Source organism: Delphinus delphis, chromosome 1 (genome assembly GCF_949987515.2).
Source record: "Delphinus delphis chromosome 1, mDelDel1.2, whole genome shotgun sequence".
Taxonomy (NCBI): Eukaryota; Metazoa; Chordata; class Mammalia; order Artiodactyla; family Delphinidae; genus Delphinus; species Delphinus delphis.
In genome coordinates this window covers 9,962,732-10,034,373 of record NC_082683.1, presented here as the reverse complement: position 1 = coordinate 10,034,373, position 71,642 = coordinate 9,962,732, and the positions used below count along the sequence as shown (strand labels likewise).

General features: G+C 49.0%; 1 protein-coding gene across 1 annotated transcript; it reads left to right on the top strand.

Moving 5' to 3' along the window:
• Nucleotides 1–23,997: 23,997 nt before the first annotated feature.
• Nucleotides 23,998–61,136, top strand: LRRC38 (leucine rich repeat containing 38). The gene is made up of 3 exons (XM_060012318.1): nucleotides 23,998–24,016; nucleotides 25,503–26,834; nucleotides 59,722–61,136. Exons 1-3 carry the CDS (start codon nucleotides 23,998–24,000, stop codon nucleotides 59,973–59,975), a joined length of 1,605 nt encoding a protein of 534 aa, XP_059868301.1. The 3' UTR covers nucleotides 59,976–61,136.
• The last annotated feature ends 10,506 nt before the right edge of the window (nucleotides 61,137–71,642 follow it).

Sequence of the window (71,642 nt, the reverse complement as noted above, 5' to 3'; positions counted from 1 at the left end):
GGCTGCGGTTTGTGAGACAAAGGGTTCAAATTGTACCGTACGCTTTGTATTATTCAGTTAAAAGTGTGACTTGATCATAATCATTATCATTATTGTTGGTTGTTGATTTACCCAGAACTAGAGGGCTGTCCCCTTCTCGGAGAAATGAAGACTTTCATTCAATTAATTCAAGAAATCCTTATTGAGTGTCTGCTATGTAACAAGCAGGATGCGGGGCTCACCTGGGGGAACCAGAAGATAATAATAATTGCTGTTGTTTAGGCATCAGACACTGAACTGGGTACGCTATGTATGTGAACTCACTGTAACCTCCAGCCACTCCCTGAGGGGGTGTGTCATTTTTATTCCCATTAGACAGCTGAGGAATCTGAGTCCTAGAGGGAGGTGAAGCCACGTGCTGAGTTGCCCAGCTAATATCACGGACAGTTGGAAGTGGACCTGTCTGTGCCACTCCAGCATCCAAGCTCGTGATCACCACCCCATCATGGTGGTGGGAAGAAAGATGGTGACCTAAATCCTTGGGCTTTGCCCACAGCCTCAAGATGGGTCCGCCAGCCCCAGTGGAAAGGAATCACTTTATCACCACCCCTCTCATCTGTAATCTTTGGAGGAATTGCCCCATTTGCTCCATCCAACAGAACGGGCACTTTTTCTGGTGGAGTGTGGGTAGGGATACCACACCAAGCTGTACACCCCACACTTCCAGGGACCACCATTCACATAAGCTACTGTCCCTTGAAGTAGTGCACTGGTTAATTGCAGTGGCCCTGAGTTGAGAGTCACTGCCTTAATGAAGTTATTCAAAATAAAGGGCCAAGAGGGTAAAAGGAGCCTGAGGAAGGAGGAGAGAAATTGTCAAGTGTGGGTACCACCTGGCCAGGTAAGGTTCAATGTCCACAGTGAGGAAGCTTTGAAAAGGAAACAACTTATACCAGTTTTCTATTTCTGCATAACAAATTACCCCCAAACCTGGCAGCTTAAAACAACAAACTCTTATTATCTCACAGGTTCTGTGGGTCAGGAATCTGGGAGTGGCTCTGCTGGGTGGTTCTGACTCAAGATCTTTCTGGGGGTTGCAGTCGCCGTGTGGGACGGGGCTGAGGTCATCTGGGGCTGGAGAACCCACGTGCAAGCTCACTTCCGTGCTTGTTGGTGGGAGCCCTCAATTTCTTGCTGACGGTTGGTAGGAGACCTCAGCTTGAAACCAAGCAGGACCCTGTGGGGCTGCTGGGCATGGAAGCCTTTCTGTGTCCCCTGTTTCTTGATTGTAGGGAATAGACTCCAGCCTCCATGACCTTCCCTGAGTTCCAAAGGGCAGATTCGCACAGTTGCTAATCAGGGAAGGGAGGGGATTTTTTCCTCCTCAAAGGGATACACATGACAATATCTTTGAGCTCTTCCACAGAACTAAAACCCCCAACAACTGGAAGATGAACTCCTTAATGAAGCATTCTTCATTCGAGAGAGAAGGTCATAGTTTGCTAACCTTGAGAAACACAGCTCATCAGACCACCTGAGACCAGATTCAAGGAATGCAGACCCTGCGCACACCCCGATCCTTATTAGCAACCCCACCCTTGAACCATTCCTATAATACTCCTCATCAATCCCCCCAAGTTGCGACATGCAGTTTTTGAGGGCATGAGCCCACTGTGTCCCCCTTTGCCTGACAAAGCAATAAGGCTATTCTATTTCACTCCAAGCTCTGTCTCCTGGATTCAGTTCAGCACCGGTGCACAGAGGCTGAGTTTCCGGCATCGAGCTCTTTGCCGTGTTGCAAAGCTCTCTCCAGGCAGCCTGAGTGTCCTCACCAATGACACTTGTCTCCCTCCCAGAGAGCGTTTTGAGAGAGAGAGAGAGAGATCTGAGATGGGCACTGTAGTCTCATAACTAATACCAGAACTGACATGCCATGAGCTAGTGGCCACAGGGACCACTTCAGTACAGTGTGGGAGGGGCCCCAAGGGTGAGAACTCCATGAAGGGGACCACTAGGGGCTGTCTTGGAGGCCAGCTTCCACACAGCTGTGAAACAGGAGCACAGGCATCCTTAGAAAATCAACGTGCAAAGCCAGTAATTGCTCCCCTAGCTTGGGCTCCCCAGACTCTGCAGGCCTTGGGGGTTTTCGGTGGTTGAACCCTTTCATGCCTGATACGTGCTCCATGGATGGGCTTCACTCTTGTTCGTTTCCAGCCGAGCTCTGAGTGGTGGGGTCTTCGTCACCCATTTAGCCTCGCCCATGCTGTTTTGAAAGCCAACACATTCCATCAATGGTTTGGAAACGACATCTGAATGGCAAAAGGCGTGACTGGTGTCTCACCTCCCTGAAGGACTCTGGAGAGAAGAACGTGTTAGAATCTGGGACCGTGTTCTGTTTCATGTAGCAGCTGAGGTTGTTTACATTGGGGGTATTGCTTGTTTGGTTACTTAAGACCTTTAAACCAGGTATCTGAGGTGGAGGGGAAATATACCAAACCAAGGACATCCAGACCTGGTTTGAATCCCAGCTTTGCCACTTGCATTTCACGAGCATGGGTAAGTTACTTAATCTCCCTAAACTTTATTATTACATTAAAAAAATGGAAATAATGATCGAGCTCACAGAACCATTGTGGGAATTAAATTAGATATCATGTGCAAATGCCTCACTTGGTGCCCCAAACTTAGAACCTACCTAGGAAATGGTGGTTGACATGGAAACGATCGTACCATAGAGAGAAATAACCCTAGCTATTTTATTGCATGTCTTTCAGCTGTTTTGAAATGTAACTTTTTTAATATAGAAAATGGTCAGTTTTAGCTATAAAAGTGATCATGTTAAAAGGTTTTAGCTGTGGTCTTATTACATCCTAGCGCTTAAAATATTCTGTGGACCCCTTTTTTTCAAGGGTGATATTGGAAAAAGCATGATTTAGGTTATAAAAATTCCAATTTGCAGTTAACTTTTCAGGAACACGTCTATTCCCTAAGGTGAGCAGCGTGTGTATCCAGATGAGATGAAAAGTTCCCTGTTCCCTTTTCGTCCCTTCATTCCTTCATAATCAGACACTACTGTGGTGTCTTTTGGCAAAATAGTTGCCTGTCTACAGGTACAATTTCTCAGAAACACTTGCCTCAAAAATTGTTTTTCTGAGAGTCTCATCTGCAAGGTGCTTTCTCATCAAAGATGCATCCCTGTTTTCCAGGCAGCAGCTCTGCTCTTTTTCCTTTTTTTAATACGCATTGTCATTCCTTGCAGAGGGCTCCCTCCCTGAGTTCTACACTTCAGGATATTGAAAGTCGCCGTAATGCCAAGGCAAGTGTCACCCATCAGCAGCTCCGGAATAACTAATCAGGAGTGGGAGATGGAGCATCACAACGCAGAGCTCATTTTCTGCTCTTTCAGGGCTTGTGAGGAAGCTGAGAAAAAGGCCTTGAGTCAACCTCTGTGTTGGTGTGTGTGTGTGTGCCTTGCATTTGAAGGTGGAGGGTAGACTAGATGTCCAGAAGGACTTGGCCTGTAGGGCCTGGAACTGGAATGGGAAATTGGTAATTAGGTGTCATTTCTTATGAAGCATTTCCCTTTACCTCTTCTCATATTTTCAGGTGGTAAAACCAACCTCCGGTGAGGTCTTTTGTTCCCTAAAGAATCAGACAGCTAGCCTCCTAATAGACTCTGGAGAATTTCCAAATGCAGCATCTCCAGTCTGATTTGAGGGACTCTGCCTAAGTGCTTCTCACTTAAACCCAGTGATGCTTAAGAGCGTTTCCATGATGAACTAGCCACTGAAGACTAGAGTTTAATGACTGTTGAGAACCAAGGACTCACACCTATGGCTCAGAACTGTGTCTTCCACCGCCTTCCTCTCCTTCTGAGTTCCTGTTCTAGGGCTGGTTTAGGGCTTTGCGTGCACAGAGGAGGTGCTCAGTAATGCTTGCTGACTGACATGGTTCTTCACACACACACATCCATAGCTCGTTTAGTGTAGTCTATTCCTTTCCTTGAGTGATCGTAGGTTTAACTGTGTCCACTCACCTTTCCATTCCACCACCTGGTCACTTTTTAAAAATTAACTAATTAATTAGCTAGTTAATTTGTGTCTGCATTGGGTCTTCGTTGCTGCGTGCGGGCTTTCTCTGGTTGCAGTGAGCAGGGGCTACTCTTCGTTGTGGTGTGCAGAATTATTGTGGTGGCTTCTCTTGTTGTGGAGCACGGGCTCTAGGCACACGGGCTTCAGTAGTTGCAGCACGTGGTCTCAGTGGTTGTGGCTCGCGGGCTCTGGAGCGCAGGCTCAGTAGTTATGGTGCATGGGCTTAGTTGTTCTGCGGCACGTGGGATCTTCCCGGACCAGGGATCAAACCCGTGTCCCCTGCATTGGCAGGTGGATTCTTAACCACTGCACCACCAGGTAAGTCCCCATCTGGTCACTTTTGAGGTCTGTTCCACTTCATTCATCAACAGACCCAAATGTAAACTGCTAGGGAGAAGACTTGTATCGATGAAAAAACTCATCAAAAAGCTCTGAGAACTCTTCCGTCCTTTGGAGGCAAAGCACAGTTATATAGGTTTTTTTTTTGGTTGCTGTTTGTTTGTTTGTTTTGCGGTACGCGGGCCTCTCACTGTTGTGGCCTCTCCCGTTGCGGAGCACAGGCTCCGGACGCGCAGGCTCAGCGGCCATGGCTCACGGGCCCGGCCTCTCCACGGCATGTGGGATCTTCCCGGACCGGGGCACGAACCCGCGTCCCCTGCATCGGCAGACGGACTCTCAACCACTGCGCCACCAGGGAAGCCCTATAGAGGTTTTTGAGACCGAGAGTTGTACAGTAAATGGCGTAGGTAGTTTGCACAATGCAGATCTGTAAGTACGCAGCTGTGAGTCCTGATGACCCCTTTACGAGATCAGGAAGGAATGCTATTTTTTAAGGAGTTGTCTTCTCGGTGCTTAGGAGAATATTGCTCTCTATAGTTTTGAGCAGGTATTTCTGCCAATGGGGAGGTTTGGTGGATGCATAACTCAGATACACAACAGCCGAGGGGAGAGAGGAGGCCAAAGGGCAGAGAGAATTTTCCTATGTTTAAATTTTCCTTGTCTTGCCATAAAATATTGTTACTGAATTCGGGTTTTGTTGCTCACAAAAGCCAGTGCTCAAGAATCATGTATTGGTTGGAAAGGAAAGGCTGCTTTATTCAGGAGGCTGGCACCTTGCCCACCTTGGTTTCTCTGGGGAAGAGAAACCAGAGTGAGTGTGCTTCCTGGGACATCCCTGAATTCGATTTCTGATCTCACGAGCAGATTGCAAACTGCTAGTTATTCATTTCATGTTTTCTTTACTGGGTTAATTTACTAAGAATTAGAAATCAGTGAAGGGAAAGATTATAATGAACTCTCTCTTATGTCTCTGGTGTGTTTTCTCTGACATCACACAATTCTCCAATTCTTTGGACACCAACAGTGTGCCCGGATATTCAGTTCAATTCTGACACTATCCACCTGGAGTTCTTAAGTCTCACCTGAACTTCTGACTGACTGGCTATAAATCCGGTGTTCCCATGACTCCCTCAGTTTTGACAGGTTGTGGAACAGCTCACAGAACTTAAAAAAACGCTTAAGTTTACCGGTTTATTATGAAGGACAGTTCAGAAGTAGCCAAATGGAAGAGATGCATAGGGCGAGGCATGGGGAAGGGTGTGCAGAGCTTCCATGCTCTCTCTGGGAGCACCACCCTCCCAGCACTTGATGTGCTCACCAACCCAGAATCTCTCTGAATCAAAGTGTTCAAGAGTTTTTATAGGGGTCAATCTCTAGCCTCTCTCCCCTCCCAGGAGGTCAGTGGTGGGGCTGAAAGTTCCCACCCTCTAATTACTTGGTCCTTCCGGTGACCGTCCCTACCCTGAGGCTGTCTAAGGGTGCCACCCTAAGTCATGCATTAGCACGAACTCAGGTGTGATCTAAAGGGGCTTGTGTCAGAACTGAATTGAATGGTTGGGCACGAAAAGAACTGAAGAACTGTGTGGTGTCAGAGAAAACACACCAGAGATATAAAGGAGCGTTTTGTTAGGAATAGCAAAAGATACTCCTATCACTCAGGAAATTCCAAGGGTTTTAGGAACTCTGTGCCAGGAACTGGAGACAAAGGCCAGTATCCAAAGGTGACTCTATACGTTCATCCCCACCCTGGGGATGGTCTTTCTAATTGTTCCCACTGTTTCCCCGGGACCTCTTTAGATCAAGAGCACTGACTACAACTGGCCTGAGATTGAAACAATAGTGAAGTTGCTGGTTCCTGTCGACTTTAAAAATATGCACAACCTAAAAGGTGAGGGTTATGTTTTATTCGGTGGGAATTTTTAGGACTTCACACCTCACACCGGGAGACAGCATCTCAAGGAACCCTGAGAACTGCTCCCAGGAAGTGAGGGGGAAGCCAAGATATACAGGAGTTTTGCAACAAAGGGCAGGTAGTCAGAACATCAAAAGATTATTGTTAAATTGAAGAAAACCAGATATCCCAAGTTAAGGGATTTAACACTTTTCTGTATATGGGAAGATGCAAGAGTCTGGGCTCACTGAAATCGTTCCTTTGATATGCACCTCAGCTATCTGGGGCCAGTATCGTGTGTTTTCATATCGTGAGTTTCTTCAAGGCTCACCTTAGGGAGTGGCTGCAGTCTGATGGCTGCTAGGTGGCAGGTATTCTTTCCTTCCTGAGTTTCCTCAGGGCTCACCGGCTCACATTGGAGGGCTGCAGGTCTGCAGCTGTTGATGACTGTGACATTCTTTGTTTACTGATATGGCAGGAAATATTCCATTTCTCATTCCAATGGAGGTGGTATCCATTGTTTGCTGTTATTGTTGTTTTTCCAGTTGTGTGAGGCAGAAAACCCAACTCAAACTTCAAATTGCCTCAAGAAAAGTAGAACTTTATTGGCTCATGTAACTGAGAGGCCCAGAGAGACCGCACATCTTCTCACTGGCCCCCCACTCTGCTTCCCAACAATTCATCTGCAAGCTCCACACTGGTTCAGGGCCCTGCCTGCACACAGAAGGTGCTTAATAAATACTCACAAGACCACAAAATGGCCCCAGAAACTGCAAGCACCACATCCTCACACCACAGCATCTCAACAGAGGGAGAGAGAGGATGCTCCTCTTTCCCACAAGCCCCAGCAAAACAGCCTCTGGCATCTTCTTAGAGCCAATTGAGTCATGTATTCAGAACCAAAGGAGTCACACGGAGATGGGGTGTGGTCTGTTAAACTGTTCACGACACTTGTTAAAAAAGAAAGACAGGGGCTTCCCTGGGGGCGCAGTGGTTAAGAATCCACCTGCCAATGCAGGGGACACGAGTTTGATCCCTGGTCCAGGAAGACCCCACATGCCGCGAAGCAGCTAGGCCCGTGTACCACAACTACTGAGCCTATGCTGTAGAGCCTGCGAGCCACAACTGCTGAAGCCTGTCTGCCTAGAGCCCGTGCTCCACAACAAGAGAAGCCACTGCAATGAGAAACCCGTGCGCTGCAATGAAGAGTAACTACCGCTCGCCACAACTAGAGAAAGCCCGCACGCAGCAACAAAGACCCAAAGCAACCAAAAATAAAATAAATAAATAAAAGAAAGGCAGACTTTATTCAGGACTGTGGCAATAGATACAGGGACTGCTCCCATGGGGTTTTGCAGCAGAGGAGAGAAATTGTGCTCAGCTCCCAACACAGCAAGAAGTGGGAATTTATAGCCAAGAAGCAGGGGCCAGGGATGGTCAGTATATGGAAAATTACTGAGAGGAAACATCAGAGTTAAGGGGGATTCTGGGTAAACTGACCTCACAGAATCTTGCTGAAATCAGGCCAGGGTGATCAGATATCACCTGGGGGATGTTGGGGGGGGCGGTGAGGAATTTGGTCAGATATTGAGAGTGAGGGTTCTGGCTAAACTGACTTAGCAAGATTCTTGCTAAAATTAAGCTCTTGAGGACATGCCCAAGGACAAGGCCTGGTGGGAAAAGAGGTCAGAGGAACCTGACTAGAATTTGGTCAAGAAGAGAATCTTTTCAGGTCAGTGCCCCAAACGCAAGTCTGAGAATGGGGGAGGGGCTGATTTCACCAACAGGAAAAATCTTGGGAAGAGAAGAGAAGAAGGGATGGTGGGGTGACAATCAGAGCATGTCTACCACGGGGATGGAGCCAATGCTCCAAACCTGCAGAAGAGTGATGTTCAGTCTCCTGAACTGCTGGGGTGGGGGGCGGCTAATGTGAGTTTGTTTCATCTATTTACCCAGCACGGCCAACCCATTAGAAGGTACTGTTACCCAAAAACTGGGTTCGCCTCTTGGTGGGAGTCGAGCCAAAAGAGACAACCAAGCCACGATCAGGAGAGGGAAGGATTTATTACTTGCAGCGAGTAAGGAGAACCCCGGGGATCTTACCCAAAGCAGGGTCACCCGGAACAGCAAAACTGGGGGAGCTTTAAGCTAAGGGTACAAGCATACTCATGAAGGGGCTTGGGCAGCAGGCAGAGTCCAAGCTTCAGTTGATTGAAGTCATGAGGGTCAGAAAAGGTCACCATCCTCATCCCTTAGGTTCCAGTTGACCTGGTGGTTGAGCACCTGAGGGGGGTTTAAATTCTGCAAAATAGCTCAAAGAAAGTGCCTTAGGCTCACCTCCCCCACTGAAAGGGAACTGGGGGCCTTTACAGCTGATTTGTTATCTTTGCTATCCTTACTTCTTTTGCCTGATAACAGTTTGTTCTTTTATGCCCTTAAGATCGTTTTTTACTGAGACCTGTTCTAGGTTAAGGATTGCGGCCAGGCTTAGATCACAAGATGGCTTAGGCAAAAATGGCTTCTCTTCTGTCCACAAAGCCGTGTCTGGTTCTCTTTCTCCAGGGACCACGCCCTCCACCCTATCTGTTTATAGAACCCCAGGAAGGGATATTAGGCATCATCTAGCCTAAGAGCATCATTTCAGAGATGAGACCGAGAAGGACGAGAGAGCTTCATGACTTGCTTAAGATAACAGTGCGGAAGAGGCTGCACTGACCCCGGAACACAGATCTGCTGGCTCAAAGTTCAGAACTCTGTCTCCTGTCTGGAGCTAGGTGGAGAATGATAACCGGTGCCCGCCCTGGAACCAGCTCCTGCCTGCTCCCAAAAGCCAATCACCAAATGATCAGGAATTTTGCAAGCTGGTGGTAAACACAGCCATTATTAAAAATTAAATGCCATAAACTTACAATTAAATAAATTATATCAAAAATGAAGGCAATTGCAACTGTTCACAGCAGCACTATTCACAATAGCCGAAAGGCAGAAACAACCCATCCACAGATGTCCATCCCCAGATGAATGGGTATGTGAAATGTGGTCTATCCACATATGGGATGGAATATTATTCAGCCATGAAAAGGAATGAAGTACTGACACACGATACCATATGGAAGAACTTTGAAAACATTATCCTGAGTGAAAGAAGCCAGACACAGAAGGCCACATATTGTATGATTCCCTTTATATTGAAGTATCCAGGGCAAGAAAATCCAGAGAGACAGAAAGTAGATTAGTGGTTGCTGCAGTCTGGGGGTGGAGGTGGGGGAGTGGTGATGGGAAGTCCTGCCTGATGGGTGTGGGTTTTCAGTTGGGGTCCTGAAAAATTCTGGAACTAAATAGTGGTGATGTTGGCATAACACTGTGAATGTACTTCATGCTACTGAATTGAACACATTAAAATGATTTTTTTTAAAGGCAATAAATACTCAACACATCATTTTCTAATTATTTAACTACATTTTACTATTATCTATGCTTGGGAGGTTATTTATATCTCAGATGTCTGCATGGCAGAAAGTCTATTAAACGGTGTTCTGCTTACTGTACATTTCTCCGCAGCTCCATACTCAGTAATGTCATGCTGGTTGCTAGATGTTACCATGATTGGAGTATTTGTACCACAGAAATTGGAAAACACTTACATATCAGGGCTTACTTGGCTGGGCTTTTGAAAAATGCATAGACTTAAGAAAGTGATGGGAAAGCACTAATAACGCAGATTCAACTGAAAAGGGTTTTGTGTCTGTGGTTATGATATTGAGACCAGCCAGAAAAATTAAGGAAATATTCCAGTGTAGGAAAACAGTTACCTGATTCAGCAAAGAAGTTGCTCACATGATCAATGAAGTCTCAACCTATACCTTCATGGTTTAACTTTTATTTTGGTTATTAATGCAAATGAAGAGATCAATGAATATCCATGCTAGAACTATAGCCAACAACCAACTACAGGAGTGACTGCTTTGCTGAGTCAGATAGTGATCAGGAAGTTATTTGTAGTCTGATTTTGCCAAATTATGGTTGAATTGCGACCAGAGATTTGCTACAGCTCAAGAGTTCTATAAAAATCAGTGAAAACATGGGCTTCCCTGGTGGCACAGTGGTTGGGAGTCCGCCTGCCGATGCAGGGGACACGGGTTCGTGCCCCGGTCCGGGAGGATCCCACATGCTGCGGAGCGGCTGGGCCCGTGAGCCATGGCTGCTGAGCTTGCGCGTCCGGAGCCTGTGCTCCGCAACGGGAGAGGCCGCAGCAGTGGGAGGCCCGCGTACCGCAAAAAAAATTCTGTGAGAATTAGTTGGGTGTATGGAATTTACAAGAAAATGTATTGCATAATTTATTATTGGTTGTAAATTGTGTGCTCTACATCCTTTATGTCAGCAAAATTTTAACTTGTTTATGCATAAGTATATTTGGAATATATTTTTTCTGGAGAGGCAGATGGTTAAACACTTACCAACACATCACTGGCTACAGCACCTTTCTAACACGATAAGGCTCAATTTAAATGGGTTAAGCGCTTCAAAGAGTCCTTCAAATGTGATAATCCCATTAGAGCTATCATTAATTATCATCAAGACCCAGAAACAGAATGTTGGCAGCGCTGAGAATAAGGGGGACTGGTATTTCTTGGAAAAAGTAGGATAAATTGAGTAAGAGACTTCTTGTTCAGAATTGGTTCCATTTATTTCCACCTGCCAGTTGAAATATCATTTTCTCCACTCAGAGAACCAATCTGCTGTATATTCTTTCAACCTTGCCTCCCAGAATTCAACTGGGAAACCAAGTTGTTTGATGTTTAAATGAATAAGCAAAATGACATTTGTTTAGAGTATGTTGCAGAAAATTTAGAACAAAATATTTTGGGATCCCCCAAACCTATGGGTTCCTTGTATGCTTGTCAAGAGAAATACACAGTCTTCTAGGTACGTAAGCTGGTAGGATTCCCACCAAAGGACCAGTACAAAGTGCTCCAAAGGACTCAGAACTCATCTGGTTTATCATGCCATCCAAGGAAGGGAACATTTTCGGTGAAAAACAGGTTTGTCCGACTTTTCTGCTCTTTCATACTTGAATGAACGATGGATGGATCACAGTTTCCAGGGGCTCAGGAAAGAAAGGACTCAATATTTGTGAAGCTTTTTAGAATCAATCAGGAGCTTCACAAATGTTACCCCATCTAATCCTTGTGGCAAACTTGAAAGGGGGGTGTTATTGAGATACTGCATGTGAGGTGAGAAAACTGGGGCTCAGAGAGAGGAAACTAATGGTCTAGCCTCAAGCAACTTTAGGAAAAATCAGATTTGAGCTCAGCCAGGAGACAAGCAAGGACCATCGGATAAAAAGGAGAGAGAAATAGCACTATGGATTTTCTATTGATTACTGATGCCTAGAGATGAAGAGGGTTGCTCTGGGCAGGAGTGGTTAAAACTAACTCCTATATAGCTTAGAAAAGAAAGTAAGAAAACGTAGTCTGCACTGATTGGGCTGCTGGGAACAGATGGAAGGCTGAGCAGGGAGGTGGTGAGGTTCAGAGGGTCTTGATAAATACCATCCCTTGTCCCTACCTGAGTTCTATATCAACTGAGAAACGAGAGAGCTGTCAGTGGACAGAGGTCTGGAACATTCTCTGTATTACTAACTTTGGAGAAGGTGGCTTAAATCTGAGAGCAAGTGGACATCCCACAGTGGAAACAGGCAGACGAAGGTGCCACGTATACGCAGAGCTGGGCCAGTTTCGTGCTGCCTCTGTAAAGCCCCAGCTTGGAGGCGCACAGATCCCAGGGGAGAGCAAGGGGAGGGGCTGGGTTAGCCAGACTCCGTTTCTCCAAGCTGCTCTTCTTCCTCTGTGAGGGATGGGTGAACCCACTGAGGACAGCTCCCTCCAGGTCGCAGGAGACATTGCCCACCATCAGCCAGGGAGGGCTGTGGCCACTATGGCCTTGGCTGGTCTGCGTGTTGCATGGCCCCTTTCTTAGCCAGCCGTGAATCTGCGGCTCACCTGTCACGTGACAATGTGCATTCCAGTAGCTGGAACTAGAAAGGAGAAAGTCCCTTCCCACCTGCACAGCCCAGGAGCCGAGGAATGATTGTGTATTCACCTTCTCAGCACTTCCTCTCCATCTGCTTGGGAGGGTTCTGTCCTTTCTGTCTTTTCTGGGCTTTTGAGATATCAAATTGGGACCATGAGTAGAGAAAAGCAAGAGACAGGACGGGAAAGGACAGGAAAAGCGAGCGGGCCGAGGCTTCAGAGTGCGTGGAGAGTGAGGGATTTGGAGGGTGGAGCGTTCTGCAACAGCTGTGCGGATTTTTGCTTATATGTGGAATCTAAAAAAAAAAATGGTACAAATGAACCTATTTACAAAACAGAAATAGAGTCACAGATGTAGAAAAGAAACTTATGGTTACCAAGGGGGAAAGGGGGGGAGGGGATAAATTGGGAGATTGGGGTTGACCTATACACACTACTATATATAAAATAGTTAACTAATAAGAACCTACTGTATAGCACAGGGAAGTCTACTCAATACTATGTATTGACCTACATGGGAAAAGAATATAAAAAAGAGTGGATATATGTATATGTATAACTGATTCAACTTGCTGTACAGCAGAAATTAATACAACATTGTAAATCAACTATACTCCAATAAAAATTAATTTAAAAAAAAAGAGAGAGAGAGTTGGGGAGAAGAGAACCAGGGAGAGATTTCTAAAGAGTTGCCCTGGCTTGTTACTTAGATCCCTTTAGTGTCACTGGAGAAGCAGCAGCAAGGACTGAACCTGTACTGTAATTACTTTCAGGGACAGGATGGTGCTTCTTTGAATTTGACACCATAGAGACTATTTACACGTATTCCTGGCTTATACTAGGGTGCCCTAGATAATAAAACGACAGGCCTCTACGTGCCAGGAGCTGATGGTTAGGGTGAGTCTTGGAATCTCTCCTTACAAAGCTCATGGTTTCATGCGAGAGACAGACAGGTGAGCAAATAATAATTGTAACTCAGTGAGGCTAGAGTTGCATCTGAGGGTTTACCAAGGACCAGGAGGACACAGGTGAGGGAAGGAGCCATTCTATCCTGGGGAGCAGTGCAGGTCGAAGGGGGCCCTAGGAAGGAGGTGGTACAGAGCAGGGAAGAGCATTCCGCATGGAGACAATAGCGGGATAGAGGCACAGAGGGCCAGTGACCAGTGTGTTTAGAAGCAGGAGGGAGGGTGGCTGGAGATTAGGGTGGAAAGACCCCCCAGGATGAGGTCACATCTGAACACTGAAAGCCTCGACATGTGCTCAGACTTTCTCTAAAGACAAAGGTAAGCCATCAAAATTTTTATTTTGATTTCAATACCCTTTTCCTCATTATAAAATGCCAGTTAGAGATAAATGGTTTTATTTTATTCTTTTTTCTCTGTGTGCATGTCTGTAAAACAAAATTGGGACATAATGTTTTGGAAACTGCTATGTTCACTTAATATTTTCCATGTCACTGAACAGTCTTCTAAAATAAGATTTCTAAGAGCTGCATAGCATTTCGTTAGGTGGACATTTATGTAACGAATCTTCTATTGTTGGATATTTGCCATGGTCTGAATGGTCCCCCATCAAATCATATGTTGAAATTCTAATCTCCAAGGAGATGGCCTTAGGGAGTGGGACCACTGGGAGGTGATTGGGTCATAAGGGTGGAGCCCTCGTGAATAGGATTAGTGCCCTTATAAATGGTCCCACAGAGCTCCCAGCCCCTTCCACCATGTGAGGACATAGCGAGAAGAATGCCATTTATGAACCGGGAAGCTGGTCCTCCCCAGCTATGGAACTTGACCCTGTGGGCACCCTGATCTCAGACTTCCATCCTCCAGAAATGTGAGAAATAACTTTTGTTGTTTATAACACCGCCCTCCCACTGCCCACTGCCCCGGTCTCTTGTATTTTGTTATAGCATCCCAAATGGACTAAGACAATATTTCAGGTTGTTTCTAAAAAATTTATGTCATTATAAATAACAATATAATGAACATCTTTGTGCATATCTCTTGACCAGAAGGCTATAGGCAAAAGTCAGCTCTCTTTTGAAAGATCACAGCGATAGGAATGTCAAGTGTGATTTAGGTTGTGGCAAAGCCTGGAGACAAGAAACCAGTTAGAAGAAGAAATGTTTTCCAACCACCGAGAATGTGAGGGCAACATTCCCAGACCAGGACTGTGGTCAGCTGGGAAGCAAAAGGATACAAGGAAAATATGAAGCAAATCTCCAGGACTTGGTGTTAATGGACATGGGATTGAGGGAGAAGCAGCAGCAACCAGGTATATAATAGTGAAAATGGTGGAGACAATAATAATAATAATAGAACTCATACTTATCAAGGGTTGCTCTAAGCTTATATTATTTCTTTCCATCCTCACACAACCCTCTGAGGGAGGTACTACGATTCCCATTTTACAAATGAGGAGAACGAGGCACAGACTGTTTAAATAATGAGGCAAGATCACATAGTTAGTTATCGACAGCCTGGGACTCAAATGCAGGCAGGGTGACCGCACAATCTGTCAACCTAGCCTTGTGCTCACTGTCCCCACCCGGCTGTCCCAGCCTGGACCACACATGATGGAAGTGGTCCAGCCTGGACCACACATGATGGAAGTGGTCCGGCTAGCACGAGAGAGGAGGCATGGGGAAGAGCAGGCCTGCAGGCATTTTACCCCAAAATGGAGCACAAAGTCTCCGTGGCCCTGAACCAGCTTGTAAGATACCTGTTCACCCCACCGAGGGCAGAGCCTAGTACCTGGTTTGCAGAGTAGGTATTAGGTAAAGATTTGTCTGACGAGTGCATGACCAAGTGACCAATGACGGGCTCTGCCCAGAAACCAGGTGTTGCTGGAAGAAGACAACTCCTGACTGGGACCAGCTGGGCTGCAGGCTGGGTCTGCAGGGGTCCAAGTGTATCTGCAGAACCACATTCACAGAGCGCCACGGGACCAGAAGACTCAGGATGCGGCGGTGGGCAGCTGCCCCAGGGCTGTGGCTCTCACCGTGACGGCGGCTGGGATGAGATGCCGCAGAGGGAAAATGCCATCAGCCAAGCAGCTGACAGGTAACTTCCAGCATCTCCCTGCATCTCTGTCTTCCTTTCCTGCCCCTACCTCCTGCCGGGGAGCGGGGGTCAGCCATAGGTACAGGTGAAGTAGGCAGTCACTGGAAATGCAGTGACCTCCAGGGACACCCAGGAGCTTCCAGCCCCCAATCGCCCCACCCCCTCATCACTGCTCCATCTTCATCTTCCACTGGCTCAGATTCTGCTCTTTCCAACTCCACTGGGCAGCTAGAGGGCTGCTTCCCATAGTTCCTGCTGTCCTTAACAGTGTCAATATTGGCCATTTCCTTCTATGTGCTTAACCGTTTTCCTTACGTAAACTCACACTTTTAAACCCGATTACCAACTTCTGCTTTGTGGTAAACAGTAAGATCTGTGAAATGCCTAACGTGCCTAACTAAGTTGTGGCGTGTGGGTTTTCTCTCTCTAGTTGTGGCGCGTGGGCTTAGTTGTCCCGCAGCATGTGGGATCTTAGTTCCCTGACCAGGGATCGAACCCGCGTGCCCTGCATTGGAAAGTGGATTCTTTACCATTGGACCACCAGGGAAGTCCCCCCGGTTGCCTTTTTATCCCAGTTCCTTGGCACAAAGGAGTTCAATGTAGTATATTTTCTAACTGAACTCACCATTCTCAAGTCTCAAGCTCCCCCATTGTCAAAGGGGGATGACAGTACCTGCCCTAAGTACCTTAAAGGCCTTTTAAAAAGAGAGTAAGATGACTGATAAATAAAAATACCTCAGTAAAAGGCATGAGGGACTCTATGAAGGTCAAATCCAGTCACCTCTTGCTTAGCCAGAGCCCCTGGTTTCTCAGCTGGACGTGAATTGACTTTGTTTGGTTCAGGGAGTGCTTGGAACTCTCCTAAGCCTAACCCTCACTGCGAGCACGGGTGTTTGTTAAGGAGAGTGATTAAGAGCTCATGACGGTCTAAAAACACGACCCTCCAGCCCCTTCCCCTGCTTTGTTTTTCTTCACTGTGTTCATCACTCTCTGACATTATCCAGTAGAGTCCTTTGCTTGGTGGGTGTGGTTCCGCGGCAAAGGCGGACGGTTGCCCACCCAGATCCATCCTCTCCTCCTCATTGGTCCCCGGCCAGACCCTGATCCCTAGCCCCTCTTGAAGTTGGATGTGGCCAGGGGCTAGGCTTTCACTCCCAGAGAGGAAACGGGAGCGATGGTTACCTTCCCCTCCCCCACCCCCAGCCTGGGCTTTAGCTGGGGTGGCCCCTGCATGTTCCCTTCCACCCTCCTTGACAGCTACACAGACGTGGCAGCAGCCCAGCTCCACTCAAGCAGGAGAGGACAGCATCGTAGGTGCTTGGCAGAGCAAGGACTTGGAAGGAACCTGGGCTCTCCCCAGCGACCAGGTGGAGCAGGGCTGCCCACCAGCCTGGGACACACATCTTAAATTACTACTGCTTGAGAGAGATTCACTTCCTTGTTCTTTAACTTTTTTTTCTTTTTTTAACTTTTTGGCTGCAACCCACGGCTAGCAGGATCTTAGTTTCCCGGCCAGGAATTGCACCCAGGCCCCAGCAGTGAAAGCACCGAGTCCCAACCACTGGACCGTCAGGGAATTCCTTCTTTGTTCTTTAATTTAACGAACGTTGGGGTCTCTTTGTTCAGCAATCCAACCTCACCCTAACTAACATATCCTGATGCTTTCTAACAGCTGGGCTTTGTCTTCTTTGTTCACTCCAGTGTTCCCAGTGCCTAGAATAATACCTGGCTCGTAGGAGGGGCTCAAACTAATATTTGCTACAGAAACGAACCGAGCCAGACTGCCCGTGCTTGAGTCACTAACAAGACATTTGACCTTAACCCCATGGAACTCAGTCTCCTCACCTGTAAAATGGGGATAGTTATTGGACCTTTTTGATTACTGAGATTAATATATTTAGAGCTCATAGAGCCGTGCTTCAGACACAGGAAGCACTCAGTATGTGTTAGATATTGTTAGCATGATTATTACATAAATGTTGTGTTTTCCTTTGAGGTCTTCAGCAATTCTGAAAACAATTTCATGTTAAATTAGAAGAAACTTCAGGGATAAAGAAGCCATGGCAGCTTGGATAGTAGATGTGTCCATATCTGCCATTGGCTGGCACAGATGAAGTGGATTTACCCATTAATTGTTCATTTCATGAACTCCGTGTGATGGCTTTGGGAAATGCATGCAGGTATGTATGCAAATTACATGCAAATCCACATAAAAGTAGCCTGCTTTGTGCCTCTGCATTTACTAGCAAGAATGCTGGTGGCTTTATACTCTGTTCGGGTTATGTCACGTTCCGTTCCTCATGTGCACTCTCAGGAAGACACACCTGGCTGGAAGGAGGGAGGCGTGTGCAGGTGGATGTATGCCTGTGGGGCTGTGTGCACGTCTGTGGGATGGAGGGCAGAGGTGGCTAGTGAGGGCAGCTGAAATACTGCTCTGCAATCAGATATATGTGGCTGGTCCAAACTAAACGTTAAAATTCCAGGCTCTGAGGCCCTGTATCCAATCAGTCAGCAGCCATCCTACCACCACCCGTTATTATTAAACAGCTCCCTTTAGACCACAAGAGCTGCAAAAGGAGCACAGGAAACTTGTTCCTGGAGCGGGAATGTCAAATATCCTTAGAGTTCCCCAGCCGTGCAAGCTGAGTAATCAGTGAGCCATCTGAGGCTCAGTTTCTGTAAAATGGACACAATGACGCACGGCCTGCGTACCTGACAATTGCTTTGAGGATCAGCTGGGATTATGGGTGTAAAGGGGCTTTGCAGTCCTGTGAATGGTTAATGAGAGGGCTTGGGGTCACCATCATTGTTACTGGGGAAGGGGGAGGGTTTGCAAGGAGCAGCTGCCATGGGGCCACAGAACAGCGTTTAGTATTTGTGGGGCTGAATGAACGGTTCTGTAGTATAATTCCAGAGACTCATACCTCTTGAGCTTTCCAAAGCAATTCAGACTTCAAACAGTCTTCGCCCGCTTATCATTCCACACGGCAGAGTCATTCATTCATACAGGCATGTACTCATTTGTTCATCTAGCAAAGACATTGAGCATCTGCCCTGGGCAGAGTCCTGTGCTGGGTTCCAAGATTAAAAGATGGAAAAGACACGATCTTTGCTCACAAGGACATTTTCCTGCTGTCGTTCCTAAGGACCTTTTTTCTTACACCAGAGCTCACTAACCATCCAGCAGGGGAGACAAACATGTCATCGATAAATGCCACACCACATGCAAGGGACAGTGACAGAAGCCTGGGGAGCAAGAGAGGTGAAGGGGGCTGCACTTCAGAAGGTCAAGGCCACCTGGAGAAATGCATGGTGTCTTGAAGGGCAATTAGGTGCCTGCCAGGTGGACCAGCGGAGGGAACGCTGCATATGCCAGGATACAGAGCATGAAGCCACATGGCCACATGCTCCGAAATCAGATTTGGAAAATATGGTTCATGGTGTCAAGAGGTACCTTTTCCAGTCACACCAGTCCAGGCATCCCTGACTCCTCCAAATGCCTGTGACATTTATAAACTCCTAAGTCTTGTTGGCAGTCATCGTACACAGTGAGTCCTTGAATTGTCTGCCCTCTGCTGCTGCTGTGTGTCCCATCTCTTCAGAGAGATTGTGAGTCAGCTGACAATGAGACTTTCTATTCTATCTTTAGCTCCCAAGAACCCAGGTCAATGCCTTTCTTGTGAATATTAAGCAGGCAAAAGATGTTTGTTGCAGGAGGCAGCCGAACAGATGACAGCCAGGATGCTGCTACTTTTGAGCACCCACTGGATGTTGTGCTACATGCTAATTGTACACTATCTCATTTAATCCTCACAGTAACCCTAAGAGGTGGATACTATGAGTGTCTATTTTACAGATGAAGCAACTGAGGCTGTGAGAGATTACTTGCAGAAGAGATGCAGTCTAGAAGTGATGGAAGTAGGATTTGAATGCAGGCTGACTGGCCCGAGGGCTGATGCTTTGAGCTCTGACTCTAGCCAAATTCGCTGCCCCTATTTCAGTGTGCTTAACAAAGCAGCGTGAATTGGAGTTTCCAGGCTGACGGGTAAGTCCTGAGCTCTAACCAAATTGGGATTACCTCTTCCTATGGCTGCCTCCTAAGCCAGGCACTCCTTGAGCATGGGGCTGTGCTTGCTTCATCCTTGTACCCCCCTACCTAGCATAGCATCTATTCTCCTGGGATGGATAATAAGGGGACCAGGAATTTGTTCAGAGCAACTCTGGAAGGCTCCCTGGAGGAGGCCAAGTTTCCTTGAGCCAAACTTGGAACATAGTGAGAGGCAAGCTGGAAAGAGAGTGCATGTGAAGGCTTGAAGGTGGATGTGTTAAAGCGATTTATGGGGTGCTGTGGGCTTTGATGGAGTAGAGATAAGCTAGAAATGTGTTGGGGGGAGCCCCAAACACCCAAGCTACTTCAAGGGTACAGCTGGCACACCTTGTCCTCCACACATGAATCCCTCCCCCTCCATGGGCCCAGAGCCAAGACCACCTTTGGAGGGATGAAGGTCCTTGCTCCCCCTAGGAGGTAGATAGGCATCTCCAGGTGAGATACCACTGGAAGCTGTTGAGAAACTGGTGGCCTAGTTGAGAAGCATCATTTGTAGGCGGCAATTAATTAATTAAACATTTTTCAAATGCCTATTATATTTTTGGGGTGATTCTAGAAACTGGGACAATGTAATGGTTCTCATAGAAGTTCTATTTTAGTGCCAGGAAGTAAAGCAAGTAAGTAAACTAACAAGCAAGCTAGATAATATCAGGTGGAACAAATGTTCTGGAGAAAATAAAACAAGGCGGTAGCACAGAAGTGATGGCGGGGAGAGGGAGGTCAGTGGAGGCCAGTCAGAGGAGGTGACATGTGGGCTGAGAAGACCCGAATGACCAAATGGCACCAAACATGCCAAAAACTGGGGGAGGTGGGGGCGGGAAGTATTCTAGCCAGAGGGCACAGCACAGGCAAAGGTCCTGGGGTTGGCACAAACGTGATGAATTAGATGTATGAAAAGACCAGAGTGGCTGGAGGGTGGTGAGCCAAGGGGAGAGGGGTCCAAAATGGGGTGAGAGAAGCATGTGGGGCCAGAGGGTGCAGGGTCTGGTGGGATGATTTTATTCCAAGTGCCGAGGTGTATTAGCTAGCTGTTGCTACGTAACAAATTCCCTAGAAATATAGCAGCTTAAACAAAACACATTTTCAATCTCACAGTTTCTGTGGGCCAGGGGTCTGACTGGCCTTTGCTGGGTCCTCTGCTTAGGGTCTCTCACAGGTTGCAACCAAAATGTTTGCTGGTCTTATGTGGTTGTTGGCAGGACACAGTTTCTCATGGGCTGTAGATCTGAGGCCACCTTCAGTTCCTTACCACGCAGGCCACTCCAACACGGCGGCTTGCTTCATCAAAGCACACAAGCCAAAGAGGCAGCAGAGTGAGTCTGATAGCAAGATGGAAGTCACTGTCTCTTGTAACCTAATCATAGAAATGGCATCTGTCACCTTCGCTAAATATGTTAGAAGCAAGTTATGGGTCCTGCCCTCACTCAGGGAGTACCAAGAGGTGGGGATCATTGGGGGTCATCTTAGAAGTCTGCCTACCACTGACAGGAAGCCACTGGGGGTGTCCAAACTGGGAGGTAACATATTTTCAAAGATTCACTTTGGCTTTCTTGAGTGTTGGGAGCGTGAGTGGGGAGCATGAGTGTTCCCTTGTTGGGAACAAAGCTGGAAGCAGGAAGGCCAGTGGGACTTCTGTAAAGGACGATGCCCGTTTGGACTAAGGAGATCCCAGTGGAGGCAGAGACATAGTACCAAAGGGCCTTGCTAGTGGACAGGAGGTGGGTGTGAGGGAAGAGGAAGCGGGGATGAGTCCCGAACTTGCTGGAGATCATGTGCCTCCTGCCTGTGGGATGGTGGTGCCCTTGACTGTTGGGACGTGTGCTCTGCGTTTTTGTCCTGGGAGAGACGGGGTGGCAGTATCCCCATCCTCCTTACCCAAGGTCACTCATTTGCTGGCTGGCTGGCCAGCACTAGGAGCACCGGCTGTGAGCAGAGAACAGATGTCTCCTTGTGCCAGGCTGAGGGACTGACCCCATGTCCTTGGTCTCATTGGTCTGCCCACGCTCAGGCCAACCAAGCCAGGATGCTGGAAGCTGCTCACCTATAACTGTGCTCACAAAGTCAGCCAGAGCTGGAGGGGGCTGAAGGGGTGGGGATGTGTGTGTGTGTGTGTGTGTGTGTGTGTGTGTGTGTGTGTGTGTGTGTCTGAGAAATGCTACATTTGGAATAAGGTTCAGGGCAGAGAGAGTTACTAAACCCAGTCCTAGAATGTAGGCCATCCCTAGAAAATACATTCCAGATAAACACTTTAATTATTTACCTAAAGAATACCACTTCCATTAAATATTTACCTGCTATATGTGAAAAAACAAAGAAATAAATAATTATGATGTCAAGACTCACTGCCAAGCACTTGATAGATCTCATTTAATCCTCATAACAACCCAGTGAAATAGGCACTAGTATTATCCCATTTCATTGATGGGAAAACTGAGGCTTAGAGAAATTAAGCAACTTGCTCAAGGTGACAGAGCCAAGGAACAAGAGAACCAGGTTTGTCCCAGGTCTGTCCGACTCCAAACCCATGTTCTTAAGCACGACTACCACCCTGCCTCCATTGAGGCTGGTTAAGGATTCGTTTCCTAGTACCAGGAGTGAAACAGGGGCAGGAGCTTTTCTTCTAAAAAGTGGGTCCAGCCTTGCCAGAGGAGAGCAAAACAAAAGCAAGTTTTATGGGAGGAGACAGAGCTGCTGCCTTGAGAGAGGAAGGGTTCAGCTCTCACCAGTACAAGCGGCGGATGGTGCCCCCTGGTGGTGGTGGTGGAGAAGGGCAGTGGGTGGGAACAAATTGGAGCTTGGGGTTTGCCAGTTAGTGAGGGGACGGATACAGAGCAGTGTCCTCCTCGGAGCAGAGAGCTGGTTCCACTTAGTCAGCCTGCCCCCAGGCAAAGGGCCAGAGCACGTCTCCCTTCCTAGGGCCCACGGGGTGCCAGGTCAGCCAGGCACCCATCACAGGTGACACAGGCCAGTAACCCAAATGACATCACCAAACGCCATCCACAGTCTTATCCTTCAAACCTAGCCTCTGCACCTAAATTCAGATTCCCGCACATACCATACTGGCATCATCTTGTTTACAATTTAGGGCCTAGGATTTGGGCTAATTTAGAGGCAACCAAAGGGGAAGCCCTCACGCCCGGTTTGCTTTTGCTTAGGGACCAGCCACCACGTGGGGGATTTCCTGCGGACCCCAACCACGTAGCTCCCCAAGGCCCAACCTCAGGGGGAGTCAGACAGGGGCCACTTCCAAGATAAGATAGGAAGTGCTCTGTAGCTCGGGGAGCATAGAAGAGGGGTGAGGGATTCTGCTTGGTGATTTGGGGAAGGTTCTGAAAACATCAGGATACCTCCGGTATTTGTCCCACCCCTGTTTTGAACCTCTTGATCAGGCATCACAAAGTGTGTTGACTCTGGGAATAAATACAGAAATGGAGCCGATAAACTGAGTCTCTGAAGGTGTCTCTCCACATCACCTGCAGTGTTTTTCCTCAATCTGTAAGAGGCCCCCTTCCCAGGGAGGCAGCAGGGCGAGTGGGGCGGCAGGGGAGTCAGGATGCCTGCGTTCTATTTCCAGCAGCTACCACTGACTCACGGTGTGACCTTGCTGAGGTCACAGCTATGTTTTCCTTGCTGGGGGAAAATCAGAGGTGGCAAAGCTTGCATTTTCCCAAGGCATGGGAGTCTTGGAATATGGGGGGCCTGTCTGCTCCCCATGAGCCCCAGCCATGTCTGCTCCTTCTGCTATTCACAAAAAAAGCCTTTCGATTTGGATTCAAGGCACTTTGGGGGACACAAAGCAAGAAGCAAGGCGTTCCTGCCACAGCAAGACTTACCGCCACTTTTATATGCAGTGTCTCTCCAAACACTTTTCAGCTCACGTTCCAAACCAATATTTCCCCACGTTGCCTTCACAGTGGCTGTGGAAGGGGAGAGGGAAGGTATTTTCCCTCTAGTTTCAGGATGAGGCAGTCAAGGCCCAGAGTGTCATTTCTCAACATTTTCATTACCGGGGACCCTTTGATTCTTTTACAACCGTGCAACCCCCTGTTTTGCAGGCCCTTGCTAAATGCTCTGAACTTATTAGGTAGAAATTCATCTGTTTCCATGAATCAAAGTCACCAGTTTCTGCTCAACACAGAAGAACTAGGGCTATCACTGAGTTCATTGCCAAGAACTGCGGCATTTGCTCTGGGTGACCTCCTTACAGGAAAAGGCCCAATTTTCACCAGAGTTTTTGAAATTCTGAAAAGAGTTGATCCTCAGGGGGCCCAAGGATCCCCGACTGGGAAGTATTTCCCTAGAGAGGTCGAGTGGCCTGTGAAAGGTTTTGTGGCTAAGGGTAGGGCCAGGACCAGGTCCAGGGGCCTGACACTCCGGCCAGGGCTCCAGCCTACCAGACCACTTGGCAGGCAGGAAGGTGCTCTCAGACACACAGGCCCAGGGGGGCACGTGTGTAGGATGGCAGCCCAGCCAAACGCAGATGCCCCGAGCAACGATGCTAGGGGCTCAGACGGGTAAGGAATAGGTTCCCCTCAGTGCTAGAGTGAGGGACCAGAGCCAAGCCTGAGGCTGGAGGGGTGGAGGGTGTAACCGATCGTTCCAGGGTGTTCCTGGAGAGTTGTAATGGGGGGACCCGTTTGTTCTGCCACCTGCCTTTGCCTTGACATGGCAATAATGCATTATTTATGCAGCCTGGGGTGTTCACCCACTCTGGGACGATTCAGACGTTTCCCCCAGACCTGCCTCATCAAAGGGATGAGACCAGAATGGGGGCTGAGCCCTTGCAGCGGGGGATGACCAAGACAAACTGGGGACCCTGGGAGAGTGGGGACACAGACAGGAGACTCAGGAGGTCTGGTGTGGAGGCCTGGGGTGTAGGCAGGCCCCCAAGTGCCTCAGAGCTTCCCTCAGGGCTCTGTACCCCTCCTCACCCAGGGCTCTGCTGAGCCCTTGCCTGTGTCCCAGAGGCTGAGGCTTTGATCCATCGGAAGGCGTCAAGCTGTGTGTACCTTTGGAGAAAGGCCAGGGCTTAGCTTTGTGGCTTCAGAATTCAAGGCTCCATCAATCTGCATGGGGCCAGGGGCCAGGGGCCAGGGCACGGGCTCTGGGGGCCTGCTGCCCAACAGCTGTTCCCGGGTTATTTTGGTCCAGGGGGAGCTTATCAATTCCAGGACACTTGGACCAAAATAGCCAACAGCAGGACAATCTCTTGGTGGCTCTGTGGGGACTTCTCCTTAGAAAAGTTTCTAAATGGGGTTGGGAAGGGAAAGGAGTTTGACTTGGGGGCTGGTGAAGACTCTGAGGCTACACATGCCATTCCTTGCTGTCCTTCCAGCCTTGGCACCGCCCTGACCACCTTCCTTGGGGACCAAAGCTGGGGGCTGGTTGAGGATGGAGTAGAAATTAAGAGGGAAAAGATCATTTTTATTTATTTTTTATTATTTATTTTTTTGCGGTACGCGGGCCTCTCACTGTTGTGGCCTCTTCCGCTGCGGAGCACAGGCTCCGGATGCGCAGTCCCAACGGCCAAGACCCACGGGCCCAGCCGCTCCGCGGCACGCGGGATATTCCCGGACCAGGGCACGAACCCGCGTCCCCCGCATCGACAGGCGGATTCTCAACCACTGCGCCACCAGGGAAGCCCGAAAAGATCATTTTTAAACTCTGTTTCTTGACTCTGTGTTCCTCCCCCAAAGCTGGTGTCATGCATATTACCTTTTCCCATCTTACAGATGGGGCACACGGGGTCCAGAGTGTGGAAGCACTGGAACTGAGGCCACACAGCTGGGAACCCTGGCCTCTGAGGCCTCTGAGGGAGCCTCTCGGCTGGGCCTTGGTTAGATCAGCAGCAGATCCGCGCCCGGGTGGCTGCCAGTTCCCCGACAAACTCAGGGCCAGCGTGGAAACTGCTGACTGGCCCCTGGCTTTCCTTCGGGCCACAGCGGGGGCCCTGGCAGCGCCCCCTGGTTGACCCCGCCTGTCTCACTGAGATGGGTTAAGTGCCGGTGGAGGAAAGGTGGAAGGAGGACCAGCCACCCTGGAGCTCCCTGGAGCCCTCTGGAGCCCCGCCCAACCCCGGATCAACAGCCCCTGGCGCGGCCCGAGAGAGCCCGCCGGGACTGCCCTGGCGCAGAGCCAGAGGGACCCAGGTCGCGCTCCCTTTTGCAAGGGGTGGCGCGCGGGGAGCGCGCTTTGGCACCAGGCGGGCGCGGGGGTGCGGGGCGCACGACCGTGACACGCCCTCTGAAATCCACTGGGGCTGGGGGCGCTTGGTCACTGAACTTGGTCGTCGAGTGTTCCGCGCCAAGTCCGCGAGACAGGTCTTATTGCCCGGTGTCGGAAATAAGCTGCCCGGGCGGGGCCGCGTTTGGGACGGCCACTCCGCCACCCCTGCCGCTCCCGCCTCTCTCCCGGGATTTTCCAGAGGGTTAATTTCCTGTTCGGGTAAATCCTTCGCGAGTCCCTCGGCCCTCCCTCCCCGGAGCTGCCCCCTCCGCCCGAGCCTCCCGGGCTCCCCTGGTCGGTCCGCGCTGCGCTCCATCGCCCCGCGCGCCCGGGCGCAAGCCCTCCCCGCCCCGGCAGCCCTCCGGCTCCCAGCGTCTGGCCGCCGGAACCCCGCGCGCCGCCCCGCGCCAGGGCTCGGCCCCAGAGCCGCGTCCGCGTCGCCGCCGCTCGCGCGGGTCCCGGCTATGCGCCCCCGCGCCGCGCCCCGCGCCCCCGCCGGCGCCGGCGCCGCGCTGGGGCTCTGCAGCCTCCTGCTGCTGCTCCCGCCAGGACCCGCGTGCCCCGCGGGCTGCGCCTGCACCGATCCGCACACCGTGGACTGCCGCGACCGCGGGCTGCCCAGCGTGCCCGACCCCTTCCCCCTGGACGTGCGCAAGCTTCTGGTGGCCGGTAACCGCATCCAGCACATCCCCGAGGGCTTCTTCATCTTCTACGGCGACCTGGTCTACCTGGATTTCAGGAACAACTCTCTGCGCTCTCTGGAGGAGGGCACGTTCAGCGGCTCGGCCAAGCTCGCCTTCCTCGACCTCAGCTACAACAACCTGACCCAGCTGGGCGCCGGCGCCTTCCGCTCGGCCGGGAGGCTGGTCAAGCTGAGCCTGGCCAACAACAACCTGGCGGGCGTGCACGAGGCCGCCTTCGAAACCCTGGAGTCGCTGCAGGTGCTGGAGCTCAACGACAACAACCTGCGCAGCCTCAACGTGGCCGCCCTGGCCGCGCTGCCTGCGCTGCGCACCCTGCGCCTGGACGGGAACCCCTGGCTCTGCGACTGCGACTTCGCCCACCTCTTCTCCTGGATCCAGGAGAACGTGTCCAAGCTGCCCAAAGGTGAGCCTGCCGGCCGGACCGGGAGGCGGGAAGGAGTGAGGCAGAGCGCGCGGGGAGAGCCTAGGGCAGCGGCCTCGCGTTGAGCCTGGAAGGGGAGGCCTGGGCGCCCACGGCCACTGTCCTGGATGAGAGTTGCTCCCGGTGTAACCCTCCCAGGTTCCCAGAACTTTCCCTGGGACTCTGCTAGGGAAGGGAAGTGGGGAGGGACACATCTGGGATTCTCTGGAGATTCTGGGCCTGGTTGCCCTGCTTTCCCCCGTTTCTCCAGTAGTATTTGGGACCTGGATTTCCGAGATCATCCTGTGGGGCTTTGGGTCCTAGTACTGGTGGGTGTGGGTTATTTCTGGGCCCCTCCTAAGTGGAAGACACCCTACTCCGTGGGTAGCATTTCAGCACCCATCTCACTACACTGAACATGGGGAGGGAGCCCACCAGTTCTAAGAGCTCTCCAAGGGCTTCTGTAACCTGAGTAGGTCTTTGTTTCTCAGCTCCCAGTTTGCTCTTTGTCTAAAAGGAGTGAGGAATATTCCTGGTGAGGAAAAGCAGCAGCTTGCTAAGAGCCAGTCATGCAGTAAAGATTGGCCGTTCAGTAGCTTTTCAGCCCAGACGTGAAATTGCTGAACAGTCTTGTGGGCTGGGGCACCCTTTGCTTGCCTCGTGCACTTTTCTGGCAGTGACATGGACATACGTCCCCACCTGGCAGACAGGAACATAAGGGCACAGCAGGTAAGAGAGCCTGTGAAGGCCAGTGGGAAGGAAGCAAAGGCAGAGCTGAGGAGAGGGGACTCCAGCATACATAAGAATGAGCCCCATGACAGGGAGCGGGTGAAATGCCCTTATTTTCAGTGGATTCCAGGCTTCCCCTGGCGAGCATGTGAGCAGCGACCTCTCAGAGCCAGACTCCACCTCCCACCTTGACCCCGAGGGTTTGTCAGAACAGGAACCAGAGCTGAAAGACCCACAGTATAAAAGGTGACATAGATGTGGATTTATCATGGGTAAATATATATTTTTTCCATTTATTGAGAATTCAGAAATGCTGCTCATCTGTGTCCGGAATTCCTGTGCTCGCTTATTCATTCTGTACTGTCACTAGCACAAATCCCAGGTATCAGGGGCCGTCACTTCTCTGCAGACACGGGTCCCTGAGCTGGAACTTTAAGCCCAGGCTGGCTCTCCCACATGAGCAAGTCATAAAAAGATCTGACCTGCAAGGTACAGAGTCGCCTGACTTTAAACTTTGCCTTCACTCACTCCCCAGACCCTCCCCACCAGAAGACAGGAAGGTCCAGATGCAGACGTCACTGTTGAACGGCGGTTCCCCTTGGTTCTCATGGCATCTGCCTTTGCTTCTTGGTAGAGTTGGCATCATGAACCCCAGCTGTCAGTTGAGGTGCTGTCATTGGCTCCCACCATCATTCACTCGAGGGCTAGGGGTGATGGGTCAGGAGCTGTGGATTTCAGTCTCAGTTGTGCCGTGGCTGGCTGTGACGTTGACCGGGACAGGTATCCTGTCTGGGCTTCGGTCTCGTCATCTTTACAGTACTTTGGTTGCCCTCTGAGGCCTCTACAGAGCCCTGGGTTGGAAGGTATACACTGGAGTCCTGGCTTAAAAACTGGGTGACTCTGGGAAAGTTCTTTGAACCTCCTCTTCCTCCTGTGTGAAATTGGGACACAGTGGTGCTGACCAATCCATCTGACCAGTGATTGTCAAGATAAAGCGGGTAAATTAAAGAGCAAAGAATATAAAATGTTATCCTTCCTACTGTCTGTAATGTAGGAAAGCGAAGAGCCATCAGATGAGGATGTGTGGCTGGGGGTAAGGATGGACGGGTCCAGAGCAAGGAACAGTGTCCAGGCCCTGGGGAAGAGTTGGTCTCATTCAGGCGGGGAGAGGACGGAGACAGCAGCATGGCAGCATGGGGGCTTCCGGCATCTCCTGGGGTGAAGCACTGAGAGCAGCTCTGACCTCACTGCCCATGTTCTGTGGCCAGAGCAGCGTCCCGAGCTCTGTGAACCGGAAGTGGGGCGGTTGCGAAGCACCTAGCCCAGGCCTTGGCGTGGGAGAGCTGAGCTCCCACGTAGACTCAGATTATGACCCTAGACAAGTCCCTGACCTTCTTTGTGCCTCCGTTTCCCTGCCTCTGACTTCAGACTGAAGATCAAAATCCCACAGCGTGTTTGCGGCGAGGGTTGCGCGAAGTCAGCTCTGTCGAGGGTGTGGTAATCTTAGCAAGGAGTAGATGATCTAGGTGATCGCTAGGTGTCAGTCACCCCCTTCCCTCCTCCTTCTGCATTTGGGCCTCTCATATTTTCACAGGTGCAGCGGGCAAGGGGGCCAAGTGCCCAGACTCTGGCACAGAGCTGCTTAGTTCAAATCCTGCCTCTACTTCTCACTAGTTCGGAGGATTGAAAGGGTATTATCTATAAAGTACTTAGAGCAGTGCCTGACACACAGTATGTACTAATAAGCATTAGTGCTGTTACTATTACCCCGTTTTCTCTGGAAGGCCCAGAGAGGTGATGCGAGTGACTTGCCCAAGGTCACACAGAGAGTTAGAAGCAGCTGGGAGTGCACCAGGGCCTCCTGGCTCCCCGCCCCCCGCCCCTGGCCACGCTGACTACCCACTTCCCACGAAGGAAAGCCAGGCACCATGGGGCACAAGCTCCAAGGCTTTCTAGGCGGGCACCCAGGGGAGGGAATTCAGAGGAAGGAGCAGAGGGGACCCACCCTCATTGTCTTTCCTTCACCTCCCCTGTCCCTCCTCCCCCAGAGAAGCAAATTGAACAAGTGACCTTGAGCAAGTGACCTTGACTAGCCCTGACAGCACAAAAAATGTGATCGGGGCTTCCCTGGTGGCGCAGTGGTTGAGAGTCCGCCTGCCGATGCAGGGCACACGGGTTCGTGTCCCGGTCCGGGAAGATCCCACATGCCGTGGAGCGGCTGAGCCCGTGAGCCATGGCCGCTGAGCCTGCGCGTCCCGAGCCTGTGCTCCGCAACGGGAGAGGCCACAACAGTGAGAGACCCGCGTACCGCAAAAAAAAAAAAAAATGTGATCGTCTGCCAGTGAGCCTCCTTGCTAATGGGAGCGCTCAGCCACCCGTCGGGGCAGCCGGTCCCCTCTGTGCAGGCTCCCCAGGGCTTGATGGGGAGGCGGGGCACGGAGGCATCTGGGTCTGAGGACTCAGGGGGAGCCGGCCTGCCGGTGCTGGGTCTGAAGGAAGAGAGCAAGGGGACGCCTGCCAGAATGCCCACTGGCCCCCTTAGCGACAGCAAACAAGCAAACCAACCCCAAACAAGCAAACAAGCGAGCAAAACTCCAGGATGCCCAATTCACTCTGAATTTCAGATCAACGCGGCATAATATTTTAGTATCAGTGTGTCCCGTGCCACGTTGGGATATTCTCACACACAGGATTACTTGCTGTTCTTCTGAAATTCACGTCACTGGCCGTCCTGTGTTTTGCCCGGTGGCCCTACCTTATGGCGGTGGTTTGTGGTTTACAAGTGCCGTCTCTTTTAATACAATACCTGCGCCTGGCAAGTACCTTTACCCACAACTTCCCCAACAAGAAGCAAACGAGGTGCAAAGGTCACATCGTTAGTGACTGAGAAGAGCTTGCACTCAGGAGCGTCTGACCCCACTCCTGATAATTTCTGGAGGGTGAGAATAGCCCCAGCACTGTCCTACCATCCCCGACTCTCATGGGTGACAGCTGACCTTCCAGCCCCAGATTCTGCACCTGGTCTGGTGGTTCTCCCAGTAGATAGTAGGTCCTGGGCCAAGTGGGACAGTATACCATCAAGGGAACAGTGACCATCCCTCTTTCAGTAGAAGGGCTCCAGACCTGGAAGCAAGAGACCTGGGAAATCGCTCAAGTGACCAGCAGGATAGAGAGGGAGAGATGGGGAAGGTGTGGGGAAACAGGGAAGCATGAGCACCTTCTCAGCAGACAGTGATCTTTAAAAAGCCCTCCAGCCCCTCCCATTGCCTTCCCATTACAGCAGCCCAGTGAGGTGGGTAGGGAATGAAAACACACGGGTGATGAGAAACCTGTGTGCTAATCACCTAGGGAGCTTGTTTGACATGCAGATTCCTGGGCCCCCAGACCTACTGGATGTGTGCCTGGGGGTGAGGCCCGGGAATCTGCATTTTAATTCCCCCCACCCCCAGCCCCTGAAAGGGGCTTGCAGTGCACACTCACTAAAGCTTGAAAACTGTGCTGGAGGGGGAAGTCATTTTGCTGCAGCTGTGGAAATGCTGTGTGACGTTATACGACTTTCCTGTCTCTCTGTGTCTCAGATTTTTCTTTGGTAAACAAAGGAGTATGGGTAGGAGGACTTTAAGGTTCCTTCCAACTCTAAAGTTCTATGGTTTCAAGGGAAGGGAAGACTGTCTGTGTCTTAAAGTTTGGGAAGTTGAGGCCTGGGGAGACCAGGTCCCTCCAGAGGCCCCTCTGTTGGAATCCAGGTGGCCGTAGTCTCTGTGCGGTGGGGAGGGGGCAGATCACTCAGGCAGCCCGGGGCTGTGGGCTCACAGAACATCTCACATGTCCCAGCCTTGGGTATGAGGAACCATAGCCGGCAGGCAAGGGGCTGTCTCTGTGCTCAGAGGTGCACGGAGCCAGCAGGCTTCCCCGGGGACACAGACCGCACGGAGCCCGGAGTGTGTATTATGGGAGAAGCCCAAGCAGGAGCTGGGGCCTGGGGGTGAGGGGTGCCGAATAGTGAGGCACCTTCTGTCACCTCCCTTTGCAGCCGTGGCTTCGTGTGGCCTGCAGGACACAGCCCACAGCCCCAGGGGAGAGATCTGAGCTGCAACTGGGACCTTGACAAGGGAGGCTGTGGGGAGGCAAGGGCTGGGAGAAGCGGGGACTGGGGGGAAATTAAACACGGCTGCATGTCATGCCGTGAGTCTGTTCACCCTGGCCCCTTGGGTGGGTACAAGCCTCCGAGACAAGGTCCACTGTAGTGCCTGGAGCACCCGGGCATTCTGTGGTGTGGCTCAGCCCCTGCAGAGTGGACCCTGCAGGCAGAGTCCTGTCGAGGAGGGGGTTCATGGAGAGTGGGGTGCTCACCAGTTATATCACTAACCCTGCCTGCTTAGCAGGCCAGGCTCGCGGCCTTCTGGGGGAGCCCACCCCCCATCTCCCAGTAACTCCACCTCCCTTTCCTGATGTCAGATGCCGTGAGGGACTGATTTGGTCAGATGAGTGGGGACTTGTTGTCATACTGACAGAAGAAACAGTAATTCAACCAAAGGAGCTCAAGCTGATGCTTGCCTGGAGGTCACACAGGTCCTTTTCGCCCAGGTGACTCCAAGGTGACTCGTTTTCTTTGAAAATAAAAGCATTTTATTTTTCTGATTATAAAATAACAGGTCCTTTGTAGACTTGGGAAATGTAGATAAATATCATGAAGAGAATAAAAACCACGCAGAATCCCACTGCTACGAAAGTTTTACTGTGTTTAGTTCTGGTTTTATTCTTATGCACATATATATATTTTAAACAAATTGATATTATACTATATATCTTATTACTGACTCTTTTCCTCTTACTGAGTTGTGAGAGTTACCTGTCGTTATAGCTCTTTGAAAATTTAACATTTTACGGTCATGTAAGAGGTCATTTTGTGTCTAGTCATTGAACCTGTCTCCTGTTGTTAGAAATGTGCATTGTTTTTTTTCTTCTGTTTTGTATATACACGGTGCTGAACTGAACATCCTCATTCATATAAATTTGTGGACATCTCCGGTTATTTCTCTGGGGTGGATTCTTTGAGGTGGAATCACCAGGTCAGGGTCTATGGTTATGTTAAACCTCTGGATACCTTTTTGCCTAATTGCACCCCAGACAGCAGGCTCTGTTGGCAAATGGAAAGTACCTGTCTCACTGTGCCTCTCCCAGGTTTATGTATTATTATTTTATTTTTTTTATTTTTTGCGGTACGCGGGCCTCTCACTGCCGTGGCCTCTCCCGTCGCGGAGCACAGGCTGCAGACGCGCAGGCTCAGCGGTCATGGCTCACGGGCCCAGCCCTTCCGCGGCATGTGGGATCTTCCCGGACCAGGGCACGAACCCATGTCCCCTGCATCGGCAGGCGGACTCCCAACCACTGCGCCACCAGGGAAGCCCTGTATTATTATTTTTAAACATGCTTTCGAATTTAATAGACAGAACAATGACATCCCCTTATTGCTATAATTTGCATGATTTGCTCGCCAGCGGAGTGGACCGCTCCCTTGTGTTTTACACTTAAGAGAACCACGTTGCTGGCAGGGGTTGACTGAGGTCTTGCTCGCTCTTGCAAGGGGCCTCCTCCTGCAGTTCACAGGCCTGTACATGTCCTGGCGTCATAGGCTCATGTGTTTTTAACTTATGTCTTAGTTAGAGTTGATTCCCCGGCGTCACCTTTCTCACCATCCCGTGTCCCAGTCGGGTGTCAGCTTCTACAGACACCACGATCTGGAGTCCGGGGGAGAGTCAACTGCAAACATGACCTGAGACAGCCCCGCCCTGTCTCTCTTCTCCCTGGAGAGCCCCACCCAGTCTCGCTACTCTGTCCCAAACGTTGGATCTTTCTGGAAATGTCACCTTCATCCTGCTGTTCTATCAATTAACTCAAAGGGTGACCTCATTGCCGGGCTAGCGGACAGAGGACCCGCCTTCCTTCCCAGCTAGGACAGCCCCGGGGGAGCTGCACAGGCAGTTGGGGATTTGCTCTGGAGAGGTCAGTGTCACTGTTACCTGAAGCTGACAGGCTGCCATCTGACTCAGATACCCAAAGGCGTAGGCCTTTCAGCCAAGTGGCCGTCCAGTGCCCGCTGTCCCAGAATCCCGTGGTCTCCGAGGTAGCTGGGAGTGAGGTGCTTGGCAGGCCTTGTCCTTCGGGCTGGCAGTGTGATGATGGCCCAGAAGGGCCTCCTCGTGGGCGGGTTGTCGTGAGGACCAGAATTGGGTGTGTTCACGGTTATGTGAGCCAAACCGTATCCTGAACTTGGTCACTGTAGGAGAATAGCAGAGTGTGTCAGTCCAGTCCTGGGAGTGTCCTGGGCTCCTGCCCTCGGGTCTTTGCCCAAACGGTGCCAGCCAGGTCCCCAATTCTTCCCTCCTGCCCTTCCCCACCTCTGCTTCTCTGCCCTTCTGGTTTTTACTTGGCCTTCCAGCCTCCAACCCTCTGGGCCTCAAGGCCGGGTTGGGAGTCTGGCCTGTGTGACCTCATTGGATGCTGTGTTATCTCTGTGGCCACTACTTGAGCTTGCCAGTTCACAGGTCTGGCCTGTTTTGAGGACACAAACCGTGTCTTTTTGTCCTTGAGTCCCCAGCAGCTGGTGCAGTATATGGCATGTTTGGAAACCTTTTGATGCACTTAGAACAAGCCAGCTCCCTCCTACGTCCCACGAGGCTCCTCTGTCCTGTGAACACGCCAGGTGCCAGGGACCAACCAGGACCTCCTAACTTACGGCTCCCTCTCCTGCTAAGAGGTTTCCCAACCCAAATGGCTGCGTCTTCCTCATCATCACGTCCCCAGGAGATGTCCCGTCCTCAGAGAGGCCTTCCCTGACCACCCCGCCCAAGCAGTCCTGTCCCCACCCTCTCCTCGTTGTCATATCTGCTGGTTGTGTCTGTGGCGTCTCGCTCACTGAGTCCACATTATCTCGTTCACAAGTCTTGTCCCTTTAGAAACAGGAGCGCCAGCTCAGCACGCCCCCTGCTCTGTCCCTAGCGCCTGGGGCCATGCCCAGCGTAGAAGGGGCTCCGTGGGGCAGTAGGCATGTGTGAGTGAGTGGACGAATGCACACTCCCGAGGGCTGTGTCACAAGGGCCATTGGGGGGACAGGCCGACATCACTGGCCTTGGCTTTTGTCCCCACCAAATACCCCCTCTCCGACCTCGGTCGGCCAAGGATATCCAGATCACCTTTTAGCAAAGACAGAGCCCAGAGAGGGGTTCTCTAGCTCCTTCAGCAGATTCTGTGTGATCCTGGTCAAGTCCTGAGGCTCAGGCTCTCCACTGCGAAGGCGGGAGGGAGCTAGCTGTGCCCGCCCCATCTGTTGGAGCAGCGCTGGCAAGACGGCGGGGCGGCCATTCATTCTGGGAGTCTGTTAGCCTCTGCTCTGCGAGGTGCAGTGAGAATGGCTGGTGGGGAGAATTCAGGACACTGAGGCCGCCGATCTCAGTTTACCCCGATGAATGGGAAACCAGCTGCCTCTGACATAAGCAGACAGAAGGGTGTCTTGTAAGCATGCGGGTGTCACCAGGAACCCAAGTCCTGAACAGTCAGGCCTCCGGGAGCTCGTGGCTGAGACCCCAGGGGCTGCAGGGAACACAGCGCCTCCTTTTTTCACCCTCTGCTTCTCACACTTTTTTTACCCCCCTTCATATACTGATGGACTTTCTGTATTTTTCCATCCATGTGGCCAAAAATACGCTGCTCCGTTCACGAGACCAGCTGAGGCTGGGCGAGACTGTGCTGTCTTGGTCCCAATTTCCAGGTCCGGGGAGGAGGCTCTGGCGGGCAGAGCTTAGGGATGGGGGCTGGGCAGGCCATGCACTAGACATCCAGCTAGGCAGCCGTGACCGTGGCCGAGCTTCCAGTGAACTGTCTGACGGCAGATAAATCCCCCGACATTCCTGGGCCCTGGTGTTCCCTCTGTCAAATGCAGGTGATAGCACCTGCCCTTTGACCTCGAGTGATGTCATGTGAAGATGCTCAGAGTGCAGCTTCCGCCAGCACTGCACGTAGAAGCTGTTCTTTTCTTCCTTATCCAATTCATAGAAATGTGCAAACAGGCTTACAAATCCCACCGGATTTAAGCCTTTCCTGTCAAATCCCAGATGTCTACAATCCAGGGAGACGGGCATTATCTGTGTGTTCACAGCCCATCCTCCCAGTGGCTCTCAGCCTGGCCCCTCTGCTTCAGAGGCTGCCCATCAAGGAGCCCCCGGGTGCCTCATCTCTTCCATCCTCTGGGCTGGTCATGGGATAAATGCCCAGGGCAGGAGTCAGGACCCTGAGAGAGCTGCGGGTCACTCGGGATCCAGAGAGCTAGGAATCGGGGTCCCTGTCCCCACTTCCTTGTTAGCCAGCAGTCGACCTGTGTCATGTCCTCTTTCTCAGTTGCTCTAGATCATGAGTGGTGACCCCAGACGCCCCTGGGGGCTGTAGGTGGGAGTCATCAGAGAGGGAGGGGCAGGAGGGGAACCACATGCACATGAGAAACAACCTAGGGCACCACGCTGGCCGGATCCCCCGGAACACGATGGTGGCTGCGCTCCTCTCCCCAGCCACCCGCTTTAGACCCTGGGGCTAGATGACCTCGAAGGCCTCTTCTGTCTCTGACTTTGGCTTGGCCTGTGCCCTCCCCAGCCAGCCTCCTCCGGGTCGTGGGATGAGAGGGTCTGGAAGCCGCTCGCCCCCAGCTCCCAGCACAGGTTTCCTGGGTGGGTTCCCTTGGCATATAGGCCCCATCACCCCGGTATCTCTCTTTCAAATCAGTAGGTGCAAAAGTATGTTCCTCTCTTCTCCCTCGTCATGTGAAGAAAAGGCCCTCCCCTCACATTATTAGAAAGAATGCCATTGCTTTTGCACAAGACACCAACGAGATGATGTCCCTTTTTAAACATAACCAACATAAATGATCGTCTGCATCAGAAATGAAGATGCCACATGGTCCCGTTGAGGGGCTGAGAGCTTAGAGCTGACAGTCAGGACACCCTGGACCTGCTGCCAGCTCCTTGACCTGGGCAGGTCACCTGACTTGTCTGGGCTGTGGTTCCCTCATCTGTTACCCCGAGGCTTATTTGAAAGATCAGGGAAATACTGATGTCAAAGAGTTTTAGAAGAAACTGGGGGCATGCAGAATAATTGTCTTTTTTTTTAATATATATATAAGCTTAATTTATCACAAGAATTTAATGCTTAGGGGAGATTTTTTTTTAAATTTATTTATTTATTTTTGGCTGTGTTGGGTCTTCGTTTCTGTGCGAGGGCTTTCTCTAGTTGCGGCAAGTAGGGTTGACTCTTCATCGCGGTGCGCGGGCCTCTCACTATCACGGCCTGTCTTGTTGCGGAGCACAGGCTCCAGACACGCAGGCTCAGTAGTTGTGGCTCACGGGCCCAGCTGCTCCACGGCATGTGGGATCTTCCCAGACCAGGGCTGGAACCCGTGTCCCCTGCATCGGCAGGCAGATTCTCAACCACTGCGCCACCAGGGAAGCCCGAGAATAACTGTCTTGAAGGATGAAGTTTTCTACTCACACATCTCTAGAAATAGGAAGAGTGGAAGCCATGCAGGGCCACACGGGGAAGCACTAGGGATGGTCAGGAGACAGAAGGAATGAAAGGAAAAACAGGTGAGAGTCTTTATTGTGGTTTTTGCAGGAAGGAATGGGCACGGCAGGGTAAGCAGAGGAGGCAGGTTAAGGGTTGGCTAGTTTGAATAATTTCAGGAGGCTCTGGCTAAAAGGGTGATCCTTAGCTGTCATGTACCTGGCCCTGTGGTGATTTAGGGCAGGGAGATAGTGTCTCGGACTGCAAGAACCTGATAAAAGGAGGTGGGTGCGGTATGGACTTGGGTTGGTAGCTTTGCATATCAAGGGTGTGCTCACTGGTGAGGGTTTACTGTCTCTAGGAACTGGCCAACCCCAGGAGGGACAGTCCATCCCCGGTGGCAAGGCCCCAAGATGCCAAAGCTATATAAAATATAGAATGTAAAAATCATGATTAATACAAGGGTCATTGCAGATATAATTGAGTAGGATGAGATCGTTAGGGTGGGCCCTAATCCAGTATGACTGGTCTCCTTAGAACAAAGAGGAGGTTTGAACACAGATGGACGCAGAAAAAGACACCAGATGAAGGTGAAGGTTGAGCTCAGTGATGCCTCTACCAGCCAAGGAACGCCAAAAATTGCGAACAAACCACCAGATGCTAGGAGAGGGGAAGCAGCCTCTGTCACAGCGCTCAGCAGGAAGCAGCCCTGCCCACACCTCGGTCTCAGACCTCTAGACTTCAGAACTATGAGACAATACATTTCTGTTGTAAAGCCCCCAGTCTGTGGTGCTGTGTTACGGCAGCCCTGGGACTATACTGCAGGGGATAACGATAAACACCCTCCTTGCCAGAGGCAGGGGGATGGATTCGGTAGCCTCCAAAATGGCATCCAGCCCTTGGATTTTATGACGTCAAGAACCAGTTGCTTCACTTCCTTTGCATGTGGGAAAATAAGGTTCTAAAGGAATGAATCGGGCGCTTGTTTATGTGGTTGCGGGCTGTCCCTGCTTCCTGCCCTGAGCAGGCTTCTCCCATTGGCTCCATTTATTGCGTGTCTACTGTGTTCCAGGCACTGAGCTAAGCACTCTAGGGCGGCTCCACCCAGTAGGAATAGGATTCAAAGCACGTCTAGAATTTTAAATTTGCTAGTAGCCACATTTAAGTAAATCAAACGAGTAGGTGAAATGAATTTCAGTATTTTATTTAATCCAGCGCTTCCAAAATGCTATTCTTTCAACTTATCAATAGAAAACTCATTCATGAGATATTTTTCCATTCTTTGTTTCGTACAAAGTCTTCAAAATCTGGGTGTGTTTTATACTCACAGCACATCTAAGTCCAGAATGGCCATGATCAAGTTCTCAACATGTGGCTGGTGGCTACTGTAGTGGACAGTGTAGCTCTATGGGTATCTTCCAAAGAGGTCAGTGCCAGGCGCACCCCATTTTACAGGTGAGAACTCCAAGGCACAGACAGGTTAATGTAACTTGGCCAAGGTCACCAGCCAAGAAGTGATAGAGGGAGGGATGAGCCAGGGTCTTTGTCACCAACCATTGTAGGGCTTCTTAAATATCATGACAGAACCAGGTCCTTTATCCGCAAGCCCACCCTCTCAGGTCCACAGCTCCTGCTTTAGGTGCAGAACGAAACTTAGTGAGTCTTGCCAACTCAGAACCTTGACTTGGAGGAAATCAAAGCTGACGAACATATTAGTGGAAACCAGAGTAGACTAAACACCTGTTGAAAGCAAGTTCAGCTCCTACTTTCTGCTCTTCTGAGAGCTTTATCTGGAACAATGACCCCTCCCTGCTTGCCAGAAAGATATCAAGTCACGTCCTTCCTCTGCTCAGAACTCTTCAGTAACTCCCATGTCACTGAGATTAGAAGCCAAGGTTCTTCCAGGGGCTTCTAAGCAGCCCCCACCCCCATGATCTGACCTCCTCCTTTCTTTCTGGCCTAATTTCCTACGACTCCCCTTTCATTCACTCTGATCCAGGTACCCAGACCCCTTATTGTTCCCCCAACACACCAGGCATATTTCAACCCCAGGCCTTTGCACTTGCTGCTCCCTCCACCTGGAGCACCCTTTCCTGATGTCGACATGACTTTCTCCCTCATTCCTGTTAGCCGCTTGCTCAAATACCATTTTCTCACCAAGCCTTTCCTCCCAGCCCCACTGAATCCTGCGACCCGCCGCTTCCAGCTCTCCTTCCCTCCGCACTTTGCTTCTCTTTCTCCATAACACCTGTCACCATCTGCTGCATAATACCTATTACTGATTTACTCGTGGTCTGTCTGGTTCCCCTCACTAAATTGTAGTCACAAATGATTTTTTCACTGTTTTTACCCCAGAGCTGGCCTATATTAGTTGCTCAATATGTATTTGTTGACTGAATGAATGACTCAGTGATGGATGCTAACACAAGGCAAAGGGGAGAAGAGCAGAGAGGAGGTGGCCTCCAGAACCACTCCCCTTGCTTAGAGAAAACAGTTTGGTAAACTAACTCTCAGCAAAGTGGTAGTGACTTGAGGGCTAACCAGGAATAAATACAGTAAAGGCAGAAGGAGGGGACCGCTGCTCACTGTGGAGGCACAGTCTGTGTAGAATTTCAGATGCGGGGAGGCCTGGAGGGAAGGCCGGAGCCCCCAGGCCTCACCAAACTGCAGCCTGTAAGCAGTTACCTGGGCTTCCTGTCTGTTGGAAATTGCCAGAGACTCTTTGTATTTGGAGAATAAGACCATATTGACATAGGAAAATGGATGCTTAACTAAGGACAGACGTGGAAGGACATAGCCCCTGTCTCCTGATGTCTGAGGAGCTGTCACTGAATGTGAGCAACTTGTTTTGGCCTCTGAAGACGGACCCATGGTTACGAACTACAAGGACACTGATTGTGACACTCTATGAGGAGGGACGGCCAGCTGTTGGGCTCCGCAAATGGCCCCGAATTATTCTGATCTCTGTTTCCATCCTTACACCTCCTCTCTGACTCTGACCTTCCTCCCTCTTATAAGGACCCTTGTGACTACATTGGAGCCACCTGGACAGTCCATACCCTGAACTTAATCATATCTTCAAAGGTAACATTTTCTCAGATTCCGGGAATTAGGACGTGGTCATTTGGGGGGCATTTTTCTGTCACCACGGGGAAGTAACTTCACTTCCCCAGGCCAGTTTCTCCACCTGTGAAAGGAGAGGTTCAGATAACGATGCATCCTCTCCACCTGCACACGTTGTTTCTAACGACCCCCCCCCAAACGCCGTACCCTGAAGTCACTTCCCAACAGCCCACAACTCTGGCCCCAGTGACAGCAGTTGCCACAGAGGCAGGACCCGCTGAAAACTGCAGGGTGAAGGTGTCCGCCACCGGGATCCTGGGGCTCCCCCTGGTCCCCGCTGCCAGAGGAAGCGTAAATCTAAAAAAAAAAAAAAACCAGCCTGGTTCCTGACTTCCCAGAAAAATCAGAATTTCTGTGTTGGTAAATTGTTTCGGAGCCATCCGGGGCATAGAGAGAGCTTTATGGGTTGAGAGGGAAGTACCAGCACTCGTGGGAAGATGTCCTGGAGTGGTCGTCACGAGCAGCACAGATGGGGCAGCCACCAGGTCACTCCAGAGAGAGGAAGGTAAGTGAAGTCCAACCCATGACCCATATGTGAGTGAGCCTGACCAAGACTGAGGACACCGTGGTGTCATGGCGAGAGGATGGGCTGTGATGACAGCCAGGCCTGACCTTAAGTCCAGACCCTCCCAGACGACTTGTATGACTTCAGGTGAGTCACACGGCTTCTTAGAGCCCTGGTCTCTGCATCTAAAACCTACCCCACATTTGCACCCGTGTTCGTAGCAGCACTATTCACAATAGCCAGAAGGTGAGAGCAACACAAGTGTCCATCGATGGATGAATGATAAACAAAATGTGGTCCATGCATACAACAGAATATTATTTAGCCTGAAAAGGAGGGAAATTCTGACACACACTACAACATGGATGAACCTGAGAACGTGATGCTAAGTGAAAGGGGCCAGTCATAAAAGGACAAATACTGTATGATCCCACTTATCTGAGGCACCTTGGAAGAGGCAAATTTCATAGACACAGAACTGTGGTTGCCAGCGTCTGGGAGGATGGAAGAATGGAGGGTTAGTGTTTAATGGGAACAGGGATTTAATTCTGCAGAATGAAAAGAGCTCTAGAGATGGACGGTGGTGATAGTGGCACAACAATGTGAATGTACTTTATGCCACAGAACTGCACGCTGAAAAATGGTTAAGATGGCAAATTCTACCACAAAATTTAAATTAGAAAAATGGGGCTACAAAAAAAATACTCCAAAGCAGGCATCCCAGCCTCGGCATCATGGGCAGTATGGGCTGGCTAATTCTTCGCCTTGGGGGTCACCCTGGCACTGTTGGGTGGTTAGTAACATCCCTTCTTCTACCCAGTAGATGCCAGTAGCACCCCACCTAGTGTGAGAACCAAAGATATCTCCAGACATCGTCAAATGCCCACTGAGGGGCAAAATCACCCCCAGATGAGAACCACTCTTCAAAAGGGCTGTGGAGAAAGAGGATTAAATGACACGGTAATGGGGAAGTACTTCTCATAGTTCCTGGCAAACGATGAGTTTCAATAAATATGACTTCCCCATAGAACGTCACCTCCACAGTGAAATCTGAGGGGGCCCGCTTAACACACACACCCCTCCTCACCCCCAGGACCGCTTCTTCCAGCTGGCCAGTGAGTCCACTGACAGAGATTAACTTGGGACACTGGGTGCTCAGCAGGGCAGGTCTAAGGAGGGAGGCCCAGTGGGTGACTCTGAGCAGTATAGAGCATCAATCACCATGAGTAGTGGGAGGTAGCAGGCTCACGAGGCCAGTCTTAGACTTCCTCATGCTGGCCTTGCCGGAAGGTTCTAACCAGTTCATCAGTTGTAATAACTAGACACAGGTTGGTATCCTCAGCCCAGGGCCCAACTTGTAACAAATGTCTGTGATGGATGATGGAGGTGGCAGCCCTGGTGGTGATGGTGGTAGAAATACTGGAGGTGGGCATCAGGGTGGAGATGGCGGACATGGGGAGGTAGAGAAGATGGACATGGGGAGGTGGACATCAGGGTGGAGATGGCGGATGTGGGGAGGTGGGCATCAGGGTGGACGTGGTGGACATGGGTGAGGTAGAGAAGGTGGACATGGGGAGGTGGTCCTCAGGGTGGAGGTGGAGGACATGGGGGAGTGGGCATCATTTTGGAAATGGTGGACTTGGCCAAGGTGGGCATCACGGCAGAGATGGTGGATATAGCAATGGTGGTGGTCAAGTTGATGGCAGTGGTGGTGATAGTGGAAATGCTTGCCAGCTTCCCAGAGAATAAAAGTGTAAGCTGTCAGGATCATCTCTGCTCATTTCTTACCGGGCGAGGACAGTCTGGGCAAACCGCATTGTGAGTCAGTCAGTTTTCCATGCTTGTGTGTGTGACTAATGTCAGTGTCCTGAGGTTCGGGGTGGGAGTCAGGCTGGAGTGGAGGACAGCAGACACAAGTCTCAACCCTGGTGCAGGATCCACTCTTCCGTGCTGCCCCTTCTACAGGACATGCTCTGCGGAGCCAGAACCAAGCAGGAGCGCTTGACCCAAAACTGCAGCTGCGTCTTCCTCTAGTAGAAATCAGCTGATTACTTAATCAGATGAAGTGTCTGCCGGCTGATACGGTGAGAAGTGGGAATTTTCCCCTATGTGGTGATACTTAATGAAGGTGGTGGTAGGGAGCAAAGGTCAGCACTGTGAAACATGAGAGCTGGTGTTCCCTGGCATCGTGCTCCCCAGAAGCATGAGCAAGCCCTGCCTGCCCTCTGCGATGCCCCCTCGTGCAGTCTTCCCGTGTAACACGCAGTGGCTGCAGCAGGGGCCACAGCACATGCAACTCCAGGTGCTTGTAGTGAGCTAAGAACCTGATGCCTCAAAAGAGTGCTAAACGGGGAGTCAGGAGACCTGGGTTCTGTCCAGACTCCATGTGACCTTAGACAAGCTGCCCAGCTTCTCTGGGCCTCTCATCTGTAAAGTAAAGGAGAGACGTTGGGGAGGGGCACCTTCAAGTCTAACTCTGTATGACGCTGTGACGTCAGGAGGCTGAAAGTCCGGCTGTGTATGTAAAAGAACCAAAGCTGCTGCTTTTTCCTGGTCCTTTGGGTTTGGGTTCTGGAAGGCTGGCAGGGAGGGCCTGGCTGGGTGTTTCACCAGCCCAGGCCGAGCCCTCTTACTCCAACGAGCAGAAGAGGAGAGTGGAAGAGGCAGTGGAGAACTCTGGCCAAGGCCAATGGGACCGACAGCAGTGGTCCTGGACAATGTCCTTCCTCCCGGGTGTGGGACAGGGAACCCCCTTCCCTGGGAGCTGTAGCGCCAGCGGTGAGCTGGGTGGAGGGGATCAGCCTGACTCTCTCGCCAGTGTTTCTTCTCATCAGGGCCTTCTCGTACCTTGGTAAGCCTTGCGAAGGTCTTAGCACAGGTCTTGGGCAGGCACTTTACAGAAAAACGACTCCAAGTGGGTGGTGAGCACACCATACAATGGTCAGCTCTCCTGGTAATCAGAGAAATGCAAATTCAATCACCAGTGTGCACTTTTATGGCTTATCAGGTTGGCAAAGATGAAAAAGTGACAAAATCCATTGTGGGCGTGAGTTCGGGGACTCTCACACAACCTCCAACTTGGCAGAATGTGTCTTGGGGAAATAATTTAAAACGTGTACGTGCTACTCATAGCAGCTTTGCTTCTAGTAAGAAAAAAACTGGAAACATTCGGTGATTGGGCAAGTAAATCATGGCTCATCTGCACAATAAAGTACGCTGTAGCCATTACAAATGATGTTTGATAATTATATTGGTGGAATGAAAGATGTTCCCAGAACGGTTATCCACCAGAGTGGCGGAGTGTATTTCTACTCCGGGGAGTACGTGCACCCACAGAAGAAAAAACTCTAGCAAGGTGTAAGCCAGTGTGTTAAACATGTATTTGTGAGTTCTTTTATCCCGCTTCTTTTTGATTACTTCTATTGTTTCAGTGTATACAGAGGCTTTGCATAATAAGTGGAATTAGGAAAGCAAAAATATATTTTTAATGACAAAAAGCACTTAGTGGCAGTTCCCGAGAGGCCAGATGAGGGGAAAGGCCTGGCTGCAGGCCTGTTTGCTGGCATGGGCGAGAGATAAATCTTACTCTGCCTTCTGCTGTGTCACCATCTATTTCGGGAGAGTGGCAGCAATTCACGCTCTCCAGCTCAGGTGTCAGCTGCTGGGGAGATGTCATCAGTCAAGGGCAGAGGACCAGGAAGGGCGGCAGCGGGCAGGGAGCCAAGCCACCCTGCACGAGGAATGGCCCATCTCTTCGGAGTGTGCCTGGTGGAAAGAAGGAGGTGCTTCTGAAGCAAAGGAGCAGTGAACCACATTCCGCCTGGACCCAAACGAGCCAGAGCCCACTTTGTTTTAGTGCAAGGTCAGTCTGTGTTGAAGGAAGACCCCTAACAAGACAGAAGGTAGGAACTCAGCTTCCCATCAGTCGTGCCTGTTCCCTGAGTTGTCTCCCTAGGAGGGGAGATGGGTTGCACAGAATCAATTGCACTTCCTTCAGAGCCTGGAACCGCCAAACACGTGGTTTTGTGGGACAGCAGGGCAGAGTGAGATGATTTGTGACTGTGGAACAGGGGCTGACCTGACTCTGTTTTCATATAATCCATTGGTTATTGGGCCTCTTGACTGTAAACAACAGAAGCCAACTCTGGTTGATGTAAGCAAGAAAAGGACTCATTGCAGGTACGTCAGGTAATTCACAGAACTGAAGAGAAAGCTGGGGAAGCAGGCTCAGAAAAGAATGAGGCAGCCCTGGGAGTCTGGAAAGGAAAAACCAGTTGAGGAGTTCTCCAGGGCGGGGCTGCTGGATTGAACGGGCTCTGGCCATATTTTTTGGTCAGTCCACTCAAGTTTCAGTGTATTGGGACAGAGAGACTCTGGTGAGGGGCCATGCATTTGAAGAAAGTCTCACTAAGACGTACCCATGGGGTGAGAGGTGATTGCCCAAAATGAAATCTGGGAGCGGACTCCAAATGAGGAGAGATGGAGGTGAGAAGCTGAAGGATGACAAATGACTGTCACACATAAGACACCTGGACTGGGTTGAATTGCATCCTTCAAAGGGATATGTCCAAGCCCTAATGCCTGGAACCTATGAAGGTGACCTTATTTGGAAAAAGAGTCTGTCCATATAACTGAGTTAAGGATCTCGAGGTGAGATCATCCTGGATTTAGGATGGGCCCTAAATCCAATGACAGGTGTGCTTGTAAGAGAAAGAGAGATGTGAAAGAGATACAGAGCAGAAAGCCACATGACGACAGAGGCAGAGATCCGAGTGATGCTCCCACAAGCCAAGGGATGCCACGAGCCACCAGGAGCTGGAAGAGGCCAGGAAGGATTCTCCCCTCGAGCCCTCAGAGGGAGCCTGGCCCTCGGGCACTTTAATTTTGGACTTCCGGCCTCAGCAACTACGAGAGAACGAATTTGTCTCAAGCCACCTGGTTTGTGATAATTTGTTACCGCAGTCCTAGGAAATACGACAACACCCAGACCCTTTAGAATGACCTCTCCCCGCGGAGTACTCTGGGCTTGGGCCACCACTGGAGGTGATGTGGGTTCCAAACTGGGTTTACAAGTTTCCTGTGCAGGTTTGGCTTAAGTCTGTGACTCACTGGGTCTCAGTATCCCCACAATAACTCGTGCAAGCATTTTTAAGACAATAGGGGAGGGTAATGGCTAACAGCATAGGCTCTGGAGTCAGACCGCCTGACTCCAAATCCTGGCTCCATCATTTCTCAGCTGGAGAACCGGAAGCAGGTAACAGAAGTAGCATTCAGCTTCTTTGTCTGCTGACCGGGGTCACTATAGTACTAGCCACAGAGCTTGTTTTATGGATTAGAGGAGTGTAGACAGTGCAATGCTTAGAAGACTACCCAGCATGTGGTAAGGCTGCAGGGGGTTGTAGCTGATTTGCCCTCACTGTTTGCAGAGCTCTTTGTTCTGCTCCATCTGTGTCCAAAGAGCAGTGAATGTTTCCACCTCCCAAGAGGGAAAAGCATGGGAGAAATACATACAGCTTCTTCTTCGTCCTAGTGAGCTGCAAGGTATATGGCGATGGATTTAGCATAAAGGACTTCTGTCCTGCAAGGGAGGGACCTGTGCTTGTCCAGCACCATCAGCCATTAGGTGAGATGAACTGTCTGTTTGGGGAGGTGGTCTAGGAACCCCTCTGTGGCCATGCAACTAAGCCACGCTCTCCAATCCTGTCTTTATTCATACATCATTCAAAAATACTTTTGAAAGTTCTAGGTACTGGGAATACAGCAGGGAACAAAACCAAAAGCCCGACCTCCCAGAGCTGACAATTGAGTGGAGAGGGGCAGGGAAGCAGGAAATAAACAGATAGATACACATATACCATGTCAGGTGGTCCCATAGAGAAAAATAAAGCCAGGTACAGGGGATGGGGAGTGATCGTGGGGCTGGGGAGAGCATCTCTGATAAAGTGACATCTGAACAGAGACCTTAAGGAAGTGGAGTGAGCCAGGCAGAGGGAACAGGTACAAAGGCCCTGAGGTAGGCCTGTGCATGGGGTGTCTGAGGAATGGCAAGCAAGGTGGAGTGAGGGGTTTGCAGGAACAGTGGTAGGGATCGTGGATTTCACTTTGGGAAATAGGAGGAGCCTTAGTGGCGGTGGTGGTAGGAGGTGTTGAGCAGGAGAATGATGGGATATAAGTTTTTCTGTAAAAGTCTCATTCTGGCTGCTGCAGGGAGAATTGGGGCAGCCAGTAGGGTAGACACAGGAAGACAGCATAGGCTCCTGCAGTTTTATCAGTAACAAAACTGACGTTCTCACCTATTTCCCCTGAGTCCTGTGTCTCTCAATCATTCAGTTCTAAACTCAGGGCGGGAACTGAGTTATCTATTGAACCCACCAGCTATTACTAGTATTATTTCAGAAATCATATGTAGTAAATAGGAAGAGGTCTCCGCATCTCGGATGCACTTCACTGAAGAAGACAGAGAAATCACAAAAGTTGATAGCTCCCAGCATTTTTGCCAGTAAAGAACCTATTGTATTAATGTTTCCAGACCCTGAGTTTGAAAGATTTTGTCTACCAAATTGCATGTTCGAGTAAATAGCCCCTGAGGCCTTCTCACAGACAAGTGACTGATTGGCCTTTTGACAACTAGTCCTTGCTTACAGAACCCCAGCCCACCTGCAGGACCCCGGCTGGGAACCATGCACGAGGATCCTTCTCACCCAGATATTTCTGAGTTGTTTTAGATTTTCCCAGTTTTCCTGATGTTCGTGTGCTGTGTGCCAGGCCCTGAGCTGGCAGCTGTGTCTGCAGACGTGAGAGACACAGGCCGCCCCGTGGAGGAGTTGACTTTTGTGGAGGAGGTGTGGGGGGCCAGGAAGGGAGGGGTCTGATTCAGGGGAAGGGGGAGCACAGGAAACATTCAGGGCAGGCTTCCCAGAGGAGGTGTTTACTGGGTTGAGTTTTGAACAGGAGTTGGCAAACTTTCTATTAAGGGCTGGGTAGTAAATATTTTAGGCCTCGTGAGCCATAGAATCTCTTGCAACTACTCAAACTTACCATTGTAGCTCGAAAGCAGCCTTAGCTAATGTGTAAACCAGGGGGTCTGGCTGTGTTCCAGTAAGACTTTATTTACAAATACATGTGGGAGAGGGAAGGAAGGGCGATTTGGGCCTGGAGCTGTAGTTTGCAGGTGTACCTCTGGTCTTGAAGAATAAGGAAGTGGTCCCCGGGCTCTTGTTCCAGGTGGGATAGAGAGTACGGAATATGACGATGCTTCCCAAATGTGGCCTTTTATCAGTGGTCATTTTTTTCCAGGCAAAATGAGAGCAATGAGGGCACTGTGGTGAGTGTTTTTTAAGGCCAGTGTATTAACTGATTTGCTGTTATCCTGCCTTTCTTAACTTTAATGGTGTACCAATGTTCTCTCTTTTATAAAATGATGATGGCGTGAGTGTGTTTAATGTCCTGAGAAGAATTATCAGCTGCAGCCCTGTGTCAGTCTCCTCTATTTGTTATTTTAATTAATTAATTTATTTATTTATTTATTTATTTATTATTTTTTGCGGTACGTGGGCCTCTCACTGTTGTGGCCTCTCCCGCTGCGGAGCCCAGGCTCCGGACGCGCAGGCTCAGCGGCCATGGCTCACGGGCCCAGCCGCTCCGCGGCATGTGGGATCTTCCCGGACCCAGGCACGAACCTGTGTCTCCTGCATCGGCAGGTGGACTCTCAACCACTGCGCCACCAGGGAAGCCCTATTTCTTATTTTTAAAAATTTTTGTACCATTATGTAAAAGTCAAAAGCCGGAGGATCATAGCTGTAGACTCTAGGCTTCCGAGAGATCTTAGTCACAGGCGGGTGGTCTTACCCTAAACTTATGCCCATGCCTTGCAGTCCCTGGCTGCCTCTGGGATGCAGGACAGGCAGAAACACTGCCCCAGGGGGTTACAAACTCACATGCCTGCACAGGGGCCAGCAGGTGACATGAATGAGTGAGCAGGCTCGCAGCATGTGTCCTGTCGCATTAGGGCAGCCTGACAGTTGTCTCCATGTGACAACATTGCCTTATCTGCTGATTTGAATGTTTTTTTAGATTCTTAAGATAAAAGACCACTATTGTTGCTTGGACAAAAAAAAAAAAAATCTTTTGCAATCTGAGCCTGACTCAGCGTTGCCATCCTTTAATCTCTTAATCCAGATTCTCAGATCCTGGCCATGACGCTCCATCGACTCCACACGCAGCCACTGTGGCAGCCATTTGGGAAGATATTGTATTTGGGGGTCGCTATTCTAGCCCAGGAGGGCGCCTCTAATGTCATTCTCACCCACACTTCCAGATTCCATCCGGGCCTCTTGCCTGCAATGCCTTTCTCATTCCTCCCCAGGAATCCCCTGAACTCAAAGGTATGTGTTCATTCCATAAATACGGATGAGTATTACCAGACCTTCCACACACCCTGGCTCTTCATTCTCTGAATTTGTAAAGCCCAAAGTCGAGTCTCAATCATATATTGTCTTCCTTCCCCATTGCTTGATGTACTTTAGTTTGGGCTCCTCTGTCAGATTATAAACTTCCTGAGGCTGAGGATGTCACTTTCTTCAGCGTTACAGACAACATAGAGTGACGGGAAAAACACAGGCTTTGGAGTAAAACAAAGTGAGAGGATAGTTTGAATTTGGGCTTCCCTATTTAACAGTACGTGAATTGCCAAAGATTTCTAAGACCCGCTTCCTCAGCTATGAATTGAGGATAATGCCACTCACCTCCCAGTTGGAGGTCAACTGTAAATGACGTGTGTTAAGGGGTGTGCACTGCATCAGAACATAACAGGTGCTCAATAAATGCTACCCACCCCCTGCACACACATTCTTCCCAGTTTGGGGCGTGGATGAAGGCGCAGGAAGTAATAGGTGAATGATACTGGATTGGGAGATATGCCTAGTCTTCCTTTTCAGAAATCTGCCCAGTGTGCCTCTGGGTCCCCCCGCAAGGGTTTCTCAGCCCTGTTTTCTACCCAGGTTTGACTTACCTGGGACCAACCTTTTGCAACATGGCTGCTAATCCTTGATGAAATGCCCCATGCAGGCTGTTTAGGAGACTATGGCCTTCATTTAAAAAGAAGGAGCAGGCCAATAAACACATGAAAGGATGCTGGATATCACTAGTCAGTAGAGAAATGCAAATCAAAACCACCAGGAAAATGAATACTACTTCACTTCCATTAGGATGGCCATTTTTTAAAATGTAAAATAACACGTGTGGGCAAGGATATAGAGAAATTGGAACCCTTGTGCACTGTTTTTGTTTTTTTTAAATATTTATTTATTTTTATTTGGTTGTGCCGGGTCTTAGTTGTGGCAGGCGGGCTCCCTAGTTGCAGCTCCAGGGCTCCTTAGTTGCGGCTCACCAGCTCCTTAGTTGCAGCACGTGGGCTCCTTAGTTGCAGCAGGTGGGCTCCTTAGTTGTGGCTCCAGAGCTCCTTAGTAGATGCTCACCAGCTCCTTAGTTGCAGCACATGGGCTCCTTAGTTGCGGCAGGTGGGCTCCTTAACTGCGGCTCATGGGCTCCTTAGATGCAGCTCGCCAGCTCCTTAGTTGCGGCACACAGGCTCCTTAGTTGTGACATACAAACTCTTAGTTGCGGCATCTAGTTCCCTGACCAGGGATCGAACCCGGGCCCCCTGCATTGGGAGTGCAGAGTCTCATCCACTGCACTATCAAGGAAGGCCCCTCTTGTGCACTGTTTATGGGAGTATAAACTGTGTAGCCATAGCGGAAATCACTATGGTCGTTCATCAAAAAATTAAATGTAGAATTACAATCTGATCCCTCAATTCCACTTCTCAGTTATGTACCTAAAAGAATTGAAAGCAGAGACTTCAACAAGTCTATTGTATGCCAAGGTTTATAGCAGCATTATTTACAATAGCCAAAAGGTGGAGACAACCCAAGTGCCCATCAGTAATGAATGGATAAACAAAATGTGGTGTCACCATACAATGGAATATTATTCAGCCTTAAAAAAGAAGGAACTTCTGGGGCTTCCCTGGTGGCGCAGTGGTTGAGAGTCCGCCTGCCGATGCAGGGGACACAGGTTCGTGCCCCGGTTCGGGAAGATCCCACATGCTGTGGAGCGGCTGGGCCCGTGAGCCATGGCTGCTGAGCCTGCACGTCTGGAGCCTGCACGTCTGGAGCCTGCGCTCTGCAACGGGAGAGGCCACAACAGTGAGAGGCCCGCGTATCGCAAAAAAAAAAAAAAGAAGGAATTTCTGATACATGCTGCAACATGGCTGGACCTCGCAGACATTATGCTAGGTGAAATAAGCCAGTCACAAAATGACAAATATTGTATGATTCCACTTATATGATTAGGCAGTTCATGGAGACAGAAAGTAGGGAGTGGTTGCCAGGGGCTGGGAATGAGGCAAGGGGAGTTACGGTTTAATGGGTACAGAGTTTGGGGGATGACAAAGTTTTGGAAATAAATAGTGGTGATGGTCATACATCATGGTATATGTACTTAATGCCAATGAATTTATACACTTAAAAATAGTTAAAATGATAACCATTATGTTATGCATATTTTACCAAAATTTTAAAATTGCAAAGAATAAGGCAGAGAAGGAAAGGAAAGGGAGGAGGAGGAGGGAGGAGATGGAGGAAGAGCAGAGAAGGAGGCTCCACTGGCTCTGTAGTCAGGATGACTCTGGACATGCAGATCTTTCTGGCATTAAGGATCCTTAACGAGTTCCACCTCCCTATCTCAGATGTCTTGAGCAAGTAGAGGAAAGGAGAGTTTCGTTTAAATTTCTGCCTCATCCTAATGTAATTAGAGAAGCATCTCTCCTGCTGCTGCTGCAAGTGTAGAGAGCACTGTGATGGCTGAGTTTATGTGTCAGCTTGACTGGGTCGTGGGTCCCCTGATATTTGGTCAGACATTATTCTGGGTGTGTCTGTGAGGGTGTTTGGGGATGAAATTAACACTTGAATCAGTAGACTGAGTAAAGCAGATGACCCTTCCTAATGTGGGTGGACCTCATCCAATCAGTTAAAGGCCTGATTACAGCAAAAAGGCTGACCCTCCTTCGAGTAGGGGGGAACCCCTCCTGCATGACTGCCTAGGGCTGGGACATCAGTTCCTTCTTGCCTTCGGATAGAACGGTAACACTGGCCCTCCCTGGGTCCTGAGCCAGTGGGCATTCGTACTGTAACTATACCACCAGCTTTCCTGGGTCTCCAGCTTCCCGACTGCAGATCTTGGGGCTTGTCAGCTCCATAGTTCCATGAGCCAATTCCTTATAATAAGTATCTCCGTGTATACTCATCCTATTGGTTCTGTTTCTTTGGAGAACCCTGACTAACAAAGCCACCCTCATCAGATACCAGGAGTCAGGCCTGCTCACAATTTGAAACCTTGAAAATCTGTATGATACTAACAGTGGCTTTTTCAAGCTTGAATGGTGGCCAGGCACCCTGGTAAGAGCTTTTCAGATATCCCCTCATTACATCTCAGAGCATCATCACAAGGCACTGCTTGGGGAGACAGGACCTGGGCCAGGATCATAGGATATCAGGAGGTAGAGCCAGGGCCCCCCTGGAGGTCTGTTCGAACACTCACAGGATGGTTTCCCTCCACATCTGCACTTCACAGTACCCACAGAGCACTTCTCCTGACCAGGGAGAGGCTATGCCAGCACCTTGACCTTTCCAGGTCAGGGCCTGGGGACCAGGAGGGTTGCTGGAGAGTTCCAGAACATCTCTTTAAAAGACGATTGCAACAAAAAGAATGAAATACCTAGGAATAAACGTACCTAAGGAGACAAAAACCTGTATGCAGAAAATTATAAGACACTGATGAAAGAAATTAAAGATGACACAAACAGATGGAGAGATATACCATGTTCTTGGATTGGAAGAATCAACATTGTGAAAATGACTATACTACCCAAAGCAATCTACAGATTCAATGCAATCCCTATCAAACTACCACTGGCATTTTTCACAGAACTAGAACAAAAAATTGCACAATTTGTATGGAAACACAAAAGACCCCAAATAGCCAAAGAAATCTTGAGAAAGAAAAACGGAGCTGGAGGAATCAAGCTCCTGGACTTCAGAATATACTACAAAGCTACAGAAATCCAGAGAGTATGGTACTGGCACAAAAACAGAAATATAGATCAATGGAATAGGATAGAAAGCTCAGAGGTAAACCCATGTGCATATGGTCACCTTATTTTGATAAAGGACACAAGAATATACAATGGAGAAAAGACATCCTCTTCAATAAGTGGTGCTGGGAAAACTGGACAGCTACATGTAAAAGAATGAACTTAGAATGCTCCCTAACACCATACACAAAAATAAACTCCAAATGGATTAAAGACCTAAATATAAGGCCAGACACTATAAAACTCTTAGAGGAAAACATAGGCAGAACACTCTATGACATAAATCACACCAAGATCCTTTTTGACCCACCTCCTAAAGAAATGGAAATAAAAACAAAAATAAACAAATGGGACCTAATGAAACTTAAAAGCTTTTGCACAGCAAAGGAAACCATAAACAAGATGAAAAGACAACCCTCAGAATGGGAGAAAATATTTGCAAATGAAGCAACTGACAAAGGATTAATCTCCAAAACTTATAAGCAGCTCATGCAGCTCAATATCAAAAAAACAAACAACGCAATCCAAAAATGGGCAGAAGACCTAAATAGGCATTTCTCCAAAGAAGATATACAGATTGCCTACAAACACATGAAAGGTTGCTCAACATCCCTAATCATTAGAGAAATGCAAGTCAAAACTACAGTGAGGTATCACCTCACACCCGTCAGAGTGGCCATCATGAAAAAATCTACAAACAATAAATGCTGGAGAGGGTGTGGAGAAAAGGGAACCCCTTGCACTGTTGGTGGGAATGTAAACTGATACAGCCACTATGGAGAACAGTATGGAGGTTCCTTAAAACACTTGAAATAGAACTACCATACGACCCAGCAATCCCACTACTGGGCATATACCCTGAAAAAGCCATAATTCAAAAAGAGTCATGCACGATGTTCATTGCAGCTCTATTTACAATAGCCTGGACATGGAAGCAACCTAAGTGTCCATCGACAGATGAATGGATAAAGAAGATGTGGCACATATATACAGTGGAATATTACTCAGCCATAAAAAGAAACGAAATTGAGTTATTTGTAGTGAGGTGGATGGACCTAGAGTCTGTCATACAGAGTGAAGTAAGTCAGAAAGAGAAAAACAAATACCATATGCTGACATATATATATGGAATCTAAAAAAAAAAAATGGTCGTGAAGAACCTAGGAACAGGACAGGAATAAAGACATAGACCTACTAGAGAATGGACTTGAGGGCCTGCAAGAGGGAAGGGTAAGCTCGGACAAAGTGAGAGAGTGGCATGGACATACATATACTACCAAATGTAAAATAGACAGATATTGGGAAGTGGCCACATAGCACAGGGCGATCAGCTCAGAGCTTTGTGACCACCTAGAGGGGTGGGATAGGGAGGGTGTGAGGGAGACTCAAGGGGGAGGAGATATGGGAACATATGTATATGTATAGCTGATTCACTTTGTTATAAAGCAGAAACTAACACACCATTGTAAAGCAATTATACTCCAATAAAGATGTTAAAAAAAAAAAAGAAAGAAAGGAATGCTCTACACCATAAAAAAAAAAAAAAAAAGCCGCTGCCTGGAGGAGGGAACTTGTTCTGAGGCCCTGGGTGGGGCTGGTTCAGCCTTAGGTCTCCTTGACAGGGAAAATGGGTGGGAGTGCATAGTGGCTGGTGTCAGTCTAGGCTCTGTCTGTTTCCTGGCAGTGTGGCCTTGGGCAAGTCACTTGACTTCCCTGTGTCTCAGTTTGAACATCTGTAAAGTGGGGATGACTAGAGGCTCCTCTTTGGGTTGGCCTGAGGATTCAGTGAGCTAATGTGTATAAAGCCCTAAGAGCAGGGCCTGGCACACATGAAGTGCCCCATAAATACTGGTTCTTGTTTACTATTCTTAACTCAGACAGCTGAGGAGGTGGGCTCAGAAAAGGAGGGAGGGGCTTCCCTGGTGGTGCAGTGGTTGAGAGTCCGCCTGCCGATGCAGGGGACACGGGTTCGTGCCCTGGTCTGGGAAGATCCCACATGCCGCGGAGCGGCTGGGCCCGTGAGCCATGGCCGCTGAGCCTGTGTGTCTGGAGCCTGTGCTCTGCAACGGGAGAGGCCACAACAGTGAGAGGCCCGCGTACCTCAAAAAAAAAAAGAAAAAAAAAAAGAAAAGAAAAGGAGGGAGAACATTCCAAATCAAGTAGGGACATCACATGGACTCCCCTCCTCCCCTCCACAGCTCATGACCAGCCATCCTCCCTCTGTCCCTCCGGGCCTCCCCCCAGAGACCCCTACCCCGCACTCTCCTCACAACTTCTCTCCGGCTTTCACTGGACCTCTTGTGCGACTTCTCACTCTCTCTCCTAAAATATCACTATTTATGCTTGTGTCCTGCTGCCCCTATTAGACCTAAGTTCCTTGAGGCCAGGACTGCGTCTTCCTCTTTTTCTCTCCTCCCTCTTTCCCTCCCTCCCTCCCTCCCCACCCCTTCCTGCCTTCTTTCTTTTGTCCTTTCTTTCTCTCTCTCCTTTCTTTTCTTTTCTTTTTTGGTATCTAACATTAAGCTTTACCCATTTTGTTTAATTCATGAATTAAAAATCCATTTAACAACTAAATGTCTGCCTAGTAGCCAAGAGCAGCCCTGCCTTAGAAGCTTACCTACTTAGCTGAGCATTTCAGTCTAAAACAGCGGTTCTCAACCAGGGAATTCTGTCTCCTTCCCCGACCTCCTCCTGGGGACATGTGGCACTGTCTGGAGACATTATTGATTGTCACACTGGGTGGGGATGCTACTGGCATCTCGTGGGTAGAGGACAGGGATAATGATAAACATCCTGCAGTATATAGGACAGCCTCCTACCTCAAAGAATTATCCAGGCCCGAATGTTGGTAGCGCGGAGGTTGAGAAACCCTGGTCTAGAGTAGCTCCGGCAGGAGAGAAGAGGGGACCCCAAAGTCAGATTACTCCAACTCCTGAGTTCTGCAGTTGGCCTTGACTGTGTTCTTACAGCAGCCGGCAGTGGTGCCCTGCCCCCCTCTGCTGGGTCCTGCTGACTCTCTTTTCTCTGCCCTTTGTGAGCTACGGAAACCCATTAAGTCAGTGTATCTTGTGATGGCTCCATTGAGCGTGGGTCCAGAGCCTCCCACTCCTGGTGGGCTTGTGTGTGGGGTTTTTCAAGCAAGCCTGCTTCCTCTAGCCACAGAGAAATGTGATATGACAGTTTGTAAAAGTGTCGCTTTGTAAAAATGCCAGGCGTAATCTCAAGGCACAAAGAACACCGTAGAAATCAGAAGCGACTTGAGGAGTCGTGGCCAGCAAAGGTTGGATTCAAATGGCAGGCTCTGTGGGCTTGTGTTGTTTTGTTGGGGTGGTGTTTGCCAGTTAATACAGCTCATTGAAAAAATGACTTCTAGACCTTTTCTCTCTTTAATAATGACCTGTTATGGGTTTGAAAATGGCAAATATTATCTTCGTTTTAGAAACTGAGCTTCACGTAGTCCAATGGTGTCCATCAGTGTCCATCTTTTTTATTTTTGTAACATCTTTGGCTGGCAGGGAGGGGTGGGGTGGATGTTAAGAAGGGGCAGGTCAATTGATTTTCCTGCTTTTCCATTGAAAAAAATAATGTCTGCAAGGGAACCCCACAATAACTCTTCATAAAGCTCTCCTGTTCTGTTCAAATGCATTTAAAATGCTCAGAAGTAAACAAAAGCTTGGCTTAAGAAAAGAAATTGTCAAAAACGTAGTCAAGTGTAAACTGGAGAAACCTGCAGAGCTTTGGTCCAGCTAATTCCTTGGATATCTAAGGTAGGCATCCATTCAGGGAGAGGAGGGAACATGAGTATGGTTGCTGAGCAACAGTTCCCATGGGGAGAAGAGCATCAGTGGGTTGGCTATAGACTGCATAAAAGATGGGTCAGGACAGATGGAAGGAGGAAGCTCGGTCATTCTTCCTCTACCTTCTGTTTCTGAGCTAGAAGGGAAGATACACAATAAAGACCCAAAGGGTGGTGGCAGGATTGCTGTGCAATTAGCAGGGCTGCTCTTTGCAGAACAGAAACCAGCTAATTAGTGAGGTGTGAGGAATCATTCTGACTTTCAGATTATGCTAGATATGGGTTGAAGGCAGCTTTCTGAAACCAGGAAGCACTGAAAAAGATAATTGAAGGTTTCCTGAGAACTGCAAGGATGCCAAAGATACACAGAAATTGCAGGCAGGTGAGCTTAACGTCAAAACGGTGTCTTCACATCCCTGTGAAGCTGTGTTGCTGAAGGCAAGGTGTGTAAATTCTCTGTGCTTCAGTTTTCTCATTCATAAAATGGGTGAATAATAGTTGTTGTGAGAATAAAGAGTTAATATGCATATAGAACTTAGAACAGTGTTTGCATGTAGTAAGTGCAATATGAATATTAGGTACTATTACTTTATTTTTCTCTCCTCTTCCAGATCAAAGACAGGTCTGACCTTTTTATGCATTTTAATATCATGCATTTTCTTATATTCGAAGTTCGTGAAATTATGACAGTAACTTGACTTTGTATGTAGTTCATATTGTATATCCATCAGGATGTGCAGATTATGCTTGATAACGAACAGTCTTTAAAGCTTAATGCTAACACAAGTCTGTATCTTTTGTTCTTGTCCAGTGAGGATTGTTTTTAGTCTACTAGGGTTGCCATAACAAAATACCACAGATCAGGTGGCTTAAACAACAGAAATTTATTTTATCACAGTTCCAGAGGCTAGAAGTCCAAGATCAAGGTGTGTGCAGGCTTGGTTTCTGCTGAGGCCTGTTTTCCTGGCTTGCAGATGGCCACCTTCTCGCTGTTTCTTCACATGGCCTTTCCTCTATGCACACACACAGAGAAAGAGAGAGCTCTCTGTTATCTCTTCCTCTTCTTATAAAGACACCAATCCTATTGATCAGGGCCCCACCCTTATGACCCCATTTAACTTTAATTATCTCCCTAGAGACCCTATGTCCAAATATAGTCACATTGGAGGTTAGGGCTTCAACATATGAATTTGGGGTGGGGGGAGATACAATCCAGTCCATAACAGGATTGGGGGTGGAGGTGGGCCTTTCTTCATAGTATTTGTTTGAAGACCCCGGTTCTCAGGGGCTTCATCTCAGCACATGCCCATCTCTCCCGCCCCAGCTCATGCTGAATGAACTCACTCTGATGCCCCAGCTGCATGGTTCCCCGAACTCCAAGTTCTTTGCCAGCTTCCTTCTTCTCTACCTGGACTGTTCTTCCATAACTGCTTCCATCTCATCCTTTAGACCTTAGTTGACACCCTATCTACAGATGGTCCTTTGTCCCAGGCAAGTCTCAGCTTTGGGCTCCTACGAGTAAGTAGAAGGGGTAAAATTCACCGGCCTGCAGTCCTTGTAGCTGCCCTCCCATTTCACTTGATGGTAGATGGGGTACCCCGAGGGGAACCGCTAACTGATAGAGGAGCAGTCATACAGCGGTATCTCTAAAATGCCATGAATCCATTACACTAAGAACATGTCCCTCACCCCCAGGTGACCGACAACTGCTGTCACCACCACTCCTCTTGGTGGCAGCCATGAGAAGACAATGTTGGCTTCCTATGTCCCTGGCCCCTCTCTTCCTGGCTTTCCTCTCCAGCCCCACACCTGCTTTCTGTTCCTTTTGGAGGCACAGTGGCTGCAGGCCAGGTCTCTGGAGGCAATGGTTTGAGTTAGAGTCCAAGCTAGGCCACTTACTAGCTGTGCCACTTTGGACAAGTTACTTTACCTCTCTGAGCCTGTTTCCTCATCTGTAAAATGGGGATGATGGCAGGACCTATCTCACAGAGTTGTGAGGATTAAACTATTTATTATGTGTGAAGTGCTTAGAACAGTGCCTGGCCCATGGTAAGCTCTAGATTGCATTTATTGCTGTTGCTATGAAGCCCTGTCTCAGCACATACCCAGATGTAACATTTTTTTTGACCTGTGGATTTGAAACTTCTTTTTAAATTAGCCAGACACTTTTCACATGAGATCTTAAAGGGAACCCCAATATATAAAACAGAGTTTACAAGGGCTCTTCTGGTTGTAGCGGGGTGGGTGTCCCAGGAACTCTCTCTCAAACCCCTCAGTCTCTCTCACCAACTAGAAGATAATGTTTTCACGTGTGCCTCGTGGACCAGCGGCATCAGAATCACCTGGATTTTAAAAATGCAGAGGCTGGGGTCCCAGTGCAGCCTGCTGAATTGGATTCTCCAGGGGGCGGAGCCTGGGAATCTGGATTTCGGTATAGTCTTCAGGTGATTCTGAAGCACAGAGGAGCTCATGCAAGCATCGTAACTACATATTTATTTTCCCCACTCCTGCCAAGGGAAAACCCTTCTAGGGTAGTGAGTGGAGTTTCTACAGCGCTACACTGATCCTCTGTTCAGTTTCTCCTGGGTGGCAGTGGAAAGGAGGCTGGCATTCTTCTTGGGAAGCTGCCTTACACACTAGAGGGTACTGCCATTGGTTGGCACCGCCCCTCCGCATCCCACAGCCTTGCCCTGCCCTCTGCCCCGAGGGCGCTGGGTATTACCAGATCTGGATTACGGTTTACAGAGCTTCTAAACCCTAAAAAGATTATGCTCCCTTCCATCACCACCTTGAGTGATTCAAAATCAAGAGTGCCACACCTTAAAGAAAGGGAGACCAGCACATTCTGGTTTCTTCCATGTGATTCCCCTGAGGCTTTCTGAAAACGTTTAAATTGCATTCAAGTCAACTTTTTCCCCCTTTTGTGTTTGGGGGCACGCGCCTGCTTTGCACCTGGTAAGCACTCACCTTGCTAACTTGTAGGCAATCCTGGGCTGCAGCCTAAACCTCTCTCTCGTTCTGCCTGCCTTTCTCACAGGCCTTGACGAAATCCAATGCTCCCTGCCCATGGAGAACAGGAGGATATTCCTGCAAGAGCTGTCGGAGGCCAGCTTCAGCGAGTGCAAGTTCAGCCTCTCGCTCACAGACCTGTTCATCATCATCTTCTCTGGCGTGGCTGTGTCCATCGCCGCCATCATCTCCAGCTTTTTTCTGGCCACCGTGGTGCAGTGCTTCCAGAGGTGCGCCCCCAACAAAGACACTGAGGACGAAGATGAGGATGAGGACGACTGAACCACCTGCACCCCCTCCTCGCTCTCCAGACCCCCAGCAGGTGGCGCTCCTCCGAGGGAAATGCTGAAAACGGAGAAGAATTGACCATCAGTGACCAGAGCAGCGCCTGCTCTGAGCCTTGCCCCCTGGGCGCACCCGCTGAGACCGCTGATCTCAGAGTTTAGAATCCGCAGAGCGAAGGAGCCCAGGAAGGATTCCCCGAGGAGAGCCTGCCTCTCGGCTTGAGGTGCGTGTGGGCAGAAGATGACCGAGTCAGGTTTCAGAGGTGACAGCTGAAAACAGCACAGGGGATGTGAAGACTGGCAGCTCTCACCTGCAAAGGTGACTTTGCGCCGTCCATTTCTCTGACCTGGACCGCAGAACCAGGCAGCTTCTCCTTCCTCCTGAGAGGCAGCAGCCTAGACAGTGGGGATTGGAGTTCAGGTCCGTCTCCACGGGAGTGGGACTTCTGCCCCTTCTGGAATGGGCTTCGGCCGCCTTAGGGTGTTACGCAGAGAACAGCCCCACATGTGGCTAAAGTGGCACCGAGGAAAAAGCTAAGACCTGGCCAAAGGGTGTCTGTTGTTATATTTTGGTGAGCAGGTCAGAAAAACATTTGTTGACAGAACTCAAACCCCGATCCTTATCCTAAGAGGTAGCAACTGGTAAAGGAAGAACAGTCGTTTCTGCACAATTGTGATGGCCTCTGCTGAGAGTCACTCTTCCCTCTGAAGCACAGCAGTTGTTTCCATCTTGCCCCACCACCTCCTTCAGCCTCGAGTCCCACCTCAACTGAATAACGCCTGTTCATTCTCTGTGCTGGCACCGTTCCAGACTTGTCATCTCCAGAACTTGTGATAAACTTTCCTGGAGGCCAGGATTCCAAAAAGCAGGTTATATCGGACCAATAAAATGTTAAAAAAAGAAAACAACAAAAAAACCTGGGACTTGGCTTCTGTAGAACCTCCATCAGTGGCCTTAGGGTGTGTGTGACATTCTTTGGAGCATAGGCTGTGACAGGCAGTGTTTTCCAGGATGTGGACTGCAGCACTTTGGTTCGGAGACAGTATGAAACAATGCCATGCACCCAGCAGGTTGATGCAAGATGATGGGTATCGGCAGCGTCGGACCTTGCTGGGGGCTGACACTTAGACGAGGGGCTGGTGAGAAGCTCCTGGGATATTTGGGGAAGCATCTTTCCATTGTTTCCCATAATATATTCCTTATGTTTCTTCCTCATTGCTCTCTTGCATCTCTGCCTCCACAAAGAATTACTGAGTGCTTGCTAAGTGCCCTGGTCCAGGAATTGTGGGTACACCTTCCAGAAGGAAGGTGGGGCCCCAGCTCGCTTGGGCCTCAATAATCTTATGGGTAGAATATAAAACAAACAAGTAAACAAAACTATAATTGTAGGTAGTGATAAGCGCCATGAAGGAAAGAAATGAGACCTTGTGACAGAGAGTAAGTGGGAGGAACCGGTCAAGAGTGGATGGATGGGTGTATTAGGCAGGGCTCTCTAGAGAAACAGGATCAATTGGAGCTCTGCGTATCCATCTATGTGCATTACAAGGAATTGGCTCGGGCAGTTATGGGAACTGAGAAGTCCCACAGTCTGCAGCCAGCCAGCTGGAGACCCAAGGAATGCTGGTGGTGCAGTTCTGGTCTGAGTCCAAAGGCCTGATAGCCAGGAGAGGCAATGGTTAAGTTCTAGTTTGAGGGCAGGAGAAAACTTAGGTCAAGTAGTCAGGCAGAGGGAGAGGAAGGGGAGAGAGAGAGAGAGAGAGAGAGAGAGAGAGAGAGAGAGAGAGAGAGAGAGAGGGAGAGGGAGAGAGGGAGGGAGGGAGGGAGGGAGGGAGGGAGGGAGAGGGAGGGAGGGAGGGAGGGAGGGAGGGAGGGAGGGAGGGAGGGAGAGAGAGAGAGAGAGAGAAATTCCTCCTTTCTCCGCCTTTTTGTTCTATTCAGGTCCTGATGGATTCGGTGCTGCCCACCCACTTTGGGGAGGGGCATCCGCTTTACTCAGTCTACAGATTCAAATCCTAATCTCATCCAGAAACACCCTCACAGACACACCCAGAAAGAATGTTTAACCAAATAACTGGCACCCTATGACCCAGTCAAATTGATGCATAACATCAGCTGTCACTCGGGGGCCTCTAATTGGGTCGTTTTGAGCTGAATCCTGCCTCCTTCTCCCACCTCCTTGCTTCCCTCTCCCCTTCTCTCCTTTCCTCCTCTTCCACTCTCTGTCTCTACTCTTCTTTCTCCTCTTCACCCTCAAGGAGACTCCCGGTCACCTTTCTAGCCCCCAGCATTGCTGGCTCCAGTGGAGGAGACCCCTGGCTCAGAGGAGCTGTCTTCTCAGAGTCGCTGGGCAAATGGAGAAGTGGGCCAGCATCTTCCCAGATTCCATGGCAACCTCCGTGGGCCCCACCCTCAGTGCAGGTAACGCTTCCATTGAGGAAACAATATAGACAAACAAAATGGTCATCACGAACCGTTAGGTGCTGCTCGAATTCCTGTCGAAAGGTTCCAGCCATCATTTGTACCTTATTGTGAATGAAGGTTCCTGGAGACAGTTTTCAGTCAGGAGAGAGAACTGCACTGATGGGCCATCATAGGGGAGATAGAAAAGACCATGGAGTAGGGGGCCGAGTGCTCAGAGGACACGAAACAATCTAACACCAGCACCTCCCCAGCCTGGCCACAGACTCAGCTGAGACTTGTGCGGGGTTGGAATTACGGTCTGTCATCACAGTCTCCAATCGCCATTCCTGGGAGCATCCTACCAGGGACACAACTAAAGGCCCTGGATCCAACTGGGCCCCCACCGAAGGCACACTGTGTTTTTCCCAGAATCCTAGGGAGGTGATACCCCAAGTTGTGGAAACTGCACTAGACCCTTGTTATGATAGGTTCTGATAGATGAATTCCCTCTTAATAAGTCTATTTTAATCCTTCAGTCCACTTCAAGTGGTTCATTGTGGTCAGCAGGCTCAGCTCTTTGCTCGGAAGACACACCCTGCAGAGTGTAGGGGCCGGTGGTCATTTACTGAATGGATGAGTGAGCAAGGGAGGGGCCCCAAGGCTTGCTGGGTGCCAATGAACCATCATTTCTGCGGACTGCAACCTAGAGTTTTGAAAAGAACATGATTTGGGGGAAGAAGAAGAGTTTTCAAGTATTGGCAGTTGAAACAGTCATCTCCTCGATGTAAAGTTCCCGTGAAACACTGGGGACATGGGGACATTAGGGACATCTGTGGTCAAATCCAAGGAAATATACTGACCAGGAGCCACAGCTCAACTGGGGAAACGCCTTTGAGAAGTGACATTGCACAAGCAGCAGGTGATGATCTAGTGCTCTCTGTTGCTGTATCATCTCAAGTTATCATTAACAACAGTGGTAATGCTGCATACCAGTTGAGGGCCTCCTCTGATCCGGACATCCCCCTCTCCCAGATCTCCACTAGTGTCATTTGGGTCTCAAGTGTCACCTCCTCAGAGCCACTCTCATCACGCCATCCTGTATTATCTTTTGCACAGCGTGTACCATGGTGTGACGTTATCCCACCTGTTTGTTTACATGTTTATTGTCTATCTTTTCTGAACTAGAACATGAGCTCCCCAAGGGCAGGAACTCAGGCCCTTTGTGTCTCCAGCATTTGAACAGTAGTGGCACAACCAGTATGCATGTGGGGTGCAAAAGCAAACAAATGAATTCCAGGCACAGTACTAGAAACTCTAAAACCCTGAGCTCTACTTAAGCATACTCACAACTCAGGTGGAGAGCTGCTATCATCCTCATTTTGTCGACTGAAAAAAACTGCACAACCTAAAAACTGAGAGTTATGTTTTATGCGGTGGGAAGGTTTAGGACTTCAAGCCGGGGAGGGAGCATCTCAAGGAGCCCTGAGAACTGCTCCAAGGAGGCAACAGTGGGCAGCTAGGATATGTAGGAATTTTGCAACAAAGGGTAGGTAGTCTGAACGTCGAAAGATTATTGTTAATTAAAGAAAACCAGACCTCTGAAGGAATTTAGTGCTTTTCTATATATGGGAAGGTGCAAGAGTCTGGGCTTACTGAAATTATTCCTTTGATATGCACCTCACCTATCTGGGGCCAGTATCCTGTGTTTTCATATCCTGAGTTTCCTCGGGGCTCACCGAGGGGGAGTGGCTGCAGTCTGATGGCTGCTAGATAGCAGGTATTCTTTTCCTTCTTGAGTTCCCTCAGGGCTCACCGGATCGCCATGGCCCTGGCTACAATCACTGATGACTGTGCATCCTTTGTTTACTGACATGGCAGGCAATATTCCATTTCTCAGTTTCATAGGTGAGCAAACCAAAGCTCAGAGAAGGTGGTGGATGACAGGACACGACAGAGCCAGAACAGATTTGTGGCTGTAGGACTCCAAAGCTGTGCTCTCGGTTATAATAGTTCATGTGTATCGAGAGCACTGTCCATGCTAGGTGCTGAACCAAGCCCTTTGTACAACTCACCCCTGTAAAGGCAGTATATTTGTCAGGTTCTCCAATAGGATGCGTATATATATATATATATATATATATATATATATATATATATATATATATGATTTATTTTAAGGAATTCGCTCATGTGATTGTGGAGGCTCACAAGTCCACAATCTGCAGGACAGGCCAGCAGGCTGGAGACCCAGGGAAGAGCCAGTGTAGCAGTTCAAGTCTGGAGGCATCTGCTGCACACACCCTCTTGCCCAGGGGCGGTCAGTCTTTTATTCTATTAAGGCCTTCAACTTATGAGATGAGGCCCACCCACATTATGGAGGGCAATCTGCTTTACTCAAAGTCCACTGATTGAAATGTTAATTTCATCTAAAAACACCCTCATAGAAACATCCGGAATAATGTTTGACCTCACGTCTGGGCACCGTGGCCTAGCCAACTTGACATGTAAAATAAACCATTACAGGCAGGTACCATTATTGTCTCACCTTTATGGATCCATCACCTCCATGTGGTCATTGAGAGATCTGATTTGGTCTTGGGAATAACTTACCTGGTGGGACAAAGCTAGTTAGTGTTGGAGTAGGCTTTGTGCTCTGACCACTGCATGCCCTCTCTACGCCCAACTGCATATTCCCTTCTCGGGTCAGCAGGAGCTGGGCTGGCAGGGACAGCACAGAATGGCACATTTCCTGGGGTTGTATGCTAGACTCCAGGAAAAGCAACCTGCACTTGCTAGGTGCACCCAGAATGAGTTTATTTTAAGCCTCAAGTTCAACATCTCAGACCTATTCAGGAGAATCAAAACCACCAAAGTATCTTGTCTTACCATCTTGCTCTCCTTAAGATCTGATGACCAGAAGGTTACGGCAGCATCACAAATGAATTCCTCTCATTGTGAACACAGCAGGAACCACCAGTGTGGCCCTTGGACCTGGGCAATGGACCCCTATTTGGGTCCAGTGCGTTAGAGGGCCTTGTTCCTCCAGTTGTCCTCTTCCTCTGGGGTAAAGAATCTGTGAGGCCAAGGGCACACTCCCACCCAGTACCAGTGCCCTATTTTAGCACATCCTCAGGATCCCAGAATTCTCTGCACAAATGACCCCAAGCTCGGGGGTGGGCCCCTTCCCAGCATCCCTCCTCCAGGGTGAACTGAGCGGCCAGGCAGTGGATGTTGGCTGGGCATGTGAACAGAGGCTGGATGTGTAGGCTGAGGTATCCACATATGGGTACACAAGACCCTTAGAGGCTCAGGATGGAGCCAGGGCTGGGAAGAGAAAGGGGAAGGTCTTATACGGCTCAGCTCTCCCCACACTGCCATATTCTGGTGCAGATTTCCAGGAATTCAAGAATCATCATTTAAACCTGGTCTTCCAAGTCATTAGGAAGGTATTTTTGTCAAGGTAGCTGGGTGGAACGTTTTCTTAGCAGTTTATCTTTATGACATGAATGTTTAGATATGGGTGTGTGGAGGGTATTTGTACTCTGGTCCTGGCTTCACAGATGGTACAGGTAGGCCTGGGTACCACAGTAGAGACCAAAGGGTGGCCACACACCCTGGCTCTGGCCCTAGAACTGAATATTGCTTCTTCCCTATGGGGCTGGTCCACAGGAGCCTTTATACAGAAAGGCTGAAAAATGCATGCAAACTGCTTGCTTTTCCCAGTGATGCAGAGGTTTGCACTGAACATCCATGCATCCCCCTCCCCATCTGCCAATCCTCCTCCTTCTCCCCCTCTCCCTCCCCCCTCTCCTTTCCTTCTCCTCCGCCCACCAATGCTATAGGCTTGAACTCTGGGTGCAGTCAGTGGCTGGAGACAGGTGGTTTTTACACCCTTATTACACTTAACTGGACCCTGGAACACATCAAGGCTCTATTTCCTTAACATCTCACCACCACCGACTGAGCTAGCTGCAGGCCCTGGGCCTTGGCCATAAAATTCTTTTTAGTGGTCTCTAATGACCTTGAAGGTTAAGTGATTTATTATTTGCAAAGTGGTCTATTCTCACCGAACCTCCCCAAAGCAGACCCCTGTGGATTTCATTTGCCTGCAACCAACAAGGTAGCCTTGTTCTTTAAGACTCCAGGCTAATGAACACACATCCAAACTTGACATTATTTTTCCACGTAAAAGAATTTTTCAAAACAGAAAGGAACATTGTTCTCTGTTGTTTGCAAACGTGATCCATTTTCTGAAAACATGTCTTTCCAGGGTATAAGTAAGACATCCTTGGAAAACATACAATGTGCTTTTCTGGTAAAACGTCACATGCATGCTCAGGACGTTAGTCATGAACTCAATTGCTCTCTGGAAATCTTTGGTACCAGAGCTGGGAGTGCTTTTCCAGTACAGATCCACAATCCCCAAGTGAGCCCCTGACTGTGAATAATCAGAGTGGGGCAACCGCACGTCAACCAGCCTCAAAAGGAGCCCTCGGGGGTGGAGGGTTAGTCTCCAGTGGAATGTCCACCTATACTCATACCTGATGCCCTGGGCTGTGCCAGGGACCCTCTGGGAGCCTCAAGCCCTCCCCTGTGAGCAGAGAAACACTGACTTGTTGGCAGAGTTGATGAGGATACAGTGAAACGGTGGGAGGGACACCTTCCCTCCTCTTCCAGAATCTTCCTCCAGAATCCTTAAGCATTCATAGAAGAGGGTGCTGTCTAAAGAGAACAGTAGGATCAGAGCTCGAATCCCAGCATCAGATAACAGGAGCCGAGTTCCAGCAGTCTGAAGACCTCAGCAGGTATCACAGAAGCTCAGTTCTCATTTCTACATGTTGTAATCAGCCCCCAGCCCCGCTGCCAGTGACCTAACAGTCCCAGCTGCATCTGGGGCTCACGAGCCTGCATAAATGTCAGAGGCCACTTTTGCTCGCATGTCCCCAGGGTCCACTCACTAGGAATACACATGAGGCCACATCAATACTCAGATTATGTTGTCCTGGTGGATCCTGCCAGCCTGACTACAAGTCAGCAGAAGTACCATCACCCCAGCCTATCCCCCAGCCCACAGACACTATGTATTTATGGGAATGGAGAGCCTCTCTCAGGCTCGAAATCCAGCATGAACTGGCATCCGCCAAGCATCCATCACATCTGCTGAGGGTTGACACTTGCCTTGGGCAGTGTGGCCTCCACCAGCCATGCGGTGGCTCCTTGGGGGGCTCCTCCCCACACCATCCCTGCCCTGTCCAGGTTTTTAATCCCAGACTTCCATCCCTCACTCACCCTGCAGAACCACATTGTATTACCCATGGAAATGGGGACAATGCCCCAGGTGTGGGGTCAGACTAGACCATAGGCCAGGCTTAGAACCAGACCCCCTAAGAGCCTCCCAGTTTCCCCGTCTCTCCAGCCTCCTCCCTCAGGTTTCCACTCAGGTTTATCAACATAAGCAAATAGATTCCCTGGGAAGGGTTGCCACCACCTGCAGCCACGGCAACCAGCCAGCTTCCAAACCAGAGAAGGCTCAGGTAGGACGGGGATGTGGACATCAAAGCCAATCAGCACCTGCGTTCCTTCCTCATTGATGGGGGAGGCTGCAGATTCTGCTGAGACTGGGGGAAACGCTGGGCTCTCCACACCCTAAGAGCTGCCTGAGAAGGTAAGAAATGCAGGGGCAGTTTAAGAAAATTGAAATTGTATCAAGTATCTTTTCTGACCACAATGCTATGAGACTAGATATCAATTACTGGAAAAATCTGTAAAAACTACAAACACCTGGAGGCTAAACAATACACTACTTAATAATGAAGAGATCACTGAAGAAATCAAAGAGGAAATCAAAAAATACCAAGAAAAAATGACAGTGAAAACAAAATGACACAAAACCTATGGGATGCAGAAAAAGCAGTTCTAAGAGGGAAGTTTATAGCAATACAATCCTACCTCAAGAAACAAGAAACGTCTCAAATAAACAACCTAACCTTACACCTAAAGCAATTAGAGAAAGAGGAACAAAAATACCTCAAAGTTAGCAGAAGGAAAGAAATCATAATGATCAGATCAGAAATAAATGAAAAAGAAATGAAGGAAATGATAGCAAAGATCAATAAAACTAAAGCTGGTTCTTTGAGAAGATAAACAAATTGGTAAACCATTAGCCAGACTCATCAAGAAAAAAAGGGAGAAGACTCAAATCAACAGAATTAGAAATGAAAAAGGAGAAGTAACAACTGACACAGCAGAAATACAAAGGATCATGAGAGATTACTACAAGCAACTCTATGCCAATAAAATGGACAACCTGGAAGAAATGGACACATTCTTAGAAAAGCACAACCTTCTGAGACTGAACCAGGAAGAAATAGAAAATATAAACAGAAAAATCACAAGCACTGAAATTGATACTGTGATTAAAAATCTTCCAACAAACAGAAGCCCGGGACCAGATGACTTCACAGGCGAATTCTATCAAATATTTAGAGACGAGCTAACACCTATCCTTCTCAAACTCTTCCAAAATATAGCAGAGGGAGGAACTCTCCCCAACTCATCCTACAAGGCCACCATCGCCCTGATACCAAAACCAGACCAAGATGTCACAAAGAAAGAAAACTACAGGCCAATATCACTGATGAACATAGATGCAAAAATTCTCAACAAAATACTAGCAAACAGAATCCAACAGCACATTAAAAGGACCATACACCATGATCAAGTGGGATTATACAAGGAACGCAAGGATTCTTCAATATACGCAAACCAATCAATGTGATACACCATATTAACAAATTGAAGGAGAAAAATAATATGATCACCTCAATAGATGCTGAAAAAACTTTTGACAAAATTCAACACTGATTTATGATAAAAACCCTCCAGAAAGTAGACATAGAGGGAAACTTACCTCAACATAATAAAGGCCATATATGACAAACCCACAGCCAACATCATCCTCAATGGTGAAAAACTGAAACCATTTCCACTAAGATCAGGAACAAGACAAGGTTGCCCACTCTCACCTCTATTATGCAACATAGTTTTGGAAGTTTTAGCCACAGCACTCAGAAAAGAAAAATAAATAAAAGGAATCCAAATTGGAAAAGAAGAAGTAAAACTGTCACTGTTTGCAGATGACATGATACTATATGTAGAGAATCCTAAAGACGCTACCAGAAAACTACTAGAGCTAATCAATGAATTTGGTAAAGTAGCAGGATACAAAATTAATGCACAGAAATCTCTTGCATTCCTATACACTAATGATGAAAAAATCTGAAAGAGAAATTAAGGAAACACTCCCATTTACCATTGCAACATAAAGAATAAAATACCTAGGAATAAACCTACGTAAGGAGACAAAAGACCTGTATGCAGAAAACTATAAGATATTGATGAAAGAAACTAAAGATGATACAAACAGATGGAGAGATATACCATGTTCTTGGATTGGAAGAATCAACATTGTGAAAATGACTATACTACCCAAAGCAATCTACAGATTCAATGCAATCCCTATCAAACTACCAATGGCATTTTTCACAGAACTAGAACAAAATATTTCACAATTTGTATGGAAACACAAAAGACCCTGAATAGCCAAAGCAATCTTGAGAAAGAAAAACGGAGCTGGAAGAATCAGGCTCCCTGACTTCAGACTATACTACAAAGCTACAGTAATCAAGACAGTATGGTACTGGCACAAAAACAGAAAGATAGATCAATGGAACAGGATAGAAAGCCCAGAGATAAACCCACACACATACGGTCACCTTATTTTGATAATGGAGGCAAGAATATATAATGGAGAAAAGACAGCCTCTTCAATAAGTGGTGCTGGGAGAACTGGACAGCTACATGTAAAAGAATGAAATTAGAACACTCCCTAACACCATACACAAAAGTAAACTCAAAATGGATTAAAGACCTAAATGCAGGCCAGACACTACAAAACTCTTAGAGGAAAACATAGGCAGAACACTCTATGACATAAATCACACCAAGATCCTTTTTGACCCACCTCCTAGAGAAATGGAAATGAAAACAAAAATAAACAAATAAGACCTAATGAAACTTAAAAGCTTTTGCACAGCCAAGGAAACCATAAACAAGACAAAAAGACAACCCTCAGAATGGGAGAAAATATTTGCAAGTGAAGCAACTGACAAAGGATTAATCTCCAAAATTTACAAGCAGCTCATGTAGCTCAATATCAAAAAAACAAACAACCCAATCCAAAAATGGGCAGAAGACCTGAATAGACATTTCTCTAAAGAAGAAATACAGATTGCCAACAAACACATGAAAGAATTTTCAACGTTACTAATCATTAGAGAAATGCAAATCAAAACTACAACGAGGTATCACCTCACACCCGTCGGAATGGCCATGATGAAAAAAATCTATAAACCATGAATGCTGGAGAGGGTGTGGAGAAAAGGGAACCCTCTTGCACTGTTGGTGGGAATGTAAATTGATACAGCCACTATGGAGAACAGTATGGAGGTTCCTTAAAAAACTAAAAATAGAGCTACCATACGACCCAGCAATCCCACTACTGGGCATGTACCCTGAGAAAACCATAATTCAAAAAGAGTCATGTACCACAATGTTCATTGCAGTTCTATTCACAATAGCCAGGACATTGAAGCAACCTAAGTGTCCATCGACAGGTGAATGGATAAAGAAGATGTGGCATGTATATACAATGGAATATTACTCAGCCATAAAAAGAAATGAAATTGAGTTATTTGTAGTGAGGTGGATGGACCTAGATTCTGTCGTACAAAGTGAAGTAAGTCAGAAAGAGAAAAACAAATACCATATGCTAACACATATATATGGAATCTGAAAAAAAAAAGTGGTTCTCAGAACCTAGGGGCAGGACAGGAATAAAGACACAGATGTAGAGAATGGACTTGAGGACACGGGGAGGGGAAGGGTAAGCTGGGATGAAGTGAGAGAGTGGCATGGACATATATACACTACCAAATGTAAAATAGATAGCTAGTGGGAAGCAGCTGCATAGCACAGGGAGATCAGCTGGTGCTTTGTGACCACCTAGACGGGTGGGATAGGGAGGGTGGAAGGGAGATGCAAGGGAGAGGAGATATGAGGATATATGTATATGTATAGCTGATTCACTTTGTTATAAAGCAGAAACTAACACACCATTGTAAAGCAATTGTACTCCAATAAAGGTGCTAAAATAAAAGAAAGAAAGATAAAGAAAATGAAATGCAGGGGCAGGACATCCCCACT

Coding starts and splice junctions, on each gene's coding strand:
- LRRC38 (XM_060012318.1), top strand. Junction 26,835..59,721: donor CGTGTCCAAGCTGCCCAAAG/GTGAGCCTGCCG, acceptor CCTTTCTCACAG/GCCTTGACGAAATCCAATGC.